The 67,870-nt window shown below is 38.3% G+C and overlaps 7 protein-coding genes across 8 annotated transcripts in view; 5 read left to right on the top strand and 2 right to left on the bottom strand.

Moving 5' to 3' along the window:
- slit3 (slit homolog 3 (Drosophila)) overlaps positions 1 to 16,464 on the top strand; it is a 248,703-nt gene extending 232,239 nt beyond the window's left edge. For both annotated transcript variants that reach the window (XM_039813715.1, XM_039813716.1), the window contains 8 exons: positions 994 to 1,131; positions 1,817 to 2,057; positions 3,721 to 3,851; positions 13,303 to 13,457; positions 14,123 to 14,280; positions 14,868 to 15,025; positions 15,154 to 15,359; positions 15,467 to 16,464. In XM_039813715.1, the coding sequence (XP_039669649.1) occupies positions 994 to 1,131; positions 1,817 to 2,057; positions 3,721 to 3,851; positions 13,303 to 13,457; positions 14,123 to 14,280; positions 14,868 to 15,025; positions 15,154 to 15,359; positions 15,467 to 15,720 (1,441 nt within the window). In that variant the 3' untranslated portion in view covers positions 15,721 to 16,464. The remainder of the gene's footprint in view (positions 1 to 993; positions 1,132 to 1,816; positions 2,058 to 3,720; positions 3,852 to 13,302; positions 13,458 to 14,122; positions 14,281 to 14,867; positions 15,026 to 15,153; positions 15,360 to 15,466) is intronic.
- Positions 16,465 to 30,426: 13,962 nt separating this feature from the next.
- Positions 30,427 to 32,311, top strand: LOC120567283. The gene is made up of 6 exons (XM_039814207.1): positions 30,427 to 30,476; positions 30,580 to 30,906; positions 31,127 to 31,483; positions 31,634 to 31,771; positions 31,927 to 31,985; positions 32,067 to 32,311. The coding sequence occupies exons 1-6, from the start codon at positions 30,437 to 30,439 to the stop codon at positions 32,193 to 32,195; spliced, it is 1,050 nt and encodes a 349-aa protein (XP_039670141.1). The 5' UTR covers positions 30,427 to 30,436; the 3' UTR covers positions 32,196 to 32,311.
- Positions 32,312 to 38,181: 5,870 nt separating this feature from the next.
- Positions 38,182 to 40,972, top strand: LOC120566373. Its single transcript, XM_039812763.1, has 6 exons — positions 38,182 to 38,279; positions 38,666 to 38,995; positions 39,094 to 39,453; positions 39,856 to 40,002; positions 40,114 to 40,157; positions 40,241 to 40,972. Exons 1-6 carry the CDS (start codon positions 38,237 to 38,239, stop codon positions 40,373 to 40,375), a joined length of 1,059 nt encoding a protein of 352 aa, XP_039668697.1. The 5' UTR covers positions 38,182 to 38,236; the 3' UTR covers positions 40,376 to 40,972.
- A 2,099-nt stretch (positions 40,973 to 43,071) lies between these two features.
- LOC120567298 lies at positions 43,072 to 46,553 on the bottom strand. Its single transcript, XM_039814235.1, has 6 exons — positions 46,482 to 46,553; positions 45,997 to 46,341; positions 45,566 to 45,901; positions 45,000 to 45,116; positions 43,749 to 43,813; positions 43,072 to 43,309 (listed from the first exon to the last, which is right to left on the bottom strand). Exons 1-6 carry the CDS (start codon positions 46,522 to 46,524, stop codon positions 43,160 to 43,162), a joined length of 1,056 nt encoding a protein of 351 aa, XP_039670169.1. The 5' UTR covers positions 46,525 to 46,553; the 3' UTR covers positions 43,072 to 43,159.
- A 4,647-nt stretch (positions 46,554 to 51,200) lies between these two features.
- Positions 51,201 to 54,747, bottom strand: LOC120566556. The gene is made up of 4 exons (XM_039813078.1): positions 54,698 to 54,747; positions 54,211 to 54,555; positions 53,780 to 54,115; positions 51,201 to 51,292 (listed from the first exon to the last, which is right to left on the bottom strand). The coding sequence occupies exons 1-4, from the start codon at positions 54,738 to 54,740 to the stop codon at positions 51,201 to 51,203; spliced, it is 816 nt and encodes a 271-aa protein (XP_039669012.1). The 5' UTR covers positions 54,741 to 54,747.
- Positions 54,748 to 62,254: 7,507 nt separating this feature from the next.
- LOC120566555 lies at positions 62,255 to 63,808 on the top strand. Its single transcript, XM_039813077.1, has 5 exons — positions 62,255 to 62,516; positions 62,776 to 63,132; positions 63,243 to 63,380; positions 63,526 to 63,584; positions 63,674 to 63,808. Exons 1-5 carry the CDS (start codon positions 62,255 to 62,257, stop codon positions 63,806 to 63,808), a joined length of 951 nt encoding a protein of 316 aa, XP_039669011.1.
- Positions 63,809 to 66,384: 2,576 nt separating this feature from the next.
- Positions 66,385 to 67,568, top strand: LOC120566554. Its single transcript, XM_039813076.1, has 5 exons — positions 66,385 to 66,397; positions 66,576 to 66,950; positions 67,098 to 67,205; positions 67,304 to 67,350; positions 67,440 to 67,568. Exons 1-5 carry the CDS (start codon positions 66,385 to 66,387, stop codon positions 67,566 to 67,568), a joined length of 672 nt encoding a protein of 223 aa, XP_039669010.1.
- Positions 67,569 to 67,870: the final 302 nt, after the last annotated feature.

The raw sequence follows: 67,870 nt of genomic DNA, 5'->3' as shown, positions 1-67,870 counted from the left end.
TTTGCGTGGAAATTGGCAATTTATGTGGCGAAAGTGTATATTTGAAAAAATACTTTTGCTGATTATGCATTGAGGCCCAGGTTCGACTCCGGCCTGTGGCCCTTTGCTGCATGTCATTCCCCCTCTCTCTCCTCTTTCATGTCTTCATCTGTCCTGTCAAAATAAAGGCCTAAAATGGCCAAAAAAAGAATCTTTAAAATTTTTTGTTAAAAGCTGACTTTTTTGGTGAAACAAAGAGAATCTGAACGGTCATCGCTGCCCAGAGACTTGAGCTCTTTATTAGACAAATACACAACCAGGCAGACACACACACAAAAACACATGGAAACTTGGAAAACACTCTTACACAAACACATGCAATCCCTGGGCTGATGTTATCATCTTCTCCTCTAATACTGGCTGAACTTTGTGTACTTTTTGTCAACATTTCACTATTCTCTTGCCATTAGTTTTGCCCTTACTACTTAATTTTCTGTTGCCATGTAAAATCTATGTACCTTAAACTTTGTAGACTTTTGTGTTTTAACCTATAGATAAATTATATAACCTTTCAGCTTAACATAGCTTATCATAAACCATAGCAATAAACTATATTGTGTTTTTAAACTAAAAAACAGATGGAACTCTTGAAAAGTTTAGACATTTTACTTGGGTTACATCAATATGTTTCTTGGGCCACACTTTAACAGCAATCTATGTATGTGCATACATGCACAGCAGCCCACACAAAAAGCATCTTGTAGAGAAAGAGAAAATGTTTTTATAAATGTGAAACTTCATATCTAATACAGTAAGCTGTTTTATATTTACTAAAAGAAACTTGGTCAGACTTTCAGCAGTGAGTTGAAAGTTTGGTGTTCTGCTCCAGATTGGCACTGGCTGTAGATAAGAACTGAAACTGAACATGTCACCTCTTTGTACAGTAAATCCTCTGTAATGATGCCTGTTGCCCATACACACAGTAATCCCATTCATATTTCCCTCTCACTCTAGGTGCGAGTGTTTACCGGGCTATGTGGGGCAACACTGTGAGCAGGACTATAATGACTGCCTTGAGAATAAGTGTCAACACGGAGCAGAGTGTGTGGACGCTGTCAACGGCTATACCTGCGTCTGTAAAGAGGGTTTCAGGTGAGAGTTGTGGAAACACATCATGAACACGAAAAATGGCTTGAACAGACACAAACACACTGCAAGGCCAGACTGGGAGGAGATACAGATGGCACTCCATAATCAGACACTTGACTGTCAGGACCCACTGTGTGCGTGTGCATGTGTGTGTGTGCGTGCATTTGTTTGTGTGTGTGTGTGTGTGTGTGTGTGTGTAGATGCAGCTCCATGTGGTTAATTATTGCAGAGATTGTTGGCATGAGAGAAACTAATTCATCACAAGGGACAAAAAGAAAAAGAGAGAGAGAGAGAGAGAGAGAGAGAGAGAGAGAGAGAGAGAGAGAGAGAGAGAGGAAGTTATAGGTATGCAGGAAACAAATATATAAAGGAGACAGACAGCAGCGGAAAGATGGATTCTGTAAGGGCAAAAAGAGGAAATGTAAAGAAAGGTTCAGAGTTTCAAAGATGCCATAAGATACAGTGGAAAAGAAGTAGATATACAGAATCTGTTTGCCGTGTCATGCTGATAAACATATCCATTTCCATACAGGAATATTACCTGTCCAGATTCACCAATGCAATCTCCAAATGTAATGCAAAATACAGAGCAAGTACTAAACAGGTTGCAGAGGATACAGACACAGCAAATCACCTCATTAAAGCTCTATGAATAAGTTATCTTCTGTCTAATCTATTCCTCCCTCAGCGGGCTGTTCTGTGAGAACCCTCCACCAATGATCTTGCTGCAGACCAGCCCCTGCGACCAATCAGACTGCCAGAACGGCGCCCAGTGCCTGGTGGTTGCTGGGGAGCCTGTCTGCCGCTGCATGCCCGGTTTCTACGGCAACAAATGTGACAAGATGGCCACCGTTCACTTCCTGGGTCGGGACGGGTACGTGGAGCTGCCAAGCGCAAAGCTTCGTCCCACGGCACATATTTCGTTACAGGTATTGCTGACCTTTGACCTCCGCTAACAAAGTTTTGGTATTGTAGAAATCCGCAGTCATGCAGCTAAACCCTAGCTTGTAAAGTATGTCAACAATTGAAAGTACATAAGCCATATTCTGCTGCACTACATGGAAAACATGTATGGGCTGCTTAAAAAAGAGCTGTAAGCTGCTCAAATCAAACCTATAGAGTTGCACGGCTTGTGCCGACGAAGCAAAGCAAACATCTGCAACACCATCTTTTTCCATGGCTCTCTGAACACTCATTTTTGGAAATGAGAGTGTAAATGAGCGAAAGAGAAACGAAAAAGGGAGGGACCTCTAATTGATATTTACCACCTGTTTGGATCTGTGTGAGCATGTTGTGTGTGTGTGTGTGTGTGTGTGTGTGTGTGTGTGTGTGTGTGTGTGTGTGTGTGTGTGTGTGTGTGTGTGTGTGTGTGTGTGTGCGTGTGCTTCTGCGTGCCAGGAGCTTTCAATGTCAGTGCCAAGGTGGCTAAAACTCTACCAAGAGACCCTGACTCAGAGGCAAGAGAGAAAATAAAAAGAAGAATGAAAGGGCTGTAGCACTTCATAAATCTTCTCTTTCTCTTTAACACTTTTCGTCTTTTCTTTACGTCTGCTTTCAAATTCTCTTTACCCACATTTCTATATCTCGCTCTCTTCTTTCATCCCCCTCTCTCTCCCATTTGTTCTCTACATTTCTTCCTCCTTTTCTTTTGTTGCTCTGCCTCAATCTCTTCTTTTCTCCAGCAGCTTGTTAGCAGGTGTTGACTTGGCTATGCTCCATTGAAGCCAGAGTGTTAAGTGCTTGGCCCCTTGGCCCCATTTCCACTCTCTAGTTAGTTAGTGCTTAGCGGCTCATGCGAGCAAGTGTGACATGTCAAGTATGTCTGTGTGGGCGTGAGGCGCGAGTGACCTCGTTTAGGGAAGTGTGTGGCGAAATTACATTTTCTACTCATTTTCATGCAGTTCTTTAGCGGTTTGACGGTTGGTCATACCACCTTGAATTAAGAGTCTATTCATATCTCTTTGATTTTGAGCTACATCAACACTCGCAATCTTAACGAAAACTAAAAACTAGCTCAGTTACATGTAGGTGCTTTTTTACAGATTTTACAGATTTTATAATACTTAAAAGCCAACAGTAAGGAAGTGGAACACGGTAGAACCCAAAACATTTTACCACATTTTCTGGCTTTTACAAAGAAGCTGAAAATGTTAAATTGTTAAAAAAATAAAATCACCAGTGAAAAATAACAAGTAGTCAAATTCCAGCAATGCAAGAAGGACAATGATGAAGCGGAACAGGTCGCAGCAGCAGTACAGCAGCTGAGAATAATAACAGACATATATCACTTTGCTTAAAATCAACATTTAAAGGGGCTACACTCAACATACAGAACATTAATATTGCTGCAAACAAGTGGAGGCTGCAATGCTGCGTTTGCCCAGCAGCAGGTGAGGTTTGCTTTAGTTAACAAATTGGGGATTTGTTTAGGGTTTCATAATAAAAAGTGCGTATCTGCATGTGAAACCATAATTGTCTGCCCTACCTCTAAATTAGACAACTGTGTCTATTGCTAATCCTTATTGTGCTGCTGTGCTGCCTTGATTAATGAATTGTGTCTTCATTTCTTATCCGACCTCTTCGTCTCTCCAGGTGGCTTCAGATAAAGACAACGGTATTTTGTTGTATAAGGAGGACCACGACCCCCTGGCACTGGAGCTGTACCAGGGACACATACGACTCATCTATGACATCGCCAACTACCCACCCACCACTGTTTATAGGTGGGCTACACACACACACACAAACACACACAGACACACTAAAAAAATCAAACAAAGTCAAACTCAAGAAAAGTACTCCCTCACTTTTTTACCGTCAACATTGAAGTATAATTTGCCATATTCATAAACTTAGTATATTATGCTGAAGACCAAGTTTGCACATGGTTTAAGTACTAAAAGTTTTTAAAAAAAACCCACATTCACTCTTGTTTTACTCTCAAGTATACATACATATACAATTGTACATTCATTTTAAGTGGTTTATTTCTCTTTTTTATTTAAATGAAAGTTATATTATGCACTGGATTCAGATCAGGGTTCAAGGTAGACTAAGCACACTTAAAAAAAATCTAAAACAACATAAACACACAGAAAAGTATGCAGAAAAAACTAAATTATTAAACTAGAACTAAAGAACTAAAGAAGAAGTACTGCTCAGATTGAACATGGGTTAAAGATTACAAAAAGCAAACAACAAAGCATTCATTCACTCACATATATTATAAATCACTTACCGGTATTTGTATCAATAGAATAAAACTCCTGTACTATATAACATTTACAAGATTCAAGTCTTATAAAGGTACAAAAGTAGCGTGCACGGGCACTTAAAAATACATAAAGTACACACATACCAGTACATAATAAGTAGAGGTTTCAAGGATCTGAGGTTTTTATTTATAGTACTTTAAGGACTTTACAGTAGGTGCTGATCTGGCCATGCACACACAAATCCACCAGCATATTCCGTGTCACACACACGGTAGCAGATCCATGTACGAGCACTTACCTCTATAAACAAGCACGGACTTAGAAAAATTCCTTTACAATCCTGACTAGACAGTCATGTCCCTGAGTGAAACCCACTAGGTAAAACTTCAAAAAGTGGAAACAAAAGCCCTCATTCAGTGGGTTAGTCTGTGTAGCCCCTCGGATATTATACGATAAACTACATTCACAGTTTCCTAGGAATGGATATGCCATGGTAAGCTATGGAAACAGCAATGGTAATCCAAGAAAAGAACATGATGAAGTAATCATACAGAAGGTTAGCACAAATGCATTCACATAATCATTAAAGACACTGCCAAAACTTTTCCTTACATCCAATCTTCAGTTGTCTAATATTAAGGACATTATATCTTTTTAAAACAAGAAAGAGCGTAGAGTTTTTGATGAGTTTTCCGAGGCATACATATAACATGCCATGTTTAATGAATTATTAGCCTTTTAATGCAGCGACAAACTATGTAACCTATTATAGATATGAGCCTGAGGGGACATGGACTTCTCTTAGCCAAATGAAGACTACTGTATGAGATAATTCAAGACAATACCACAATGCAGCTACAGGGCTTTTGTCATAGCATAATTATCTTTATCATAACTTCTGTTCTGACACAACTCACAAACCAATATGAACAATACTTGTTCCTGGTGAAATTTGGCTATAATAAAATAATACATAAATTAAAAACACATTCACAGCATATCATATAGTACAGTATGCCTCACTTTTTCCTTGCCATTTTAGAGGAGCACACAAAACTGACTGAAGGGTGGATTGAGAGATGTCGAAAGGCGAAGGGAAGGTGTATAACAAAGAGGATGGAAAAAAAGGAAATAATAAAAAGAGAGACGGAAAAGGATTGCCCGACTTTACGTTGAATAATACAGTGTGTGTGTGTGTGTGTGTGTGTGTGTGTGTGTGTGTGTGTGTTGTGTGTGTGTGTGTGAGTGTGTGTGAGAGAGAGTGAGAGAGAGAGAGTGAGGGTCCATCCTTGTCTGGTGCTGATTGGCTCATATTGATTCTGTCTGCTTCTCTGTCTATACTGTCTGTGGCAGGAAGAAAGAGGAAGAGCGATGTGAGAGGGATATATGATACAAGATTCAATCCCATGTATTGTTTCAAAGTATATTCTGTTAACACAGTGCAAACCATATAAAACCCTTGATGATATGTAACACATTCTACATCAGCAGCAATATTTCATTACCACATCGCTGGAATAAATACCAATAACCAAAAGGACTACTGGCAAGATAATAAGCCACCAGCCTCTAGACTGTATTTGGTAGAATGTGGAAGGAAGGTAAATGCATTGGAATAAAGCATCTTATACTGCATCTACATTACTGTAATAATGAATGTCAAAAAAGAGTTTTATTGCACAAGGCAGGGAGTGGGCACTGCTCTGCCAGTCCAAACAGAGCTGATATTTCCAGAGTTTTTTCTTGCAGCGGCCAGCAGATAATGGAAGGTGTTAAAAAGGCGGATGGAAAAATAGCTTCAAACATTTAGTCCAGCATGGAAAGGAACAAAAAAAAACTTCAACTTGAAAAAGACCCAACAATACCACTGGTGTGAGACAGAGGCTACCAATCTTCTTGACCAAGGTCTCATTTTTTATGGCAATTATATCAAAGTATACAGTATTATATAAATATTGAAAATGCTTGTACCACTTTTCAATGATCGCACCAGCCAGGGTAAAAATGCCAACTGCAAATGAAGGAATGGAGGAGAGAGAGAGAGAGAGACAGACAGACAGACAGACAGACAGACAGATGCTAGTGTAATTGGATAAATTAAAGGAGAGAGAGAGAATGAAGTGAGAGAAGATGGAGAGAGGAAGGAGGAGAAATGAGGGAGAGAGTTTATTGTTTTCTCATTTACTCACCATTCTTCTCTCTTTGTATTTCAATCAGTGATTTTCTTAGCGTGTGACGTCTGGCTTTGTGGTTTTGGCTCTGCTGTGTTCTATTGTCTCTGTGGATAGAGACAAGGTCACAGGAGGAGGACAAGGAGGTACTGGTAGCCTTACTGCTTCTGATGATAATATGCAGCTGGTTCATAACAAATTTGACTTAAGGATTAGGACGTTACGTCATATTGTAAATCCTGCAAGTAGCTGTGGGAGAAGAAAGTTGAAGCCACAATTTACTACGTCAAGGGCAAGACTGTTTCTGCAGCAGGCATTTCAATCATAATTCATTTAAACCCTCTCATGTATGTGTAGTTTCAGAATTTGTATCTAATAGGCATGTGCCCACAGGAAAACATGCATATATTAAAAATGATTCTACTTGATGTATGACATGCAGGGGAGAAATGATCTTTGCATGCTATACAATTTAATGCAAGGTGTTGATCTGTTAATGGCCGGATATATTTCAAAACGGACACCGATGTGGTTTGGTTTATGCTGTTTGGTATCCGCACAAACATGTTCACACGTTTGTCGACACATATGCTCCATGCATACAGTCTGCTCTGTCATAAATTTTGGGCGGTCTGCGTCAACCCTGCAGTCAGTGTGTGCCATGTGGATTCAAAAAGTATAATTTGGGCTAGGACAGAACAATAGGACTCTTTTTCTCCTAGTTTCTTTGCCATTAAACACAGTGCACAGTGTCAGCATTCACAGGTTTTAGAGCATTGTACTCTACATTAACAGAGATACTGCCAGTGTTGTAATATGATGATGACATATTTAGCAGTGTTTCAGTTTGCTTATGAAATCTGCTAGTTTTCTGTTATGCCTGTACTTTATGTATTTATGGTAATGCACTTTGTTCCAGATACATTGTCAGACTTTCACAGTTTTGAATGTAATATTGATGTGTAGAGGTTATTTAGTTAAGTGTAGCATTGTGTTTGTGAATGTGAACACTGTATCCTGTCTTTATTGACCTTTGATAAACTGAACCCTGTAGGTAAATTTAGGCTAGAGCACAGGGTCAGCTGTAGAGCAAGATCCCTGGTGCTGGTAGAGACCATCACTTGCTCAAAGAGACTTTGGGAGGGCGGATATATTTTAAGAGGTCGTCTGGGTAGAAAGACGGTTTTGTTGACCATAACAGCAACTTGTCACTCTTTCTGGTTTGCTGGAATTGTTGAAGTCTGTACACTTTCCATTTCTGCGGTGACATTCTGTTTCTTCATATGAATGAAACTTGTTTGTAATCTGGGTGGGTAGATGAGTAGAAACCACTTCTCCCAAATGTGACCTTAACCAGAATATGTGCTGTTCACAGTACATGACATGTTGTGAAAGGCAGGAAGAGGACAAGAGGAAGGGATGGTTAGAGAGGAAGAAATGAAAAAATGAAATGAGGGGGTTAATCTAATTATCTGGCACAGATGGGGAGGGGTGGAGACTGGGTTGAAAAGGTCGAGTAGAAGAGAGGACAGTCAGAGAGACGTATGGATGCATGGAAAGACAGATTGATCCGTTGAGAGGCAGACATAGATGGAGAGATGGCCAGAAAGACAGATGGATCGACTGATGCTGGGCGGAAGGCAAGAGCAAAACAGCAGACAACACGATAAAGAGATAACTGGGTAGAATAGGTTGCCCGCCAGAGGAGAAAACTGGAGAAGTAAAACAGATGGATAGAAGCGGTCAAACTGAAAAGACCATGAGACATGGTTGAACGGCAGGATGGATGAAAGAGGAGTGAGGGATTACAGAGGGATGGAGAGAAAGAGGGGGAAAGTAAACCACAGAGTGAGTCAGGGAATTATCCTTGTCTGGTGTTGTTAACTTGACACGGGCCACGCCTGAGAGGGAGACGGGCAGACAGACAGAGAGAAGCAGAGAAAGAAAGTGTAAAAGAGAGACAGATGAAGACAGGAAGGGACAAAGAATGTACAGTAGCGCAGAAAGAAAAAGTTGAATGAGAGATATAGAAAGTGTTAAACTGGAAGACACAAATGAGACAAGAGAGCATAAGAGAAGGTCCACAAGAAATTTGAAAAGTGAGAGAAAGAAACAGAGATCCATAGAACGACACATGTTTGAGCACAATGCTAAGCACTAAGTAAACACAGTCTCTATGTTATGTTTAGCATTAGCAATCTGGAAGGAGACGAGGCCCAGCTCCAAGCTCGGGGCTCATTTTACCACAAGCCTCTATGTATTACTTTGTATGTGCCATCTTTTGATTGCATGAGTCTGAGCATTGCAAATGGCCTATCTCATCTGCCCTAATTTGGAAATACATTGTAAACGTATTCAAACCACATGGCCAGACAGGCACAGCAGAACGTCCTGCCACCTATCAACTGATACTGTCCAGAATAGCGTAACTATTTAACCACCACAATCTGAGCACAACAATCACGGCAGATCCCAAACATGGCACTGCCTGTACAGTTACTGCGGTTGTACAATTGAGGGCCAGGGACCGGTGCCAGTCCCTGGGATGTTTCTGAGTGATCCCTTGGTTGGTTATCTTGTGTAGACACCAGAGAGCCAGGAAGGGCATTATGTTCAAGCCAGTTTTTGACGATGAGTTGAAATGTAGCAGTAGTGGCCAGACCATGATACACTAATGTTAAACTAATGCTGGTAAAATGGTAAATTACAGAGTCAACTCAGTTTTAACTGTAAAATTTGGCTTTGGCATGCATTATTGTTTGTGAGGCTTTGATTGTTTGATACGTACAGTGTGTCTTAGAGATCAGGTTAATTTTGCACTATAAAAGAGAGATGGAGTGGGACAAAGAGGAGGCATGGAGAAGATATGTAGACCCTGGTACACAAACATGCAGAAAAGATACAAAGAAAAATGATGCATGGGCGTACACCTATAGACACACACACATCTGCTAGGATGACATCTGGACAGGAGGTACAACCTGCAGTGAAAAAGAGAAATTGGATTAGAACAAAGAGTGAAGCAAAGAGAGGGAGGAGTGATGGAGGAGTGCAAAAAGTGAGGTAGGAGCGATGGAGGAGTGCAAAAAAGTAGAAATCTCAGCAGGGAGGACGGAAAGATCCAGGGGTGGTAAGCACATGCTCAATGGAGACAAATATGTTTAAAGAAGGGAAACATAAACTAGCATCCATGTCCAACATAACGTTAGGAAGTCGGGCTGTTAGATTGCTTTTCATAACATTGTACAGGTGTTCCTTTTATTGTGTCCACCCCTAAATACTCAGTGTATCCCATGTGTCACTGTATACACTCTCCATACACACCTACAAATTAACCCAGTTTCTCCTGGTGTTTGGCATCTAAAATAAATAATCTACGATATGTATATTCTTGCATACTTAGACTGTCACAATCATACAACTTTTACATGCAGTTTCTGGTTAGAAACAGGTCTTACAAAATGACTTCATGCCCAGACTTAGATGAGTAAAGTGACTGAATGTCCGAGCTGAATCTGGCTCTTTAAACCCACCGGGCTGTGGTTAAAACAAACAGACAATCCTTGAACATTATAGGCTTAAAACGCTCAGAGGCAGTTCAAACATTCAAATACTGAAACCTTATAGGCCTGAAACAACGAGCACTCATTCCTGGATGTCTGCATCAAAACACTACAAATTCACTATTGAAAAGTACAAATTGCATCTGAACTGGCCGGCCTGGTTTAATGAAAGCTGAAAAAAGAAAGAAAACAGTGAAGGAGCTCGCCGTTCAGCAGCTGCCGTCTCGGCAATAACTAATTGAGGTTACCACGGCAATATGGGACTGGGATGCCTGTCTGCTGAACATCATTTTAATCATATTGGGCTGCTAAACACACACACACATGCTCATACTTACACACATGGGAGCATATACCCTCACACACATGCAAACTCACAAACATGCAAATAAATACAAAACTGACTTCGACATACAGACACACATGCACATATAGTGTGTAAAGACTACACATGCATTTACACACATACTGGCAGACAAACACACACTTGCATGAGCACATAATATATTAACAAAAACATGCATTCACAAACAGACAGGATTCATGCATGCATGCACACACTCACACCACAAATGTGGTTTTGAAACATTGTAAGTAAATGATAGCAGTGCCTAATTAGCTTTAACAGTGTAAGTGGATCTGTGCGGTTGTTTGTAATCCAAATATTTTTTTTCAGTTTGAGATATAGTGAACGACCTGTAATTACTTCTGGGTTTGTATTTGATTTAGTTATATTGGGAAAAAGGACAGTTTTTGGTTTTTAGGAAATTCTTTTATTGGTGGAGTTTATTTGTGAGTGTATGCGGTCATTCAGGGTGTATTTGATTCTGGACTGACAGGAAATTGACGTCCCTTGTGGGTTTGGTTGAAACACGATGAGAGAAAGAGAGAGAGAGGGGCAGTTGAAATCTGTTATGGCTGTGTGTTTGTTTTTATTGAATGTCATAATGGGTTGCTTTTTACTAAACACAGGGCCAACACAGCAGACTTGAGAGAACCTGAAACACACACACACACACACTCCCCTCCAGGCTTCTGCTCCGGAAGCACTGACCATTAGTCATCTACTGCCACCTGGTGGAGCTTTAGTGTCAGAGCAGGTTCACTGTGTGCGTGCGTGCGTGCGGCGTGCGTGCGTGCGTGCGTGTGTCTGCGCCAACTTGAGTGTGTAAAGTTCAAACCTGAGCAAAAAAATCATTTTGAGAATGTCCTCAGCCATGTGAGCTGCTTGTTTGATTTAACTTTCCAGACACTTGAACACATTTAAAAGGGGATGAAGTGCTTCTGGAAGGAAAGTGGAGAAGATGGAATTACTGTTGTAAGGGAGGAAAAGGAGGGCACAGCAGAACAAAAAGAGAAGAGAGGATACCAGGAAGAAAAAAGAAAACGAGGGAGAGGAAGTGGAGAAAGAAAGGAAAGAAAAGAAAGATTGCACATGTATGGAAAAAAAAGAGAAAAGGCAAAGCAAAAGAAGGAAAACAAAGTAAAGATAGGAGAGGAGGGTAGTGTAAGAGAGAGCTAATCTTTCAGGCTAGCAGACCATCATTTTGTTTAGTTGCAGCAGGCCTGTTTGAGACTGTTATTAAATTACATGTCTCCTAATGGAAACCATGTATTTGTCTGTGTTGGGTCTACAGTAATGTAGGAGCTCTTATGTTAGAAACCGCCAGCTAAATGCTGAATTAGATTGATGTTCAGAAAAAACGGTACGTTTTTGGTTCTTGTTTTTTTGCCATTGTTGATTGCACAAATGGCTTTGTTACTCATCCATCCTAGCAGCGGATTTATCCAAATTTCAGATTTGCACCAAGTAATTCCAAAGATTTGATTGTAAACTTTTATCCAATTGATTTTTTTTTTTATTACAAGTCAAATATGGCATGATGTAGGAGAAAATGCAAAGAAAGTCAATAATTAATAGTAATGTCTTGATTATTTGTAATACTTATGATGTTCTTGTATATGTTGAAGACCCCTACTTACTGCTATATATGCTAAAGCCATGTAACATGAACAAGTCCCACCAGTACAAGACCTTAATAGGTGTGTGTATATATTTATGTTCTGTTATTTATTTTATTTTCATATTCAGTTCTTCCACTTCTCTTTCCTTAATTATTTTCTTTTTTATTTGATATGCTCCATCTTAATCCTCTTCTTGTTCTACTTCTTTACAATCATAATCTTTGTCTCCATCTCTTCATTATTATCTCCTTCTTTTTCCTCTTCTTCTAATGTTACTGCATCTGCTCCGTTCCCAGTTTTTGTCCTTTTGTATGGTCAGCATTTTCTATGGAAGTCCCACTGGCCCACCTCCAGAACTCACAACCCTGCTCCATTGGCTGTTAATGTAACATCACTGTAACCTGAAAACTCTATAAACAGCTGTCAATCAAAAGTTACTTAAGGCTCCTTAGCTAGTTAACCAATGAATGGCTGCAGACAAAGGGATGTATTGTCTTGATGTTTAGCTGTGGGAGTCTGAAGCAGACCACCAACGGAAAGAGTGGCTTCACTTCTTCTTTTGTGTTTTTGATGTCTGCTTGTTTTCTCCGGGTTCATGGAAGGAATAACTTGGGTGAACGGAGGCACAGTTAGCTTTACCACCCCACCATCTACCTCTCTTTCCCTCTCTGTCTCTCACCCTCTCGCTCTCTCCCTTTTTTCGGCTGTGCCAAACCACTGTCTCTATAGCTGTCTGTCTCCCCTCCAGAAAAAAAGCACTTAGTGGGGGAATCTCAGACACACACAGTCACACACAAGCACACACACTTTCTTCCCAGGGTCAGACATGGTGCAAAAGGTCTTGATCCTGGTTCATTGCAGGCTCCTCTTCAGTGGAAACATGTATCTCACCAAAACAAATATCAGCGCACTAATAAGAGAGTCTCTTTCTTTAACACAACTGGATGAGTCTTGCCCCAAGGCTCCAGCCCATCTGAATATGCAAGCCTGTGTGCTGTGGACCCATTCTGGTCTGTTTTATGTCTGAGAATAACATTTCAACACAGATTTCCCTAATTTCTTTTTCATTTAGTTTGGTCGATTTGCAAACACAACAAAACAAAGAAAAAAAAAAGTTTGGAGTCTTTTTTGCGTCTGGCATTTCCAATTTGCTCGATCATGTTTTTTCCTGTCTGGTGTAGAATTCAACAGTAATTTGTCATAATAGGAACCATACTGAAAGTCTCTCTTTCCTTTTTTTTCTGTGTGTGTTTGTTGCAGCATAGAGTCGGTGAATGATGGCCTTTTCCACACGGTTGAGCTGTTGATTCAGAACCGTTCACTGAGCCTGGTTGTGGATAACGGTGCCCCCAAGAGCCTGGGAAAGCTGGCACGCCAGCCCTCCGTTGACCACAACACCCAACTTTACATAGGAGGTACGTACACACATACTTTCATACATAAACATCTAAAAATATTCATAGACACATGTTCTGAACATACAGATGTTACTTATGCCCGCCTTTTTGTGGTTTTGATCACATGTTGCCATGCACTAGTACATACAAACATGTAAATACACACACACACACACACACACACACACACACACACACACACACACACACACACACACACACACACACACACACACACACACACACACACACACACACACACACACACACACACACACACACACACACACACACACACACACACACACACACACACACACACTAAATCCCAGCAAGGGATGTGGTGAGGAGATGGAGAACTGTTTTTGTTCAACTTTTCCTCAGCAAAAGGGGCAAGACACGCCCCTGAAAACAGTCAGCCTTTTTTTCTAGAAAGAGACATAATGTTGCAACAGTGAGGCTATGATGCTGATTTTATTTTACTGGCACAATCAACCAAGAATGAAACCAGAGATTAGCGTATTAATCAAGCAAACCTTTCAATGTGCTTTCTTTTTTCTCTGTTTCCCATATTTTCTTTCCATTCTTTTATCCCATTTCTTCCATCTTCTCCACTTTCATTTCTTTTTATTCACATTCTACTTTTTCCATAACTTCCTGTCTTGTTCTCCTTCATTTTCCAGGCGTACCATCTCAGGTGGTGGCCTCAGGTCTACGACCCAGCCCTGAACGTTTCCCTCAGGCTTTTAATGGATGCATCCACAATGTCCGAATCAACGGTGAGCCTCAAGACCTGAGTTACCGAGTCGCAGGAGTGCGACCACATGGGGTCGACAGCAAGGTAATTACACAGGGAAGATTCATTTTTGGCAAAAGCGGCATCATGTATATTGTGCAGCATCCTTAAAAGCCATATTGAGAAATGCATGACCTCTTTTGGTGATATCACTTAAGGGTCATAACCCTTTCAACTGTAAGTGTGTCTTGTAAGCATATTAGCAAACAAAGTTATGTTTTGTGAGGGAAAGCAGACGCAGCCGAATTGTCAAGGAACAAAATTATAGTGCAAAATATTGTGACAATAATGCTGCATTTTGGAGGGATTTAGACCAAGGATTTTTATGTGCAAGATCAGTCCAAATAAGCACCAGATTTCCATTATATAATCAACAGTAGAAACCATTTTGACAGATTTTTAGGTCAACAAACCCATGCTGCTAGCAGCTGGAGAAAAGAACAGATGTCATCCCTCCATGTTGGAGCTCTATTTACACTGGCCTTCCAGTGAAGGCTGTAGCATTCTTGCAACATCAAAATGTTTGTCAGGTTACACCCCCCCCCCCGCCGCTCTCTTCTATTAGCGTTTAAAAAGCCCTTTGACTCAGCTTCCCCTGACAGTAGTTTCTCCCTTTCTTGTTCTGTCACCAGGGTGAGGGCATTCTTGCAGGGTGCCATTCCTGCAGTGTGTGCGCCCAGGGTGCGTGCAGGGAGGGAGGAGAGACGGGGGTTACATGCGATTGTCCTCCAGGTCGCACCGGGGCCTTGTGTGACCAAACAACAGCACCCAACGCCTGTCAGAACAGCAGGTAAGCCGAGACAGAAGCGACTGGGCAGAAATGCATGGATGTAAATATTCAGAGAGTCATATGCATGTACTGTACGTAACCCAAAATAACTCAAAGCTGTCTTCCCTCTTTCCTTCCTCCAACTCCAGATGTGTTCATGGTCTGTGTGTGCCGAAAGGTCAGTCCTACAGTTGCCAGTGCAGTGAAGGCTACCAGGGTCAGTATTGCGATCGACGGCAGGAGCCTCCAGCCTGCAGGGGGCAGCGCTGCGGACACGGGGAGTGTCGTGTGTCAGAGGGAGGAGAGCCGGTCTGCCACTGTCAGCCAGGCTACACCGGGCTTACCTGTGACACAGGTAAAGTGGAGAGTATTAGAAGAAGGAAATTGAAAATATGCCAAGATTAGTCAAATATCAGTGCATAAAATGTGTTTGTTTTATGTCCTTTCTCCATTAATGTCCAGAGCTTACATGTCAAGGAGAGATGGTGAGGGAGCAGCTGAAGCGCCACCACCCAATGAGAACATGCACGTCCACGACCAAGATTCCCCGCATGGATTGTCCCCGATCCTGCCAGGCAGCAGCACCTCCGGGTGTTTGCTGTGGCGTCACAAAAAGCAGAAGGAGGAAGGCGGTTTTCCGCTGCACCGACGGCACCTCGTACTCCGAGGAGATGGAAACTGCTCTGGAGTGCGGCTGCTCCAAGTGCCCGTTGTAACAGAACCGCAGTTTGTTACGTTTGTTTTGCAACACCCACCGCTGCCATTTTGTGAATTCTACACGTCAACAAGGATGTCGCTCTGAGATTTTTCCACGATGAAAAGCACCATCATTATGTGATTTTATTTACACATTCAGTTTGACTGCCGCCAATTTGCTGCCAAGAGAAACCACAAACGAAAACAAAAATGGGACATGTGTGCGTGTTTTTTGACAGAGAGAAAATATATTGTAAGATATAAGTGAGAAAAAACATAGAACTTATTTTTATTATGGATTTTTTTTTTCTAAAAGATGATAAAAGGACTGATAAGTTGTGTTTTTTAATATGTTGATTATATAATGTGTTACATAGTATGGAAAGTTATTTTGTACCTTGAAAGAAGAAGAAATACACAGCAAAATAGATTAACATTCCTTAAAAGTATATGAATTTATATGTATGTATAAATCTATATAAATATATACCCTAACCCAATGAATTCTATATTTTCAAAGTGTATTTGCATGATGTTAATCTGAGTGCTGATTATTGGGAGGCTTTGGACACTGAGAGAGGAGGGCTGAGAGAGAAGATTCCACAACAAGGAAACGTTGGCAGTCTTTGGTAGCCCTCCCTCTTGGAGAGAAAAGGGAACTGTGTGTGCCTAGCTAACCTGCTTCACTATATAATGGACATCATCCTCACATGTGAGTTCTTTGAGAAACCATAAAAGACTCTTTACACAGAGATGATTCAACACATTGTTCTAATGTTGCGTTATTCTTTAGTTTGCTGTTGCACACCAGACTTGGAGCCACATGAGGTTTGACATGAAAATCTGAAAGTAATGTGCTCATTTATTAAGAATTATACATTATAAATGAGAAATTCCCATTCAAATCAACAATAGGGGAATCATACTGTAAATCCAGCGTAAGGCTGAGTATACACCTATTAGCTGCTGAGATTTAAAATGAGTTTTAAAACAGATACCAAGGAAATCCCCGACGAGTGATGAAAGCTCCCAGCACAGGTTCAGAACCTGAAAACCATTTATAATCAAACTATCCTTTTTTTTTTTTTTAAAGAGTAACTTAATTCCATGCTGAAAAAAAGTGTTTGACTGCATCCTGTGGTTGAATGTTTTGCATCACTGCTGGGTGTAGTCAGTTGTGATCAGAAGAGTGCTTTGTTGCACCTGGAACCATCCCCAACAGTGATGTCGCGGTGCGCTGACACACCCTGGGGTACGTTTCTACATCGCTGCAGCAAGGTTTCTGTAGATGTTAAAGTAATAATCTTGAAGATTTTGATTTAAATACATGTCTGTTAAGTCACTATCACCGAATCAGGTAACACAACGGTGAATAACCCTATATGGTCCACTGATGAAAGTCCTTGCATTTGCAGTACTACGAACTGAGTGCCTGTGGCGATCACAAGCGGCGCACAGTTAGTGGCGTGTTTTTTCATCACCCAGAAGTGGTTGGTCCGCCAAAGAGGGGTCTCTCTTAAACCCATTTGTGTGTGAAACGGCATACTGTTTTTTTTCCAGTTTCGGCTAGTGTTGTGAATACGTTACTATGACTGAACAAACAAAGAAAAGAGTGATGACTACAGACGATGAAACTTCAAAAACAAGTGAAAGTGAGATCCATAGGTGCTGCCAAAGACAACAAAACTGAGAAGTTCGAGATTGTAACTTTGAACCACTGGAGTAAAAAACAGCAGAAACAACATTTTCAGCTGGTTTGAGTTGCTCTCTAAATGGATGCTCAACATGAGTTGATTTTCTGACTGGGCAAGGGAAGCCATTTTGCATAAAGCCATTATGCAAATCAACAGTCAAGTGTATTTGCCTTAACAGATAAGTACGTAAAAAAGGAAACCGAAATTGTTGAGTTAATCTCAAGTGCCTTGGTGTACTTATTTTGAAATAAAAAAATGTTGCTGCAATATTGTCAACAGCTGCTACTCGATGTTTGATGCAGACTCGTGTCCGTGACAACATAATCAAATTGCTATGGTGGCCTTTCTTAGTTCCCAAAGTAAATGATGCTTACATTAAATAAATACCCAGTTCTCCTAATCAGGTTGTGTGTGCAGGCCCTATGAAATTGCAAAGCAGTTAAAACAATTTAATTGGGTCAAAAACAAGAAAAGCCTTAATCATGCCACAGTCCTTTTAGTATGAATTATTTGATTATATTAGCATCACGTTTCATGTGAAATTGCAGCATCATTAAGAACCCTTTGTTTAATGTGTGATGATTTCAGTGTGTTATATGATAACATTAGATAATGCAGGTCTGATTGTTTGATGTATTTGAGGTGCATACAGAAAAACACACATTTCCATGAAGCATTTACTTCAGAAAAGTTCAGTTTTAAGTTTAAGGTGAAGCTTTTTGATAATTTGTTGTTGTTTTTGATTTCCACTGTGACAGTGTTGGGTGGAGGTTAAATAAGTGGCTTGCAGTCATTGACCAAAAGACAGTGTGCTCTAGTCTGATCACAGCAAACCTCCACATGACAACTCAGTTGCCTACTGAGTCAAAGTGGCTTCTGTAACTTTGTCACTGTTTTGGACTAAGGTACCACAACACAGCTGAAAAACTTCAGTACGGCTTTTAACCGCCTATAGGTGACTAACATGATTAAAAGTATAGCAAAAGACTATAATGTAACTACTACTGTATTGTTTACTTTATACATTGTTGCTTTGTTTACAACCGGTGCAAAGTATTGTCACACTTTTACAGTTAATTCACAGCTGTACTATTCTGGGTTTGAGACATATCAGTATTATCCTTATCTGTCAATGTCACAGTTTTCTAAACCTGCTGTTCCTTCTATATGATCCTCTGTCTCACTACATTCTCCATGCCTTTCCCTCCCTGCTTTTATCTGCCTTTTTCTTTGTGTCTGTCCAAGATGTCTCCTATATTTGCCTCAGCCATTCATTTTCACCATCTCTTTCCCTTCCTTTTCTCTCATTCTTTGCTTCCATTCCTGTTTTCACAACTATTTGAGCTTTTATCTTTTGCCACCTTCTCTTTGCTCTATTCATCCCTTCTTTACCTGATCCTAAAGATTTAGTTCTTCATTGTGAACAGAATCAAACACCTTAGTTATTAGTTATTTACAATAAAATAACCGTAAAGTCAGTAATTTCCATTTTCCAGGTCTTAGTTTAAAAAAAAGAAACATGAATATGTGAGTGATAATTGATACTTATGTTGAATGTTCAAATTAAACTACGATTGAAAGTCTTTGTTGTCTGAGTCTGAAATTAATGTTTAACTGCAAATCTCAATTTGTGAAAGAAGAACTCCCACATTATTTGTCCCAGCAGTATTGATTGAGGACTAGGACTGTGGCGATAGGTGTGGCAATGCGAGACTAATCGAGGACCAATGTGTTTAAGTCTCATAATTTATTTGTCAAAGCAGGTTGCAAAACCACACCTATGTGTCGTCTATGTCCCAATATGTTGTATTGTTATTTTGTACCATCAAAACATTCTGCAAAAGCTACATTTTGATTATGACCCTTATAATTTACAGTTTGGTTGAAATACAAAGCTTTTCCAAAAATATTCACTTTAACTACTTTTAAGGCACTTGACACACTTTCAATAACGCTGCTGTACTGTTAGTGCCCTGGTGGCAACAAGCCTGAATTCACAAGCCAAGTCAGGACTCCCATCACCTGTCATTTTATAATATTTTGTTGTTGCAGCCATGTCTTCCCCATATTTGTATCATCAAATGAGTGAAAAAGCACCCCCTGGGTTGTAACAGCCTGTAAATGGCAGTCCGTGTGGTCAAACATGATATTGCAACCGAACCGAAGCCAACAGAAGGGAAGCCAACAGGTGAAGTTGATTAAAACATCTGAGTAGGCTATCAAGTCAATCAGTTGTGCGGGCCACGGCTACTGTGGAACGGTGTGTGGGACATGTATCTGAGGTCTCTGGGAAAGAAACTCTGAAGTGAATTGTGAAGCCAGTCATATTCTGACCTCACAGCAAACACAAGAAAGTTTAACTTACCTTATTTACAATGAAACAGCCGGGAGAGTCTGCTTGTTTTCCCGCATTGCTAGTAGGCTCGTTTGAGATGAGCCAGATCTGCGCAGAATCGATCACCGGCCGATCGCCCGCCCAATGCATGCCGGTTAGATTTGTGTCCGACTTGATCCCAACTTGCTCTGACGTCATGCACACGTGGGCAACGGTAATCTCACGAGACCAAGGCGGCCGCAGTTCTGAGACGCAGGCAGCGCAGTTGCTTTTTAACCAAAGAACTTCTAATATAGGAAGAAGTTCCACTCCCTCGTTACTTCCGGCTTCTGAACTGGTTGCAGTTCCACCAGAGTTCCATATAGGGGGCGCTCACAGGCCAGTGCAGAATGAATGGGACTCTATGGAGATATACCCCTCAAAATCCACTTTTCTCAGGATATAATTTTTTGTCTAGTAATTTGAATGTTGCATTCGAAAGGGGAGGCTAAGAAAATACACACTGCTGTGTGTTAGATATTTTTAAAGTCGCTTTTTTGTTCTAAAAAGCCTTTTAAAATGTCAATGACGTCATACACATATACGGCCAGAGATCCTGCTTTACAGCAAGCTCTGAGTCACTTCCTTTGTTCTCTCGAGGCATCGACAACACAGCTAACAGGTTCGGCTCTCCCTGTTAATACATGTGCTAGAAAGAGGTTTGCTAATGTTTTAAAGACCACACCGAAATATTCACTCTGATATTCAGGCTCTGCTTCGGATGCCGTCAAGCGGGATCTCCGATCGTAATCACTCCTTCACTGACCAATCAGCATTCATTAGCAGAATGCTAGCGTGTTATGGGCTACAACGACTCACCCTGTAAGAAAACTAAAGGACATAAGTACTCGTTCATTCAACTTTCGACCTATAACCCATGTTGAACTTGCAAAAACTACAATCAAATCGGAGGTTTCTCAACGACAATCAGGCGAAAGAGACAAATTTAGCCGTCTAGCTCCATAGAGTCCTATTCATTTTGCACTGGACCGCGATCACCCCCAGTGGAACTCTGGTGGAACTGCAACCAAAATCCGGTACAATGGGGCTGGATAGGGAGTGGAATGGCTTTCTGTAGACAGGCTTTGTTTCCACCAACTGCAAGAGCCAGGCGGACGCAGGCGGACCCAGTGCATGCTGGGAAACGCCGGCCTCTCAGCTGATCGAACAGCTGATTGGCTCAGAATCGACTCAACATGATGATGTTTTATATAAACTTTTTATTGATTTTGAATCAGAGGGATTTTAACTGTGATTTGTCTGATTTAAAAGCTTATTCCGTACAGAACACATGTTGTGTGGCTGATAGTTATGTTTAGAAGTCAGAGAGACTAAATCTGTTCAGATTACAGATTATCTACAGTGTGTTGTTAATTAAAATCAGCAACAGATTGCAGGTAGAGAATTTTGACAGCTACTCTGTCATAATAAAATCAACTGGAGACTGTGTAGGAGCTGATATATGGGTCTGATAACATTTTATTAAATCGGAATCGGACCACAGTGTTTGTGTCACTTCCTGTTCAGCCTGAAGGCTGCTGGAATCAGCTGGAAAACTGTCCGACTTGAGAGCAGATTTTTGTCACCTGCTCTCGTCTACTTTACAGGCGAGGCGCAGTTCATCTCGAACAAGCCTAATATATCAGTTCCATGTTTTTGTAAGATCAGCTGGCTAGCAGCGATGGAGTTGCGTCAACAAACAACAATAAGACAGGGATATTTAAAGGAGAACTCCGGGCAAATTTTACGTTAATCTTGATCGCTATATGTATGTGAGTACTGTCGATACCAAAAAAAAAACGAGCCGAATCGGTGCTAGCAATACGGAGCTGCTGCAGCTAATGCCCAGAGCTCACTTTGCTAAAACGGCAATTATGGGGGCATAAGATAAATAGTGCCTTTGTGCCTCTTAACAGACATAAAATGCAATTAAAATGTCTGTGCAACATGAACAGGGATCTTACCTGACAACAAGATGTGTATTCAACTCAGACATCCTGCCGTTAGCTTGCCCTGCTAGCTGCTAGCTTCTGTCCGGGAGTGTGTTCAGTCCGGTTCAGCCAGGCTTCTGTGGTAATCATCACGCAGCAGTTCCGTGTGTATTTGTAGCTCATCTATTGTGTGTGACATGGAGCTGGTGTTGGTGAGTAGGAGTCTTTGCAGTGGCGAACTGTGTGGTAGTTTCCTTAGCCGGGCTAGCAGGCCCATCCGGCACCCTTGCCTCTGCTTCCTCCCCGCCTTCCTCGCCTCCCGTGGCCGACAACAACCAATGAGCGCGGGTGGTCTGGTGGATGTCCTCTGGAGGACAAGTCATGCCTGATTGCTGAGATGTACATGTTCTTATGGAACGCAGCGCAGACGCGCCTGGTGAAATCTAGGGGTGAGAGTATTCACACGCCCTTTGCCTAGCTAGACTATTAATGGAGTAGGCCAGGCTCTGACTGGTCTGACCTTGAACTTTTGTGCCTTCTGGTTTTACTTAAAGCTAAGGAGAGAGTTGACAGAAATTCAAAGTTAGGCTACTCAGTTTAGATGAGAGTTCTCGTTCATTGGTCGAGGCAGTCTCTTCTTTAAATTGTCGACGACAAAAACAACCACAGCAGAGGTAAGCATTTGGGGACTACTACATAGAATATACAAACAAGATTTGATTACTTTAGAGTTTGCTTCGCCCCACAAAATTATGCAATATACGTATTAAGGAACCAGAATGTATGAAGCAGTTGCCGAATGTAAACAATTTTATTTTGCAACGTATTAAAAATAACTTAACAAATAAATAGATAGCCTATGCCAAGAACTTTAACATTGCTTCTTTTTGTGACAAAATATTTTAAATATTTTATACTGACCTCTATTCTGTGCGGTAGATACCGGACACCGGTGCCATATTAGCATCAGATTTTAACATGCACCGTTAATGTGAACAGAAAATTGTGTTCGCAGTCGCACAACAGCTGAAATGTTGTGTTGCGCACAAACGTAGTGTTTAAACTTTACGTAGACAGGCAAATAAATGATTGACTTCTTTTGAAGTCTGGGCACCGTGAATGTCTGTATCAAACTTTCAATTTTGGCAGAACCTAACATTTGATTAGAATTTTTTTAAAGAAACATTCAAAAATGACTTATTTTTCAAATGCTAATATGAAGCAGCAGGGGAGGTGGAGGGAATTACATTTCATTAAAGCAGGTAGTGGTGAAGCAGCAAGGGTGCTCAGCATTAGTGTATGCAGACAGAATGAGTCTAGTGTTCGACATAGGTTGTGGTCATAGAAAATGTGAGGGAGGGGAATTCACACGCCAAAGAACCAAACTCTATAAAAGATTCAACAGGTTCCAGATACAGTACTTCGTTGCCACTGAGCCGTGTCTGTGATACAGGTAAATACACTTCACTTTTTATGACCTGTGTTATGGGTAAGACAATTTTATTGCGTAACAGTAAATGGCAAAATAACAAATACTATGTTTATGTTTGTTTTTTTTGCAGAGGAACTAATAATAAGAAAAAGGAAGTCAGCATCACGTTTCTACTTTTAGAAGCTTTTCATCTATTTATACACCGCCTTTAATATCACAGTGCGGGTAAGTATTCACACAGCGCTTTTATCTTGTGGTTGTGTTTTTTTTGTGGTTTCAGTTTGGACAATTGCCATTCATAGAGCCATGCCACCAGCTACCACCACTGCCCTAAATGTTTTTATTTTTACTGCCTTTTTTCAGCAGGGAATCATGAGGATCCAGTTTGTCTGTTTGCTACTGGTGCTTCTCTCTGCCACTGTACTCTCTCAGGATTCAAAAACCAAACGTCAATACCAGAAGTTCAGAAACCAGCATATCAATGAACAAATGAGTGTCCGTGGTTGTGATGATGTGATTGGAGCACGAAAGATTAACATCAACAAAAAGAAGTGTAAGAAGACCAATACCTTCATCCTATCCAACATCAAACGCGTGAGATCCATCTGTGTGAACAACGGAGAGCCATATGACCAAGATAAAAACATGACCAAAAGCCACGAACACTTTGACATTGTTGTCTGTCGTCTGAAACCAACCAGGCCTGCCAAATGTCATTACAATGGTACAAAACTGAACAAGAAAATTATAATCAAATGTGTAGGAGGCTTTCCTGTGCACTATGATGGAGACATTGGTCACTGTGATTGAACACCTGATGTGTTTACTTACACTTCTTAAATAAACAGTTTGACCGCTTACATTTGTGTATTTGTGTTTTTATAATAGTGTCTTTAACATAATCATAATCATCAGAGTAGTTATGAATATCATTAGAAACTTCATATTAGGGGCAACCTCTAGCTCTCCCAGTAAGAGCGTGCGTCTCATGTAGGCTGAGTTCTTTGCAGCGGCCCAGGTTCGAGTCTGACCTGCGGCCCTTTGCTGCGTGTCATCCCCCATCTCTCTCCCACATTTCCTGTCTATCCAGTGTCACAAATAAAGGGAAAAGCCCCAAAAAATTATCTTAAAAAAAACAAACCTTTATATTATTAATAGTAGTTATAGCAGGAGGTCAGTGTGTTACATAGGACTCATACAGTAGTGGTGCTTATGTCGCACACACTTTTTTTGTATATTTGTCTGCCACAACAGTCAGATCTTTTGTTTTTCCCATGAGCTCAAATCAAACGAGTGCATTCATAAACAATTCATCAGAATGTTGTCAGTATCATTTACTGTTTACAAAAATGTAGATATGACATTAGCATAAAGTAAAGTGTTACCCATTCTAGTGTCACAGCACTGTGTAAAAAGTGATGTGCACAACAGCCTGGGAAACGAGCAAAGCCACATGCAGCAGCAGCACAAAAGCTGTGGCTGGCCAATTTTTTGCACCTGACCAACACCAGGACTAATTACTCAGAACAGACCTGACCTATATTGCACAGGATGCTGGAGGTTAGAAGTGCAAAAAAGGTCTAAGATAAGTTCTTAAATTGTGGTTGTGGCCCAGGTTGTTACAAACTGCTGCATGAAGAGACCCCCTAAGTGGGCTAAACGAAACTCTAAAGAACCATACAAACCAATCCAAAAAATTCTTCTTGAATTCTATTTCTTGCCTCAACATCATTTTACTGACCTTTGTTTTCTCTTGGTCCACTGATGCTGCATGCTCATCAGTTGTGCCGTACTGAAGTAGAACCTCTTCCCCAATGCCTGTCAGCATCTTTTAGGTCCAGCATTGTCCGTTTGGATGTTCTTTAGCTTCTCCCTCACTGCAAAGAAAGACACTTTTCTACCACAACTGTCAGATCTGTTATGTCTCCCTTAGGTTTAATTAGACACATTCAGAAACTATTTTTACTGCCACTGTATTAGACTATTGTTTAAATCATTTTTTTTAGCAAATTGAATAACTAAGCACATGGAGGGCTTTTTATGTAGATATATCAGGTGTTTGAAAAATGTAAATAAATTATTGAAATAAACGGAAATCCGACTGCAAAGTTCTATCTTTCTTGTCACAGCACTGTAAAAAAAAGTGAACTGCCTTGGAAACATACAGTACAGCAAAGCCACATGCAGCAGCTCAGCAGACAGGCAAAGGCTGCTGGCCATTTAGGGCTAAGACGAATTAGGTTAGAGATGCAGAAAAAGAAGAGCTACAAGACTAGTTTCACCAGTTTACTTGATTATTTTAGTTTTTGCTTTGCTGTTATTCAATATGTGCTGTTCATAATACAAATCATTGTATAAGAGTAGCAGGGCGCCATCTGGTGGTAGTACCCTCAATAGATCTTGAAAGCAACAAGATTTCCCTGGATTGTTTCATTTTTCAACAAACATTTCTTTTTTTTGAAAAATGCTAATAATCAGATAATTTCACAATGATAGTGGAGGGCATTGTGCAGATAAATGGGTCACTTTAATTTGGTGAAATCCCCTCAGCAGTAAAACATGCATTTTCTATTGTAACATTGTGATGAAAAAAGGAATGACAACTGAATAATATATCTCCTCTCAAGAGCAGACATCACAAAGTCCTTCACAACAGAAAACAATAGCAAGTAAAACAGAACAAAAGACAGGAAATGCAGACATCAAGCTAAAAACATAAAAGACAAAAAAATGACCCTTACAAATAAAATGTGAATCATTTTTATGAACCTGTTTTCTTTATCCTCCTTTGTTAAATCATGAGCACCTGTTTCCCACCAAAAGATGGCAGCAGTGTAAAGAGAGATGAAGAGGGGACGACAGTATTTGTATCAAGTGTTTTATAAACAAAATGGATACACAGGCTATCAAAGCTGGAAGGTCAGAAAGTAGCTACCAGAGTTAACATGGGAGATAAAATAATGTTATTATTAATAATAATAATAATAATAATAATAATAATAATAATAAGTTTATTTAATATAGCACCTTTTTACAGAAAAAGTCACAGTGCCTGTAACAAGTGCTTCACATGATAAACATTTGTTAAAAATACATTAGGATCCAAATAGTAAATAAGCAAGCAAAAATAAATGTAAGTAAAAGATTAAAGCCCAAAGTTACAAACATGAGACTAAAGCGAGTTGAAACAAGTGTGTCTTCAGCTGCTTTTTAAAAGCATCAACCGAGACTGCAGAACGTAACTTAATAGGAAGGGCGTTCCACAGAGTCGGAGCCACCACCTCAAAGGAACGGTCAGGCAGCCCAAGGCAACAGATATCCAGCATAAATGAGTGAAATCCGGTGGATTTTCCAGCGGCAACGGAGCAATCCCGGAAGTGGAACGTCAAGAATAAAGACTAGTGGGAACCAAACTGCACACCCTTTAGGTGCACAGTTGTACCCTTGTAATGGTGCTCTTTTCTCTATGCAGTTAAACCCATTCTGCCCAAAACCTCATAACTATTAACTGCATGTTGTGGTTAGGGAGAATTTAACTTTTTTGCAAATATGTATTTTGTGGTGATATCTAGGTGCCTTTTCAAACATTCGGAGAACATGTTTTAGATAATTGGAACAGCATTGCAGCAGAAGATATTTAATTGATTGAAGTTTTTAGAAGTTCTATCAGGTTAACATGATTACATTGTTATTGATGACTTTTTTGAACTAGAATCATATGCCTACATGACATGAGATGTCAAAAATGATGCTGCTTGTGATGTCACGTGTGCAGGATTGACAGATGTAGTCAAATTCTAGAGGTTGTGTTGTTGCTAATGCTCTCAAATGTCACTAAAATGTTCTCAAAACAGAAAAGAAACATTCCCCTCCCACTGTGATGCTGGGCCAAGAAATCAAAGTTCAAAACAAATTCTATAAATGATTTAGCAGTTTACACAGACATCACTGTCACTGTGTTCGCGATTCAGGTAAATATGCTTTTTATGACATAGTAGGGTATAATTTGCTTAAGACAAACTTGTTGACTAAAAACATATCTATTAATTGATTACTTACTCTGTTTCAGCTGCAAGGACTAAACAAAAATTACTGTTAACCATTCTACATTATATTCAAAAGGTTTGTTTTATTCTTACTCTCTTTGTTATCCAGCTGTCAATAAGAGTTTACAAAGGGCTTTTTACAGATTTCTCTGCAGGTCTGCAACACATAAAATAAAATAAAAAAATGTATAAGGCCTAATTTTTAGCAGTATTCCACTACTTTCATATTTCACACTATTTCTATGCATTTCTTCAGAAGTCGTAAAGTTCCAAAATGATGGTCCAATATTTAAAAACAATATTTTTTATGGGACTTCAGAGGTCCATAGATTTCATTTTTTACAGCTCTTGTCAAGTGTTGTCAAGCAAAATATAATTTAGCAGTGGTAATGCTACAACACCCACAGCCTCATTGCATATGGGAGACAATAATAATAGCTTAAATATTGCAGTACAGTATATTGCATAGTTGGCTATGCTGCAATACATTCTCTAATAAAACATTTTCCCACATTTTCTTTACCAGGGAATAATGAGGACCCAGTTGGCTTGTTTGCTGCTGCTTTCTGCTACTGTGCTCTCTCAGGATGTTTCTTCTCGTTACAAAAAGTTTATAGTCCAGCATATCAAAGGGCAGATGAGTGCTACCAGATGTGACCATGAAATACGAAGTAGAGACATCACCAAAACCAACAGCAATGAGTGTAAGGAGACCAATACCTTCATCCAGGCCAGCACCAACCTAGTTAAAACCATTTGTGGCCGTGCAGGAGAGCCATATGGTGAGATGACCAAAAGCCTCCAACCTTTCAGCATCGTTGTCTGTACACTGAAAAACCAGCAGGCCAGGCATCCTCACTGTCAGTACCGTGGTCAAGCTCGTACCAGGAGAATTGCGATCAAATGCGAACAAGGCTTTCCTGTGCACTTCGAAAGAGACATAATACACTTTGAAAACTGATTTAACAGTAGCTGTGTCTCTTGTCAAATAAAATACATTTGACATCTTACAGCTGTGTTTTTTTTTTAATACTGTCATGCAATAATTTACAGTGTAGTTGTGAATAACAGCTCATTAACAATGTTTATATTGGTCATTTACCTTTTTCTATAAGCCACAGCAACAACAACAAAAAATTTAGGAGCGACTTTAAAGGTTAGTCTCTCTTTACTACACGTTTGATCAGTTATCACTAATAAGATCCTCTGTATATACAATTCACCTCTGTGACATGAACAAGGTATTTTTAATGTAACTATTTTATCTTTTTTTATTTAAGTATTGCAAGGGAGGGTTAAAATAGACTATGAGGAAAAAGAAAAACTTTATTGCAGCCTAACCCTGCAATAATCGTTCCTTGAACTGTGACACAGCCAAAGCGCATTATTATTTTGTTGTCCGATCATACTGTGATTAGAGGAATGTTGACAGTCCATTGGGTTCAAGGCTTCTCCAAAATTGAAACTGAACTGTGATCAACAAACATTTAAATCAGTTTGAATGAACCTTCTGCCTTCCCTCTCTAATTATTTAGCATTTGCTTCCTGCCAAAAGATGGCAGCACTATGAAGTGATGGAACCATTTGTGTTTATTATAAAGTCATCAAAGTCCAGAAAGAAATTGCCAGAGTCAACAGGGGTATGGGAAGATAATTACTTAGTGTTTTATCCAAGCTCCTACTACAACAGAGCCTCCACAGTGAAACAGTATGCAATTTGCCAAATTTAGACACTTCATTTTTTCTCATTATACTATCATACTAAATGTTCCAAAACATGAAAAACTCTTTAGTGTCTTACAGTACATCATCTAATCAATCAAACTATTCAATTATCCTTTGTAGGCAACATAGTAAATATGACATGTAATACACCTGATTTTACAAATTGCTCCATTAAACAATTGACCAGCAAAGATGTGCTGTGGGAGACCGGGGGCTGTAAAAAGTTAAATAAAAAAGCATGTTACATCCTTGGCTGTAGTGATACAGTCTCTCTCCCTGTCAGCATTAGCTCGCTCTACCTGGACTAGTAACGTATCAGCATGCTGTAAGGTCGTGCTCGGCGCCTCGGCTTGGACACAGCGGCCTCGAGCGACAGAGAGAGGCGTTAACGTGGAGCGCTATCACACTTTCCTTTTCTCCCCTCATTGGACTAAGTTTGGGGACACTACTGTGTGCGTGCATCAATAAGTAAGTCTGATGTCCTGTGGGTACGGGACAATGTTATCTAGGATCATGAATGTACGTTAGCAACAGTAGGCTAATTCACGAATGTGCTATTTTACGTGTGAGCTAATGCGCATCTGTTCCGATTCGATATCACGATGCATCACCTCCTCATTATTTTTTGCTACACATGGTTTTCAAAAAAGCAGCGACCGGAAAATCAACAAGTAACATCAATAGGCAATAATCGATTATAGTCTGTCACTGCATCGATGCAGAATCGTCCACGACTGCATCGCGATGCATTGATGCAATGATTCATTTCAACACCCCTAGTGTATATGTCACAGCTGGCCCTGTGGAAAATAAACCGCACACCTTCTAGGTTCACTATTTTACATTTAAGCCAAACTAAAGGGAATATTTCAGTTTTTGATATATAAGTTTCAATCCAAGTCAGATATTGTCTTCACATTTATCATATAGCCTATCTTGGATGTTGCAGGCCCATTGGACTTTTTAACCTGTCTCTATTTTAACCTTGTTTGACCTGCAGTGCACTAACCATAAGAATACAACTGCCCATGACATAACCTGACTCATAATAAATAAAAACTCATTCTGGTTTCAAACTGTCTTCCCTGCCTACTACTCTAAAGGAGGATAGAGTTTCAGTTTTCTTTTCTGATAAACTGAAACTCATAAATTGACAAAACAGGCTTCTTGCATTGGGTAAAAGGTCTAAGGGGCAAATCTTATGAACATTATCACATTTCAGTGCGTCATTTTGTTTCTTTTTTATTTCTTTTCATACCCCACTTTTGTGTATGTTAATTAAAGCGATGAATCATGCGTTTTTATGACACGCAATGTCAAAACCACTCTGCTGGTGCTGTCATGTTTGCAGATTAGAAATACTTGGTTGAGATAGTTTCAACTTTGGGACACTGCAAACCAACACGACAGACCAATCAGATTGTTTTGAATCTGTTACTTCCCGTTTGGTACTTGCGTTAAGACCTATGGTTAAGATTAATCATCCTGTGGTACGATCTGAATTAACTGCAGTCTCAAGTGGATTAACCTGAAAATGCTGATCCTATTTTGTGTAGCTTTCTTCACAATGGGGCGTAAGTATGTGTACAAAATTCAGTTTAACCTTGTTAAGTTTCAATTATTGTCACCTTCTTATGGTAACTTTGGTAAATGTATCATATTCAATTTGCTTTACAGGATGCACAGACGACAAAAGTTTTGTGACAAAGACTGTTTGTGTTGGAGAAGATGTGACTCTAACATGTAGCCGCCCGTCTGGATTGTCAGGATACTTATTTTGGATCAGAGTTGTTGCTGGAAACTTTCCTGAAATGTTAGGAGCCACTTATACATTTGATAATGCCTACGTTAATAAAACTCCTCGCATTACAGCAAAACAAGAGCCTGGGACATTTGTTCTACATATTACCAAAACAGAGCTGAGTGATACTGCATTTTACTACTGTGAACAAGTGGTTGAACTACAAACAACATTTCTGAATAAAACATCTCTGAAAGTGAAAGGTAAATAGAGCCATATTTACCTTGTTCATACCCAATATTTAATTTCCAACTTAAGTTATGAACACCGAAGCTTACTGTAACAAACTCTTTTATATTGAAGGTTGGTGGCATCATTTGGTTTCATTCCCTAACTTTGAATAAGTACTGAATATTTACTTGAGTAGTTACCAAAAAATGTTATTATATCATGGAAATTTACATTGTTTTTCTCATTTCCCAGCACCAGAACCTGATATCACTGCTGTCATTCAAGACTTTCCATCTGATCCAGTCCGCCCAGGAGACTCAGTGACTCTTCAGTGTTCAGTCCTCTCGGACTCAGAGAACAAAACATGTCAGAGTGAACACAGTGTGTTCTGGTTCAGAGCCGGATCAAGTGACTTTCATCCCAGTTTAATATACGCTCACAAAAACCGTGGTGATGAATGTGAGAAGAGTCCTGAGGCTTACTCTCCACAGAAATGTGTTTACAACTTCTCTAAAATCGTCAGCTCCTCTGATGCCGGGACTTATTACTGTGCTGTGGCCACATGTGGGGAGATATTATTGGGAAATGGAACAAAACTGGACATTGAAGGTAACCGCCATTTTGCATATTTAATCTATTAGAAGTCAAGCTAAATCCTTAAAGATCATTTTCAAGTAAAAATTTATCAGTTTAACTCTTGTTAAACAAAGATTAATGATATACTTAACTTTTACAGTTTAACTCTTTTTCTCATTTCAGCAGCCAACATGTCATCTGGCGATTGTCAGCGGGCCAATATAATTCTGTCTCTGTTGTGTACTGCTTTGGCTACAAGTTTGACTCTTGCGGCCTTACTGGTATACACCATCAAGAAAAAAAAGTTCAATTGTTGTAATGGTAATAAAACTTAATTCACTCTATCACACATTGATTTAGTTGATTTTACTCAAATATTAGTGCAACGTCTCTTTGGTCTATACATCGTTGATTATTAAAATATGATAAAATCCTGTGTATCCTTATTCTTCAAAGTTTGTCATGTTATATTTCAGCTGCTGCTGTGGTCCTGCAAACAAATGCAACATCTACTGGTGAACAACAAAGTCAGCAAGTGAGTAATTTTAAAGATGTTTAGTTGGTACGTTCATGTTGACGGCTTCCATCTAATAATGTTTTGCATGTATTTTTACAGACAGATGAAGACTCATTGGTTTATTCTGTGCCAAACTTCACCAGAGGGAAAGCTGGCAGGAGTGTCAGGAGAGATGCAATGACAGTCGAGGGAGAGAGCATCTACACTGATGTCAGGGTTTTGGGGTAGGAACAGCCACATATACACCGTAGGTCCTAATGCTTGAATGGTACAGCCTGTGGCAGATATTTAGCAGCATAAAATGTCCTGTTATATGGCAAATATTTTCTCTGTAGTGACATAAAAATTCCAGTTAATGTATATGTTTAAACCAGATCTTTATGTCTGTTGACTTTTGTTTTATTTTTTTTATCTTATATTTTAAGTCAATATGGATATACTGTATATGATACACTGATGGGCTTTTTTGCAAGGTTAAATTAGAAGTGTTTCCTATGCGTTCTGTCTCTTCTTTATGTCATAGAAAGTTTAACCTTTAATGTGGAAAATTTATTTTTAAGCTTTGTATGTCACAAAAGGCAAAATGAGAACATTCTTGGACAAATAACTGACAATGACTGGATTAAAGAATTGATCCCTTACTTGACTTTTTCCATTTTAGGTTACTTTATATTTCTACTCCACTACATTTTAGAGTCAAATACTGTACTTCTTACTCCATTACATTTATTATCTGGCGTAACTGAAGCTGTTCACGTTTACTTTTAGTTAACTGTTTCAGTTACTTTGCAGATACTGTTTACTAACACAAAATGTAACCAACTAATCAATGATGATGTATTATTATAGATGTAGCTACCCAGCAGATTAAATTAATATTAGTTATACCTTTTACAAGCTGCAACATAAGTGATGCTTACACATAAATGTATCAATATTTATAACCCAATGATGTAATGGGTATCATTCTGACAAAGGCCATTCTGCATAATGAGTATGTGTAAGTATATTTTAATGCTAATACTTGTGTACTTTTACTTAAGTATAGTTTTGTATGTAGGGCTTTGTATGAGTATTTCTCCTCTGTGGTATTGTTACTTAAAGTACAGTACGATCTGAGTACTTCCACCACTGCAAAAGCCACTACAATTTCTAAAAAATCCACAAGGGCTTTCACACCAAATCTGTTTGGCTTTTCACCACATCCCCCAATGGCAGGATAACATGCCCAACAAATCCAACAACAACAACAGAAAAGGTTGTGTATCAGTCCGACCAGTGAGCATTTCCTCATCTGCCACCTCTATGGTTAAAGTTTAAGTTTTAGCAACAATAACTTTGTTAATGTCAAGATTATGGTTAAAATAAACGTGTGCTCTCTGTGTCAAAAATCACTTTATATGGCCAACGATCCATCCTAATAAGTCACTGTTACATCTGATGTCACTTCTACATGTTACTTCTGCCTGTCATGATTTGCACAACCACAAGACAGCGCTTGTCAGAAAAGATTTCAGAGTTTCCCAATAATAGGTTCTACTTGGGCGCCTCGTCCAGCTAGATTGTGAGCTGCCCATGTAGATAAAATCCAAATTACTTTTTAATCAACAATGTATTTTTTTTCCAGTGCACACAAACCAGTGGCCTCTAGCCCCTCCCCCCAAGCGTCAAGGCTTCACTTTAGGCTCAGAGGCTATCGTTAGTAGTAGCATACTGCTGGTGGTCTTCCCGTGGGATTAACTGTACTAATAAACCGTAGAAACGCTGCATCCACACCGCTGTGAAAGCTCCCCTGAGATCGTTTTCCAGAGTCTGGTTGTTCACCTTCTCCGTGGCAGTCTGCTCCACCGCATATCTTTATGATGGAGTTAACTGGAGCTAACCTGAGCTAACTGCTAAACGGCGCTAATCGTTGTTAACCGAATCTTCAGATCTCGTTCCCCATGCCCATATTCATTAACTGTATTTATACCATGGTCTGGGTGAATACTCGATTCTGATTGGCTGCAGGGTGTCCATTAAAAAGTGATAGAGGACACCTACTAAATGAGTTCGGTGAAACTGACTGTTTACTGTTCTAAATGAATGCGCTACATTAAATCAATAAGGAAATGTGGATTTATTATTTCCAACTCGTCCTCTGAACACCACATGATGGCGCTAAAACACACAGGCTGCAAGAAGTAAGTTATACTGGCCCTCTGAACTGACTTTGTTTCGTAGAGAATAACGTTATCTCACATATCTCAGCTCGCGCTGTTCAGGCTGCTTGCCCCCTACAGCGACAGACAACGTTACACATCGCGGATCAAATTCTTCGTAAAAGTCGTTATATTTGTTTTGGGGACAATGAGATGGCTGATAGCTAGCTTGTCTTGTTGTTCAACATGCTGTCAAATTATTTTTACTGATTGCCAACTGTACACAATGTTATTGACTTTGGATCTTGCTAGCATAGCGTTAGCTTTCGCTCCTAAGCTGAAGGGTTCTATCAGCTGAGCGGACTATATAAATATCTCCGGTTGCTAAGGGAGGCAAGTCGTATCTAAGGTTCTTCCTAATTACTGGTGGAGAGAACAACATTTGCATTGCAGAAGAACCTGATGGATGGGAATGATTGTTCCAGGTATTAGTCAAACCGTCAGGCGTAACCAGGGAAACGGAGTTATTGTTTGGATAAACTTTAGATTTTGATTGTAAAACTAATTAAAATATGAACTAATGTTTTAAAAATGTGTTATTTGGCAAGTGACCATGGTATAAGCGGGTTAATGCCCTTCGAGGTGTCCATTGTCAGGTATTAATGGACTTCGCCGTCGTCCATTAATACCTGACAATGGACACCTTGTCGGGCATTAACCCTTACTTATTGAATCTAACCCGAATCAAACCCATCATTTTATTAAATTGGCTGTAAAGTTTTAAATTACAACTCAGAGTTGTTTGAATGACAGAAATCTGTTCAGATCAGTCCTTCCAGAAAAACGCGGAGTTTTTTTGTGATTGTTGCGGGCAAAAATCCTTGATTATGCGGCACGTTTTCTTAAAAAATGTGATGGAATATGCGGGATATTTATGCAATTTAATGCGATGGAAATTGCGGGAACTTGCAAAAAATGTGGGAACTTGCAAAAATTGCGGTTTGATGAAAAAGAGAAGAAAAAGTGATTCCCCCAACACCCTGCTTTTTTTAAACTTAATTTCCAAAAATAGTTTACAGATATTCAGTCATTGCAATAAGTAAACAAATAAGATACAAAAATATATACAAATAATATAATATTAAAGTAAAAATAAATTAGGCTAAACAGAGGGAAATAAAAGATACAAAAGAGACAGACTTTCAAAAATCGTTAATAATATAGACAGCAGGAGCACTTAAACAAAGAAATTTGAGTAGACATCAGATATTAAGATAGCTTTCTTATTGGATACCAACTTAAGAGACTCAAAGTACATGTCAAATTCAACCTCCAACACCTGCTTTTCGCATTGACATATATAAAAGGCTTTTCGATGATGTTCACGGCGCGTAATTACGTCACTTCATAATGTTACCATGGCAACAGGGGAAAATGGCTGCTCTTGTGTGAAGTAAATGCAACATTTTTTCAACTTTCTGCTAAGATATACGTGACTTTTTTGCAACGAAAATGCGGGGATAATGAAATCATGCAAGCACCGCATATTTTGCGCGGAAATCAGCAATTTATGCGGCGAAAGTGCGGCATATTTGAAAAAATGCAGCCCCCGCATTAATATGCGGACTTTGGCTGATTATGCATTGAATTATGCGATCGCATAATCGCGTTTTTCTGGAGGGACTGTCAGATGAGATCTTAATGAGTACAACACGGGACATGTGCAGTACAAAACAGTATGTTTAGGATCCCCAAAACAATTCAAAAACGAACAATGATCTAACAAACAAAATGAACAAGAATTAACTTCTCTTCATGTTATATGATTTAACGGAAGTTGAGACAGTGTTGAAATGTATATAAGGTTTTAAGGTTAAGTTTTTATATAACATTTGGGCTCTGGGTAATCAGGTATTTTATCTGCTGAACCATAACATTTGACAAACCAACCAGATATAATTGACCAAGCACATCAAAGGCTACACTTGATCTGTATCCTTATCCTCTTTTAGTCCAATTTGTTATATGCAGGAAGGCCTTCTCTGCTGGCCAAGATATTGTCAGAATCAGAAAAGTATATATTTTTTATAATTATATATATTAATTTCTAATATATATTTATTTAATAATTTCATATGTATTTTACAAAGTCCGTTCCCACATATCTTTTACCATCATTTCATTGCTACTCTCTCCCTCTGTTGTGCTGCTTCCAGTGCATCTCAAAAATTAGAACTTTTATCCAATCAAATTTGGTAAGTTCAATCGATTACTGCTTGCTTTAGATTGTTGCTGCTAGTGTTAAAAGTTTGAGCAGTGTCAGTGGCCGCTGTGCCCTTGTGTGTGCGTGAGGCATGTGTGTTGACCCCCAGCAGCTTGGCTGGAATTTTTGGGGAAGCCTGTTGATTCCTAATTGTGTTATTTGTGGGTTTTTTTTGTGTGTTTGTGGTTGTTGTATGAGTAAATGTGACTGGTTGTTGTGGGTTTGTTTTTGTTTCTTTGGTAATTACATTCATTTGAACTATATGTGATGCAGCATCCTGCCATATACTGCGTGAAAGTGATGGCTGCAGTCACTGTCTATTCATGTCTCTGCAATAATGCATTAAAACTCTAGGTGTTGAGCCTTGTGTTAAATCACTATTCCACACAACAATATAGTGTCATGGTGAGGTTATTGGTAGGATAGTACTGAAGGCCCAGGTGTAAAATACACGGCCCACCACTGGTTATATGTAAATAGTTATTTCTTTCTAAATTATCTGTTAATGTTATGTAGTCATTGTTTTCAATGAATAGCTTATAAACCTTTGACTAGTTTATTACGAACTGTTATTATGAACCCAGCCATCACATCCTGCGCCACCCACCACCACAAGTAAAATCTTAACCTTTGGGAGACACTGGATTTACTGTAACAAAAAGTTGTTTTAAGCACTTGAACAAATTAATGATGTTGTGTCCCTTGTGGTGCAGCTTACAGGCTGCTTGGAATGCAGTCAAAAATCTCTTGTGCAGACGAAACAACTAAGAAAATTGAAAAAGGAAAGTGTCAGTCCAATTCTAAGAGAAGTCTAATGCAGGTTGTGTGTTAGAAAGGCAACTCTCGGCTGTGGGGATTTTCTTACCAATTCTCAGAAAACAAAAATGTCATAAAACAGAGCTGTGTTCTTCTGCTTGGGTCCTACTTCCTACATACAGCCATTTCCTTACTGAAAGTGGGTTATGAAGCAACGTTGTATTTGAAAGCAGCTACTTCCCTCCATCATACTGTGATACAATACACCTTGTCCAGACTGAAATATCACAACGGCTATCTGATGGATTGTCTTGAGATTTTGTTTCCCTGAGGGTTACTCATAATAACTTGATTAGCTAGATTTTCATATCTTTTTCTTATTTTGCTGTCTTGACAACTATTAAATTGATTTCCGTGAAATATGAAATAGAAATTCATCGTCCCCAGAGGATGAATCCTAACAACTTTAGTGATCCCCTGACTTGGTGGAATGGTTCAACATTTGATAGACATTCATTGTTGAATCCTTGAGATCCTTGAATCCTAATAGCTTTGGTAATCTCCCTGACGTTTCATCTAGAACCATCATCAGGTCAACATTTTCATTTGTGCAATATTTTGGTTTATGATCAAATATCTGCAAAACTAATGGCATTCCTCAGCCTCAGCTGTATGTTGTGTTTAGTGGTAATTAGCAAATGCTAGCATGCTAAAACAGCAAACTAAGATGGTGACCAGATGGTTAACATTAAACCTGCTTAAAATCAGCATGTTAGCATTGTCATTATTCAAATGCTGACCTTAGCCTAAGTACTGCCTCACAGAGCTGCTAGCATGGCCGCAGTCTTGTTTACTTATTTGTGTAATGCTGATGATGCAATATGGATTATTTACCTGTCAGCTCAACTTTCATTTACAATGTGAGTCACTGTAGACCTGGACTGGACAAAAGGCAGCAATATTGAATCAAGAGCATTGCTCTCTCCCATTCAAACGGACCACAAAACCTTGCAGAGATTGAGGTTGCATAAACTGTAAATGTGATAATATAAGGTGGTGGTGCACTTTCTGAAAAACCAACAAAGCTCAAGCGACAACAGTCAATCAGGATGATCATTTTATGGATAACACTGCTTCTTCTCCATCAGGGATGTAAGTGCTCTTTAACTATATCCAAATAATTTATTATTTGAGTGTTTTGTCGGAAAAAGTTTGTTTTTAAATATTTAATTTTAAGTTGTTAGCAAATTATGAACACCTTTCTCTTAATAGTTGTTTCAGAATTAAACAAACTCAAAGCAACTTTATGTATCTAGTTGGAGTTTAATAAATACATTTTCTGTATTTAAATGCATGTAATATAGCATGTTCTTTCTTCATTTGGTAATATCATATTATACATATGGATTATTATTATTATTTTATCTTTTGTAACTTTGTAACCTAGGTTTTGAAACGTGCTATAGAACAAAAACTTGAATTCTTTAATTATTATTATGCAATACAAATGATATACTCTCCATTGTCTTTTAATCCAGATGCACTGATCTCAGTGATCACAGTTCAACTTGGCAAACCTGCAACCTTCACATGTGTTTTACCTGATTCGGAGTATAGCAATACACGAGTCAAGTGGTACAAACAGAGTTTTGGTGATACTCTTACATTAATTGCTACGCTGATGAAAGGCACTGCAAATCCCATTTTTGAACAAGGATTTCCTCCCTCACGATTTAATGCAAACCATACTACAACCAAGAGCTCTCTGACCATTTTGAAGACAATCCAAGAAGATGAGGCATTGTTTCACTGTGCATTCTCTTCCTGGAGTAGGGATCAGTTTAGTGGCACATATCTGTTTTTAAAAGGTAATTCATGTCTGTGTATTGTCACTAGATTAGATGTTCTAACTCTGCTTCCTACATGATGCAGACAACCTTTACAATTTTTCATTTGTATTTTGTAGGAAACACTCAGAGGACATCAAACAATACTGTTGTTCAGCAGCCGACAGTATCTGATCCAGTTCATCCAGGAGACTCTGTCACTCTCCAGTGTTCAGTCCTCTCCGACTCTGAGAAGAAGTCCTGTCCAGGTGAACACAGTGTGCACTGGTTTGGAGTTCGATCACATAAATCTCATCCACACATCATCTACACTGATGAAAATGGACATGATGGATGTGACAAGATATCTGACACTCAGAAGAGTTGTGTTTATCGCTTCTCCAAGAACGTCAGCTCCTCTGATGCCTGGACTTACTACTGTGCTGTAGCCACATGTGGAGAGATATTATTTGGAGATGGAACAAAACTGGACATTGAAGGTAACTGTAACCCATTTTCTCCCTTTTATTGCCACCTTAAGTTCTTTTAAAGTTGAAAAAAATCATCTTTGATAGCATGACTGTATATTCTGTATTGACTTGTTTCAACCCAAGACCTCTTTCCTACACTAATAATAGGAAGGAAAGGAAAAAGGTTCTGTGGGTTTGAACAGTGTTTTGCTGTACATCATACAATAACCCACTGGCAAGTCTGTGTGGCTTAATAGTTTGATAAGGACGTCTGCATCTTTAAGTGTTGATTAGTCTTGATTAGAAGTCAAATGAAATCCGTACAGATCAAGTGTAAGCAAATATTTGTGGAATGTAAAATCCTCTTTTGTGTAAATACATTTTTTATCTACTTTTACTAAATGTCATTTGTGTTTCTTTTTCATGTTTCAGGAACAGGAGCGTGGTCTTTTGGTATTATACAGACAGACAATACATTTCTACTTCTGCTGTGTGCCGTCTTGTCTATAAGTGTGATCGTTATAGCCGTCCTTATTTACGCAAATCACACGCAAAAGTGTGGTTATTGCAATAATAAAGGTAATATGTTACCTCACTGTATCACACATAGGTAATGCTAATATCATTAGTGTTGTGACAAAACAGATTCTAAACTAATGCACTCTTTTTTTTTATCTATTGATTTTGTAGCTTCTGTTTCCCTGCAAGAAAATGTTGCAAAAAGAAATTTAAGGGTAAAATCAATTTATCAAAGAAAGTTATGATTTACATTGATTGGTATTTGTCATCTAACACAATTTGCGATACATTTCCTCAGAGAGATGAAGACGCATGGATTTATTCTGCTGTCGTTTTTACTGTGATGAAAACTGGCAGTGGTGGAACGAGGGATGCAAAAGCAGCAGAGAGAGAGAGGATCTACACCGCAGTCAAGGCTTTTGGGTTGGATTAGCATGGATTAGTGGACTGTTTGTGGCTGTTGATGTTTTTCTGTTAAAGCTAAGGTCTTTTATTATATGTGGATGTTAGGTAATACTGTGCATATGATGGATTTCTTGACTTAATGTTTAGTTCTTATGCTTACGTGCAAAAGTAGTCAATTGAATTAAAACAATGCATTTTGTTCCATTTATGTAACGACTATAAATGCTGTAAAACAGTGCATTGCATCCATTTATACTGCAATCACACTTTCTGTATTTTTCAACTAGGTTTCCTCTGAAAACATTAATTTAACGTAAATATTTCTAAAAAGATCTAAGTTCTACCAAACTTTGTAAGTAATTCTGAATATGATGTGGATCTAATGTAACGTGTAATGTGACTGTGATTTAAGTCACAACTGGAAAGTTCTATTGTTTTCATCATTAAGAGTGGAAGGCAGAGTTATGGTGCTGGTTAATGAACTGTATGACAGGATATGCTGCTGCAGTCATAATGAAAGAACCAAAAAGTTTGGCCTGTGATGTCATTATGCAGCTAGAGACCACAATGCAGGAAGCTTTTATATTTTGTCTGTGTAGGTACATTAAAGGTGGATAAAGTGTCATTTTCTCCTGTTGTTTGACCATTTCAAATTTTGGGTAATTGTTATAAACATGAATCATAATTTTAGCAAACCACGTTGGTGCATAAAACACACTTGATCCATGCCTGTATGACCACAATACACCACGATATGTAAGAGCCATATTCAACTATGATCATTCAATATTTTTTCCTAACCATTTATACTGGTAAATAAAATACTATTCTGACAGTAGTGATATCCAGGGGGGAAAAAAAATCACAAATTCAATTCATACTAATTGTTGGATGTAAAAAGGCAGAAGAGCCTGTAGGGGGCACTAAAAGGACTTGCTTTGTTTTTAAGGAGAAAATCTGCATTGCTGTCATTTTTGTTGGGAAAAAAAGTAGAAGATTTGGAAAGATTCCTGTTTTCATGAAACTAATACATTACCAGAAAATGTATTTATTCCCCTTATTCCATTAAAATGCATTAGTGCAACATATAACCAGATTTTCATACAATAATAATTTTATATGCAGATAATACTGTTCACACACAAATGCCTTAACCCCCAAAGGATGAAGACAGAAGCTGTCAGTTGTTGAAATGCAGTGTAGAGCTAAAAAATAGTTAAAACAGGAGACAACACAATGCCTACACCTAAATTATGTGTTGGGTCCTTTGATGTAAAATATATATTTTTAATAACGGAGTCCATCTGAAAAGATAATATAAACAGCCATTTTTGTCAACAAAACAAACAGATTTCGCTTACTTATAAAATATATTTTACACAGCATTGTGCTGTACTTCAGTGGTACTATTCCCTACAGCACATTTAACAAAGCAACTGACTAGTTTGTATTAGTCATAAGAGGTTTTCTTTTCTGCTTCTGAGTCATTGCGTCTCGAGGCCTGTGGCTGTTTTTAGCATTTATGACTGAAAGAAAAGCAGCCTGGGCTGATCTGCTTTCCTCTTATATTGTATTGATTCATTTAGCTCCCTCTATGAACTAATTTTTCTGTATAATATCTGCTCACAATTATAATGATGACTCAACAGTGTTTGTTGATCTCGTGGGAAAACCCAGCCTCAACTTTGACCACTGACAAAAAATACACTTTCTGCTTTGCCACAAAAGCGATCTGGTGCCATTTAATAAGGGGACACTTTCAGAATGATTTGCAGCCACTTCATATCCTTTTCTATGCAGAGTGACTTCAGTTAGAAAACAATTGTTGCAGTGTATGTGCAGGGCCCTGATCATAGACATGCACACACGTGAGCCTAACTGCAAGACAAATAGCTACTCTGGTTCATGTCTGGTCAAGTATGCCAACATCTAATTGGATGCAGTTTGAAGTGCAATGCGTAAAATGAGTAGCATGGAAGTCACTTTATTAACAGCAAACTCAGGAATTAGATGAGTGTAGTCCAGCTTGGATCTAATAATCATAACCATTTTTCAATTGTTATGGCCAACTCACATATTCTGTCCTGAGGCATTGATGTGCAAATAGTTTATTCATTTCAACTTAAGCTTTTCTCAGTCACCCACTTTGTCAGTCACTTGTGCAACCATTCGCGTTCTTGCATACTGACATTTGTCACAAGATGAACTTGACTTATAGGAAGGGCTTTTTTAACCCTTGTGTTGTCCTTAAAAGTTTTCTTATATCAGAAATATGGGTTTCTTTCAACCAGATTGCCCCAAAATAACATGGATGCTTAGATGTGCTTCACAGGTAACATGAATGATCACTTTCACTGAACTTTGGGTGTTTAATTCCATTTTAAAGCATTTGAAAGAAATGTTTAAAATGGTTTCATACCAGTGTCTTGACTAAACTTTGACATGAACCAGTCTGTGATTCATTCAACATCCTCTGATCTTAACTATTAGTCAAAATAACTCATGATTTCTGCTTTTTTTTAAAACTCAAATTAGGTATAATGTTATATAAATTAGGTTTATTGATCATGAATTAAAAAAAGGTGTTAAAAACGTGACAAAAACCTTCGCAAACTTCGGAAAAAGTACCAAAAATGTTGCAGAACAAAAGCGCAAAAAATAAGTTCATTTTCAACAGACAACACAAGGGTTAAAACCAAAATATTAAGAAATAATTAACGGCATGGCATTTATTAAAAACATTAAAATCAGAGCTAAGCTGAAGCTCTATGAAAAGACTTGGGGTTTGTTTCACATGCAGACCCTGCTCTGCCTACCGAGACGGGTGGTGCTGTGTGTGGAAGTCTGCTCTCACGGCAGAGTACACACATTCTGGTGGCGACTCTCTCTTATTCTTCACTTTTTTCACTTTTCTTGTGGAGAAATTTAGTGCTGCATAGTTCACTGCCTCTCCATCATCATCCTGCAGATAATAACTGTCTTTTAATAACACACATTTTAAAATTAGGACTGTAAAATAAAGAACAATTATTCACAATCAAGTCTAGAATGTACAGTATATCACCAGGCTGTGGTACAGCATCAGATTATTGTGCTATTGAGTACCAACATTACTCTTGTTTTCATTACTGCCAAACATGATGTAGCAAAGGTGGAAGTAAATGGTTATGTATTAAAAATACTAATACATACTACATCATTCTACTATGTAGGTTTTATTGACAACCTAATACATTGGCTAAAGAAACCATTCCATTTTTAATAAATCTGTTCATTATGTGAAATGATGCTAGACAGAGAAGCCTGCAGAGTCGAGAGTCAGAATAATGTTGCACAGTTGAAAACTAGGATGCTTTTTGCCTCTGAATTTGTTGCTTAGTATCAAGGTTATAAACACTTACCAAGTAAGTTGACTGATCCACTGTCGACTTGTCATGCCCAGGATTACATACAGCACTCTTTGCTCCTGATGATAAAAGCAAAGCCTTGAGAAAATGTGTACACTGGAAACTGCTGTCCTATCAATGCAACTTTTTTTTACATTTTCAGTTATTTTCTTTACAGTTACACATTCCCTCCTGTGCATCTCATGCAACTACACTTTTTTAATGCTGGCAGCCGAATAGCTAAGGCATTCAGTTGTAAAGTGCTGTATGTTGGAAAATGTAGATTGGGATCCACATATACCGTTTTATATGATGTTATATTGTATGGTGTTGAACTGTTATTATATCTGAGTTGATTTGAGCTTTTATTTATGCCTCAGCGTGACAAAACTACTGCTAGAATGTGATAATGTATCATTTGATGTAATGTAATCAGTGTAACAGTCTTCTTTCATTGGGACCACACATGTTTGTTTTTATTTTTTTATCACAAAATTTGTCAAATGAAAACAGACTTGACGGGACAAATGTAAGCTGAATTTTAGAGTACTCATTTTAAAATTTACCCTTCGACTTTTTCCCTATTGTAGGACTTGGCGGTTTGAATTTATTTTAGAAAATAATGCATCCTTTTTCTTCCACACTTACCATAACTGTGGTAAGTAGTTTGCAGAATATGGATTTACATGCAAAATGTACAGTATATGGAGATCATACGATTTATTTAAAGAGTGAAAAGGGGCAGATTCTTCAGTTGTTGCCAAGACATCTTTCACATACAATAAATCTGCATACAGGGCAGTTATTTTTAGCAAATATTAGCCTGTGGTGCTGACAGTTTTCCTTAGTAATATATTTAAGTTGCATTTCCACTTTTGACAGATGGTTATGTAAAGTAATACATGTACGTTACCCCAAAGAAGGAATAACGCAAAACTCAAAATGGCAACCATTTAATCAGATGCTCACAATTTATATCCTTTGGGCTAAAACTGAAAAATTACTACCTATAATTGTTTGACTGGGACACAAAAAAAATACGATAGAGGAGAACTGAATAATTAAATAGTTAATTTAAACAAATGCAACTGTAGAAGACACATAAGGGACGTTTTCTAGGCTAGTGTTTAGGCACAATGTGATGTCATGCCTTTTATTATTGAGTCTCCAAAACAGTTACTGAAATGACAAATAAAACAAAATATTCTAAAGTTGGAACCCAAGCATAAATCAATGCCGAAACCCTTGTACATTTGAGGAACTTACCTTTGCAATGTTTACAAACTCTCTTTCGATTTACGTAGAAAATAAGGACAACTATCACATTTGCACAACAGGCCAACAGGACTCCAAGAACAAGGACAACTGGGTCCAGTTCTGATCCTGCAATTAGAGAAAGGTCAAGAGACATTTAACACCTTATTTATGTTTTTTTATTTTAATGACTTCCCGGAGCAATAGAGTAAAAATTATTAAAGTAACTCAAAACAATTCTAATGTAGCCACCCTCTTTTAGAAGTAGTAAGGAGTTTTCAATAAACCACCTAATACTCTTTCCTTGCCCCTCATTTTCAAAATAATACAAGAAAGGGACAAAAAGAACATATTTCTTCTTTTACTAATATTTATCTTGTCAGAGATTTGTATCTGTTTAAATATGGAATTTGAAAGGGATTTAAAATGTGTTTCCATAAATATATGCAGAGTACACTTAGCAATCATGAATAATTTATGTTCTTTATAAAAACAATTGTAATACAGTCCGACCAGCTTTTAAAGTTAAGCTATATTAAAGATTTCCCAATTCAACATTAAAGACTTTAAAAACATACTTGTCTCCACTTTAGTTCCTTCCCCAAACAGGATCTCTCCACACGTGACCACAGCACAGTAGTAAGTCCCAGTATCAGAGGAGTTCTGTATAGTTTTGGACAGACTGTAGACACAACTTCTTTCCTCTCCTTCATCACTGTGAGTGTAGATGATGCCTGGGTAAGATTCTCCTGATCCAGATCTGAACCAGTACACACTGTGTTCACCTGGACACTGATCTGTGTTTCCTTTTGTCTTGGAGAGAAGGGAACACTGGAGAGTCACTGAGTCGCCCAGCTGGACCGACTCAGTCTCTGGACTTTGTTTCACATAGACAGATTTCTGCTGATTATGATCTGCATGATTCAGTAAACAAGTCATCAAAAGGAATTAGTGATATTATTTGTTTGACATAAAAACGTAGTGATGACATGGAAATAACAAATTTTACCATTCACAGCCAAGAAGATGCCAGTAGCAAAACTCGATGAATACGCTGTTCCGTTTTGACAGAAGTATGTTGCTTCGTCCTCTTTGCTGACATTTCTGATGTTAAGAAAATACTGAGCATTCCCCTCTGTTAGTTTGAAACGTGAATTGTTAAATTGTCCTATGAGTTTTTGTCGAGTATATGTTCCTGTAGCAACTGTTTGGGGCATATAGCCAAGAGGCTGCTTATACCAGTAGAAGAATTTGCCTTCCATTTCAGAAAGTGGACACTGCAAAGTAACATTCCCACCAACCTTAACCACAGTCAAAGGAATCTGGTGACGAACCTCTGCAGTTTGAATCAGGTCTGAAGAAAATAGACGAACAATAACAAATTATAGACAAAAATAATGACCATTGCAAAGTATCAACCTTCAGACAGATCACTATCTATAGACACTTTAGCACAGTTCAATAAACAATCATATTGTTTAAAGTTGCACTTACACACTGAACTTAGGAAAGTCAAAGCAGCCAGTCTTCCGATCATTGTGGTTAAACACCCTTCTCTTGCACAACTGATGCCTTCTTACCTAAATGAAGGTTTGGTCACAAGATCATCAAAGTGTACAAAGTGGAAAATGCCCTGATTGGCTGAAACACAGTAAATGCACTTCCTCCTAAATTTAGCAAATCCACGATCGCTGCTCCAGACTAACTTTTTACTAGGAGCACTGTTTTTTTTTGTTAACACTGAAATAGCAATCATATCTAAGGTGACTAAACTTCCATAGTAAGGGGAGTATATTCATAGAAGCCATCTCTGCTCTCTGCTGTCACATCTCTACCTCTCTCACCCAAGTGAGACATTAGCATTGATGAAAAAATGCAAACACATCAGTGAACGCAAGGGCAATTAAGTGATATCTCACAATTGTGGCGTTGAAATAAAATCCTGTCCTTTTTGTTTGAGACTGAGACAACACTGAGTAACAATGCCGTCGATTTTGTGACCAGACCGAATACAACAAGCCGAATACAACAAGCCGAATACAACAAGCCGGGTTGAGACCGTAGGCAAAGTGGGATGAAGAGAGGTAGGCTAATGTAAGGCTAGCCTTAGCCTAAGAGCACTCCTTATCGGTTATTACTACATAGCATTTCCCTCGCCAATGTATGGTCTTTAGCAAACTAAATTAATGATCTTTGGCTGCAAATACACGTTATGCAGTTGACTAATCACTCACGGACCGCCTCCCTCTCACACACATTGGCCAACTCTAGCAGACCTGCTCTCTCCTCCTTTTTCAACATGAAATAAAAAAATTAAAAGTCATCAAATTGCGCTTGCACATGCACGAGTAGTTGTAAAAATACTCGCACTATCTCAAGAAATGGTTACAAAATGCAACCATTTTGTTTTCTGGAGCACATTTCTAACAGCAGTGTGTCATATGCATGTACCTTTACAAAGGAAAAAAGTGAGGTTGGTTTGGCAGAAAAGACGGTTTTCTTGTAGCCTGATTTTAATTATGAGGGGCGCTCGGATCATGTAGGCTGTTCGACTCCATCGTTGTATGTACTGTATGTTTTGTGTCGACTGGTGTTATGGTTTTTGGAGTATCATTTTTTTGTCCGTGGAAGAACAGAATGGAAATAAGCTTCTAAATTGAATCAATCATGATGAGTGTGTAGCGCGCCTGACTTTCATGACAGAGAGATCATCACATCTCGGACCTACGATTAATGAAGACCTTGATCTTAGCCATACTTAACCACACTGCATGTTCCAAATGTTGTCATTAAATATTAATGTGATGTTGTGCAATCAGGTAAATGGGAACAGAAGATTCTTTTTTTGTAACTCACCAAAGTCACTGAAGCCCAGACTTAAAATTCAACAAGTAACCAAAATCAAAAGGATTGGTCATTAAGAGGCAGAATTATTCATCTTTATTCTTTTTTACTATTTACTAATTTTACTATTGAGTTGTCCTTGTGTCCCATACTTAGATAACAAAAGATAAAACCTTAATTAAGCCTTGATCAATATACTGTACATACATTGGCAACAAAGTGATTTTTACATAAAGTCTACAAATCATATCAATTCATCTGCTCTACAGTACAATCACATCGACATGCAGCATTGGGCCTTTCTGTGAAATGTTTGCTTGTTCTCAGATTCCTCCCACAGTCACAGATAAAAGCTGACTTAAGTAACTTAACAGCAGAGACATTACTGTGTCTGAAAATGTGAGATATTTCAGTGCAGTGATGTCAATTGTTACATGTTAAGACTATGGACATGGCAGATTTGTACTCATTTAAAACACACAGCCCCTTATGGCTATCCAAAATACTAAATACTCAGGGTTCAGATAACAAATACTCGTCATGATTAAAAAACTTTATTTATTAAGTAAGGGAAAGATGGCGATGAAACAAAGAGATAGAAAGATTGACAGTGATTTTAAGCAGCTTTCTGTATATTTTTCCACCAAAAGTTCCCCCAATAACAGATGAAAGATAAAGAAGCAAGAGGATTTTTTATGTTGCGTACACCCAGTCTTTCTTTCTGGATTGTTTGAAAAATACTGTTTAAAACAAGATTGACCATAGATGACTACTTTGCCTTTCTTGCCTCAAAGTACCTCATAAAGGCAATTATAATTTGTGTCTTGAAAATATGCAAAGCCACATGAAGAAGCTACACTGACAGACAAAAGCTGTGGTGGGCCATTTCTCATTGTCATTTGACCAATCACCAAGGCTGTTTACTCAGAACAGACCTGATGATGGGCTTCAACAGGTTAGGTGCCAGAAGGAAGAGCTACAAGGTACTAGTTTTAGTTTAACCAGTGGCCCCGATTGATGTAGTTTTACTTGCCTGCATGTATTGTCATTTATACGGAGCCCATAATCGGACATGGGGGAGAAAAAAAAGATACTTTGTTGTCCAAAGAAACTTGCGTTTTCTCACAAAACATTTTCAGGTTTGAAAAGAAAGAGAAAACAATGTACTTCTTAGTCAGTTCAGCACCATGGAAACAACCACAGCAACCATGGGAGCTGTATCTAAATATGCAGTACTCCTGTAAGCTTTTATGTTGAAAATAATAATAATTAGTATTCCACTTGCCTCGCTGAAAAGGTAAAAAGGCACTGTTCAAAATGGCAGAAATGTAAAGAAAAAGTTTACATTATGCAAATTAGCAAAATCTCTTTGGTGGCTTTTATTGCTTATGGCTTTTTTAGCATTGAGTTGTGAATGTGTTTCAAATTTCAAGTCAGTCAGACTCACGTTGTGAGGGGCTTTGCCTTTCAAAGTTTTCACTTTTACAGCAGTTAATTTAAGCTTCACCATCAGACCGTTTGGGATCATATTTTATGAAAGCATTAAGTTATTTCCACTTATGATGAAAACTTTTTATCTCTATAGCTCATTCCAACTCACAGCATTAATAAGGCATATAATGCTAAATAGGCCTTGCCAACATGCACCAATAAATATGCAATATGACACTTACGATCCTGGTTAATACTCAGGTATTGAGGTACATATTTGTGGCGCCCCCTATAGGTTGAGCTTAAAATGTTTCGATTGGTCCATGCCTCAAGACGGACTGAAGATACATTACAAAATATATGATTGGAAAAATTGCTAATGAGTTATGTCCAATTTCCTGCCCTTTGCAAAAAAAAATTATTAATGGCGGCCATGTTTTTTGACCAATCTGGCTTTATAGTAGAAATGCGTATCTCAATCCTGCAATACTTTACAAAAAATGCTGTTAATGGCCTCAAAGTCCTAAAACAAGATGTCATATTACGTTTTTGACATTATGCAAATTAGCAAAAAATCCATCAGGGCAGACTTTTATGGTCCAGGAGTTTTTTTGGTAGAGCACATTAAGTTGGATATGTGTGTGAAATTTCAAGTCAATCGGACCAACGGTTTAAGGGGCGTGGCCTTTCCAATTTTGTGTTTTTGGCCGTTAGCTACAGCGCCCCCATGTGGCTGATTGGAGTCAAATTTCTTGTGAAACATTTCCACATCATTTCCATTTATGGTGACAAGTTTCATGTCTTTAAACCTCTCTAGCGCACGTCAATTTAAGCCCCGACAAAAGACAACATATTTGATAACAAACTGGCACAAAATCAATAAGGCTCCACCCCTTCAGAGTTTGAACCCTAAATATAACAAGGACAAGTTATTAGTGCAGTGGCAGATTAATGATATTAAACACAAATTTAAAGCAATATTAGGTATTATGCTAACAGAAGGATAACTCACTTTCTCAGCTTGTACAATGCAAACACTCAACCTTTTTCCAAAAATGACAGTGGAAGATTTATTACATTTTCCTTTCTTTTTTCATTAAACCTTTTATTAATGATTGAAGATGTGATCAATCTTCCAAGCATCATCAGAAATGTCCATTCTATTATTTCAACAAAGCAACATTAGCAAACACAACATAAGGATGTAGATGCTTCCACAGCCACACAGATGTACTGGGGTCATTCTGAGACCTTAACATGGTTATGTCTTTTGTAATGGTGTGGATTTTGATTACCGTTGCTCTCAGGGAGAAACCTTGTATCTCCCTATTTCATCATTTATATTTTTTATAAATAAATGCTTTTGGTCGCCCTTTACATCTGTAGGTTTTAAAAAGTGACGAGGTGATTTTGTTTGACTTTGAGTAAAATAGCTTCATAATATTTAATATTTATTAATTATTCATATATAATTTAATAATAATAATTTAATAATTTAATTGATGTCAACATTTCCTGAAAAGCAAAGATTTTGTACATACAAGGTTTTTGCCCTACAGCGACGGTATATTGTTTTTGTGTATCTTTGAAGAAATATAATTCCAGCCTTAAGTGTAAATTAACAATGCACATCCAATCTTATGCAAAGTTAGTATTAACACACACTTTATCCATGCAATTCATACTGAGATGGCTTCCTTACATATAAAGAGCTGAACTCCTTTTCTTGACAATCAGTGGATTTCACCCAAACAAAAAGAGTAATGTTTCTCTTTTTTTCCTCCCTCTTCTTCATCATTGTGGAGAATTCCAGTGATCCAGTAGTTCAATGCCTCTGCATCACCATCCTTAAATAATATTTTTTTTTATTGTCAGGGAACAAAACAATCTGTGAATACATGTTATGTACTTCATCTTTGCTGTGTACTAAGCTTACCTTCAGTTTCGTGAGAAAATAAGAATGGCAATCACAATCACGCAGAGAGCCAACAGTATCCCGAGCATGATGACAACTGGGTCCCATTCTTGTCCTGAAATTTAATTTTAAAAAGTCAGCAGACACTTAACCCTTGTGTTGTCTTCCATTTGACCATGCATCGTCCTCCCGGGTCAAAACTGAAAATCACCTTTTCTAAAGTTTTTGTCTCTTTTGGCGCTTTTATCAATGTTTTTGGCACTTTTTTGACGTCAAACGCTTCTTTTCACTACCATGTATAAACACCACTACCACCAACATGTTACTAGATTTACACTTATTTTTGGCATTCATGGTCAATAAACCTCATTTATAGAAAATTATTCCTAATTCTTGAGTTAAAAACATAGAAATTATGAATTTTTTAGACTAATATTAAAGGAAGGATAATCACAGAATGGCATATGTCAACGTTCATTTGAGATACTATTTCGAAACATTTCTATTTCTTTTCAAATGCAATTCAAAATTCAATGAAAGTAGAGATTTTTGTTGTACTTGTGAAGCGCGTTGTATGGAATCATCCATGTTATTTTTGGGTAATCAAAATTAGGTACTTAAAAAGAAACCCATATTTCTGATATAGACATTTAGACAATGGGTCAAATTTGACCCATTTTCAAAGTTTCTTTATCAGAAATATGGGTTTCTTTCAACCAAATTAACCAAAAATAACATGGATGGTTCCCAATGATGCTCTTCGCAAGTAAAACTAATGACCACACCGGTGGTGCAATGGGGCACTATTTTGCTTTACAGCTGATGAACACACACACACACACACACACACACACACACACACACACACACACACACACACACCCCCCCCCCCCCCCCCCCCCCCCCCCCCCCCCCCCCCCCACACACACACACACACACACACACACACACACACACACACACACACACACACACGAATACAAACATACAGACACAACTTCAAACCACAACTTTGTATACTTGTTGTTATAACACCTTTGATGTGTCTTTTCCTAAATGGAGACAATTTTCCGTAAATTAGTTTTTTCCTTTTTGTTAGCTCTCTGTTGCTTGTGAATACAATTGCATCAGTTAATTTTAACCTGGGGATATCCTGGCTAATAATTGTCACATACCAGCCATTAATCCAAAACAACTAATGATTGATGATCCTCATTTTAGTCAGAAATTGGGTATCATTTCATGTAAAGGAGGACTGTTGACCATGAATGGAAAGATTAAGTGTAAAACTAGTTGTGATGAGTTGGAATGAAGTTGGATTAAAGTAGTAACACAGAATTGAGTGATTAATTATAATTGCTTATGCTTTATAAACAAGCAAAGCAGACCAATTCACTTTTTACCTGGGAATAGATGTGATTATTGGCTACCATTAAAAATAATAAAATGGTTTCAAACCAGTATCCTGACAAATCACTAACATATACCAGTCAGTGATTATCCATAAACATAGATTCATCTGATCTTAACTATAATGAAAATAATTGATAATTTATGCTTATTTTACTCCAAAAATTAGGTATTATTTCATGTAAATTAAGTAGTGGTAGCTAGTGGTAATGAGTTGGAATGAAGTTGTCAAGAAGGTGTAAAATAGAATTGGGTGATAATTTATACTTTATGATTTATTAATAGGCAAAACAGACCGGGTCAACAAGTGTGATTATTGGCTGCCATTAAAAAAATTTAAATAGTTTCAAAACAGTATCCTGACTAAACTAATACCAGTCTGTGATAACCATCAACATATGTTCCTGTTGAATGCAACTGTTAGTCAAAATAATTCATAATTTCAGCTTTTTATAACTCAGAAATTAGGTATAACTTTATATAAATGCGTTTTTTTGACCATATATTAAAAGAATAAATGTAAAACTAGTGGTAATAGGTTGGAAAGAAGTTGGCTATGAAGATGTAACACAGAATTGGGTGATAATTTATACTCCATGCTTTATAAACTGGCAAAACAGACTGGGTCAGTTTTGACCCTGGAGGACAACAAGTGCATGTTCGACGGGAGCAAAACACAAGGGTTAACTCTCCTTCTTTTACTTTTACGTTTTTCAGGATTTCAAGTCTAAATGTTGTGCACCTTTCAGGTTAATTTGAGCAGAGAACAACAGCAAGTTGTGAGATGATCCATGAATATAAAAACTATGGTTTAATTTTGGTAGTTCTGGACATTTTTTTCTATCAGTTATGATACCATTGTACTTACCACAGTAATAGATCTCTGAACATCCCAACATCACTTAAGATTTAATGTGTCAAGAAACATGAGCGATCAGACCGGTTGTAAACATGCTGACAGTTTAACCAGATGAACTACCATTTTATTTGGGATGAAAACCAAAACTGAGCGCATCTGTGATGTTGCTAATAATTCTTCATCACAGTAACATGTTTTCCCAATTGATGGAACTGTAATGGTCTGACAAGATATTTGAAATGACTAAATTACTTGGAAATTATTGAGACAACAATTTTCAAACAATTTGTATACATAAAAAATTTCATGATTAATATAACTGTAAAAACATACTTGTCTCCACTTTAGTTCCTTCACCAAACAGGATCTCTCCACACGTGACCAAAGCACAGTAGTAAGTCCCAGTATCAGAGGAGTTCTGTATAGTTTTGGACAGACCGTAGACACAACTTCTTTCCTCTCCTTCATCACTGTGAGTGTAAATGATGCCTGGATGAGATTCTCCTGATCCAGATCTGAACCAGTACACACTGTGTTCACCTGGACACTGATCTATGTTTCCTTTGGTCTTGGAGAGAAGGGAACACTGGAGAGTCACTGAGTCGCCCAGCTGAACCGACTCAGTCTCCGGACTTTGTTCCACGTAGAAAGATTTCTGCTGATTACGATCTGCATGATTCAGTAAACAAGTCATCAAAAGGAATTAGTGATATTATTTGTTTGACATAAAAACGTAGTGATGACATGGAAATAACAAATTTTACCATTGACAGCCAAGAAGATGCCAGTAGCAAAACTCGATGAATATGCTGTTCCATTTTGACAGAAGTATGTTGCTTCGTCCTCTTTGCTGACATTTCTGATGTTAAGAAAATACTGAGCATTCCCCTCTGTTAGTTTGAAACGTGGATTGTTAAATTGTCCTATGAGTTTTTGTTGAGTATATGTTCCTGTAGCAACTGTTTGGGGCATATATCCAAGAGGCTGCTTATACCAGGAGAAGAATTTGCCTTCCATTTCAGAAAGTGGACACTGCAAAGTAACATTCCCACCAACCTTAACCACAGTCAAAGGAATCTGGTGACGAACCTCTGCAGTTTGAATCAGGTCTGAAGAAAATAGATGAACAATAACAAATTATAGACAAAAATAATGACCATTGCAAAGTATCAACCTTCAGAAAGATCAATGTCTTTAAACACTTCAACGCAGTTCAATATAAACAATTGTATTGTTTAAAGTTGCACTTACACACTGAACTTAGGAGAGTCAAAGCAGCCAGTCTTCCAATCATTGTGGTTAAACACCCTTCTTTTGCACAACTGATGCCTTCTTACCTAAATGAAGGTTTGGTCACACGATCATCAAAGTGTACAAAGTGGAAAATGCCCTGATTGGCTGAAACACAGTAAATGCACTTCCTCCTAAATTTAGCAAATCCACGATCGCCGCTCCAGACTAACTTTTTACTAGGAGCACTGTAGCCCGTAACAAAAAAATAGGGGCACAGGCAGAGAATTAAGGGGGCACACATAAAATCGACCTGCAATGCAATTTCTCACATTTCCCCCATTTTAACTGTATTACTGATAAATGCTTTGGTAATAAATACAGAAACTATAATCTGCTGTATTATTTTAGTTTAAAGTCACATTTTAATTGAATGGTGCTTAACAAATGCACATTCAGAAATGTAAACAAAGTACTATTACTGTTAATGTACTGTATTATTGCCTCTGCCTCATACAGGCTCTCCCTCTCTGTTTTTTTATTTTTTGTTAACACTGAAATAGCAATCATATCTGAGGTGATTAAACTTCCATAGTAAGGGGAGTATATTCATAGAAGCCGTCTCCGCTGTCTGCTGTCACATCTCTACCTCTCTCACCCAATAAATAAAGTCCCGTCCTTGTTGTCTGAGACTGAGACAACACTGAGCAACAATGCCGTTGATTTTGTGACGAGACCGAATACAACACTGCCGAGGTCTATCAACACAGCTCTGCCAACCGCAAGTGCATGCAAGCCGGGTTGAGAGCGTAGGCAAACTGGGATGAAGAGGAAAAGGCTAATGTTAGGCTAGCATTAGCCTAACAGCACTCCTTATCAGCTATTACTACGCAGCATTTTCCTCGTCAATGTATGGTCTTTAGCAAACAAAATGGATGATCTTCGGCTGTAGATATGCGTTATGCAGTTGACTAATCACTGACGGACCGCCTCCCTCTCACACAAATTGGCCAACTCTGGCAGACCTGCTCTCTCCTCCTTTTTCAACATGAAATTAAAAAATAAAAAGTCATTATTAATATAAGTGTAAAAACATACTTGTTTCTACTTTAGTCAAACAGGATCTCTCCACATGTGACCGCAGCACAGTAGTCTGGACACTGATCTGTGTTTCCTTTGGTCTTAGAGAGAAGTGAACACTGGAGAGTCACTGAGTCGCCCGGCTGGACCGACTCAATTTCCTTTGTTTCATGTAGAAAGATTTCTGCTCAATTCTGTGTGATTCACAAAAAGGCGGTTAATTACTGGATTATTTGGTATCGACAAAGCAGTAAACAAGGTCACTGAAATGAACATACTTCACCATTCACAGTCAAAAGTGTGACGTTAATAAATTCCATTGTGTATGCCCATCCCGCTTGACACAAGTATGTTGCTTAATCTTCTTTGCTTACATTTCTGATGTTCAATTCAATTCAATACAATTTTATTTATAGTATCAAATCATAACATATCACAAATCATAAGAGTTATCTCGAGACACTTTACAGATAGAGTAGGTCTAGACCACACTCTATAAATTCCAAAACCCCAATGTTGAAAGCGTTCACATTTGTTGCTGTGAATCTTGAGTTAGTAAATGGTTCTCTAAGTGTTATTTTGTCAAAATTTCCTGCTGCAACAGTTTGGACCATGTGTCCAAACATCAGCTTATACCAGTAAAACAACAGTTCAACCACAGTCAAAGAGATCTCATGAGGAACCTCTGAAGTTTGAATCAGGGCTAAAGAACAAAGACAAAAACAATGAAGACCATTAAATACAAATAGTTTGTCTAAAAATCTGGATGACCTAACATTTTTACAGCAGTAGTCATCTTACAAGTCCACTTACAAAATGTACTTAGGAGAATCAAAGCAGCCAGTCCTCCCATTGTGACACAGAGCCCTTCTCATGCACCGTGTGTTATGTCTTCACACCCAAATGAAGGATGTAGTCACAAGGTGATCATACGGTGGCCCTGAAGTGCAAACCACGGCAGCAAATCCCACAACTTGAGAGTAAATCCTATAAAGGGGTAGGAAATGTTAGTCTGACTCCACCCTCATACATACTTCCGTTCAATTTTCATTTTCCTTCAGTACTACGTCTGGGTTTGCAGTATATTCATGGGTTTTCTGCAGTCAGTCTTTACCAGTCCAATCAGCGAACAAAGGGAGTGGCTGAGAACGATGACGTTGAGGTTTGGTAACCTTCGGTGAGTTCCGTAATGGCGGCGGAGAAAGATGCGAGCGAAGCCATTCGGTCCGTTGTGGCAATGCTGCCGAATATCCAGAAGTTAAAGCCCGAGCAAGAACAGTCTTTGCTGAGTTTTGTTGGTGGCCATGATGTTGTGGCCCTCCTCCCCACGCTGTTTGGGAAAAATTAGATTTTCCAGCTTGCTCCGTTAGTGGTGAAGGAGTTGGCTAAGGCGAACGGTAGCGGTGCTAAGCTGACGTCATGATCAAACGTTAGCGATGCTAAGCTGACGTCACGACCAAACGTTAGCGATTGGTTATGGCAGATCAGAGTGGCACTGGGCAGATCCAATAGTTTTAAACTTCAACAGAGTACCCGCCTTTAAGGAAGTTAACACTTGTCAATGGAGAGTCTGGTAGGACCAGGCTAAGGAAATGTCAACAACGCGACAGCAAATCCCACAAAACGACAGCATTTCGCCACAACACGATAGCATTTTGCCACGGACCATTTGTAAATTAAAGGCAATGGAACCAATCAGGACAAGGATCAGTGTCCAATATTTACCTACCCTTCCCATTTCAGTCTTACTGATGCTGTAGTGTTGCTGTTGCATTGTTCAGATTTGCTGCTGTGGTTTGCACTTCAGGGCCACAGTATGATCAAAGTTTACAAAGTAGAAGTCATATTGATTGGCTCAAATGCAGACATTGCACATTGCCCTAAATTTATCAAAACCATGATCATAATAAACTGAATCAGACACAGTTTAAAAAAACTAATTAGCAATATTAATGAAGCTACATTCAAAAATACCTTTTCTTTTTTATTTATTTTTGAAAATGTGTAAAATTAACATCTACTATATGGACCTTTAGTGAGATGGCTTTCTCAGCCTCAGGGAGCAAAAGACAGAGCGCTTGTAGTTGCAACCACCACAGATGTCTGGTAATGCTTGTCTTTTACTTTCCCTTTACAAGGGATGCAGCATATGTGTATTCTGAGATTGCATACGTACTTGTTAAGAGGCTTGTTTACAACCTCCGAAAATTCTGACTTTTTCTGAAAGACACTGATTGATTATTGCAAAGATGAAGATTGAAAACATGTTCTGTTGAAATGTTCTTGTCCTTATCTGAAGGATTTAGCTACACAGGCTGACTGGAAATTTGTCCAGGTAAAGCTCAGTTCTAACTGGGTAAGTTTTATCAGGGTGTCTATACTTATAAGTGACATGTTAGGACACTTTGTTTGGAATTCAAAACAGTATCTCTAGGAATTGCTACAGGTGTTACTACAGGACATCAATTAGGCCTGGTAAAGTATTGGTCAGCGATGGGTTACTTAGTAATGGAGCTTTTTATGTTGTAAGTACATTTTAATTTCAGAATTTTTGCAAAATAATGTATTATAAAACATGTTTTGGTCCAACTACTCTGTCTTTCTAGTCTCACAGCACTTTGTAAAGGCAATTTGCCTTGGAAACAACAAGCAAGGCCATGGCATGCAACAGCACTGACAGACAAAAGTTGTGGTGGGCCATTTCTCTATATTTGACCAACCACTAAGGCTGTTTACTCAGAAGAGATCTGCCTCTGCGTATCAACAGGATATGTAGTGAGGTTAGAGGTGCAAGAAGGGAAGCGCTACAAGATTAAGCTAATTTTAGTTTAACCAGTATACCTGGTTGTTTTCAATTTCCCCTACTTTTCGTATCTTACTCCACCAATGCACTTTTTTTTCTAACAATTTGCATTGTGCATCACACTGCTAAGGAAAGTAAACAGGACATTTGAGTCCACCACACAGTGATAATGATTCCTTCTTCCTGCAGGCACATTGTGTGCCTTTGAGAACGTATATATCAGTTACCTTTGCTGTGTGTTCTTTAAACTGCATGTTGGACTCTGATAAATACGTAAAGCCCAAGGAAATTATGAAAGTCATTCTACGAAGACACATCATATATTTGGGTGTCTTCGTGGCATGAATAATTGATGTAGAGTAAGAGATCAGGATTTTGCAGCAATAGAGTAAAAAAGATTTTCTGCACCTTTTTATAAAGCTCTGGATCAAAACATGTAATGTGTTGCACTCCCCTGTCTCTCAACAGCAACCAGCAAAAACCTGTTGCACTGAAAACACACGCTCACGCTCACTGGCAGTGCTCGACTAAAATACTGTACCACTGACCAGGTGTGGGTTTGTGTAACCCGCCTGCACAATGAAACTATTACTATTGCACACGCTTTGCTGTCTTCAAACCCCCCTCCTAAGACTAAAATGGTGAGAATGACAGGAAGAAAAAGGGCTTTTGAAATCACACCTTGTTTTGGCAGCCCAACCACAACCAAGCTGAATTTTCCACGCATCATTTGTTTGTCAGTGGCGATTGTTAATGTGTGTCTGTACACACACATTCAAAAGAAAATAAAGGGCAGCATACAAATGTATTTATCGTTAGTGTTTGAATTATATTTTACAGTTTCTATCCCCGTGTTCATCCCCTGCATATTTAACTGCAAAGTACTTTTCATGTATTGATAGATACAAGATCAACAAGACAATACAGTATCAACAGACTCTGACTATGCAATGTTTTAATCTTTTGATGAGTTTGAGATAGTTTACTGGATTGCTTTTAGTTGTGAGGTGTCCTTATTACTTCCTCCCCCCCAAGAACACACATGAATGTTAGGTGAATCTGAAACTAAATTGCACATAGTGTCAACATAGCGGACAGTTTAACAGCCCTGCTGTACTCTTTCTGCTGATATGATTCACAACTGATGACTGACAGAGTGGGCGAGGACATCACTCATGATGTGGAACCTCTCGTTTTGTCCTGGGTTATTTAAAATGGCTCTCTTTCAATGTGACAATCTCTGTCTTTTTATTTAATTCACACAAATGAATCTGATAAATTTAAATTAAATTTATCTCAGTGGTAGTGACAACCCGTTGGGTTTTAAATTGTCATAAGAAAAATAGTATTTATAATTAGGTTATATGAGCTAATGAACAAAAAAGTATGTAAATCTATTCTGCTGTTAAACGAGTCATGTAGTTTTCACCAGCAGATGGCAGTGATGTGAAGATGATTTGTAGTACCGTCCAGTGCTTTAAAGGTGCCCTGTCACACAAAACCGTTTTTCCTTGTATTTTTTGAAATATGTTAGGTCCATATGTGTTTGTGTTATGTGGTGAATGTGAAAATGAACTGCTACCTTCTGTGTCAGCTCTAGCCACAGAAAATAAATAAGCAGAGAAAGCAGGACAATTACAAAAGCTGGTCAGTCTGACATCATGTTGCCTGAGCTTATTACTATTTATGATCTCATCCAGTTGCGCTGGGTAAAGGATGCTGACAGCCAGACTCTCATTGGCTAGCTGTTAGTCAATCAGATTCAAACAGCTTAGCTTGTTGAATATTAATGAGAACTGGCAGAAATCGAGCTGAGTCTTCCTGCAGGCTGTCTATACCAAACTAGAATGGCTTGAAACAAGGTAACCAAGGCATTTTTTCAACAAACAATGTTACAGAGTCCATGGTAGAACTTCAGACATCACCACAAAGTAATGAAATACATGTGGCAGGGCACCTATAAAGGCTCAATATACAGACAAGTGACAATGTGAAAGACCACAAAAAACAGACAAGGGCAGGTTAATGGTATTACATGTAAATTAATGGAATTACTGACTTTCTGGTTTAGCATTGAATTTTAACCATTAATAGCACCACCCCAGTATAATTCTCTCAGAAACTGTGTCTTGTAACAGTGGGCTGCACACATACCTAGATAAGTGGAATTACTTGTAATTTGCTGAATGGAAGACTACTACCAGGCAGTTGTAAGTGCAGTCGCAGTGAGCAGAAGGTTTATGGTGTCACTGCTTTGATAAATGTGTGAGTGAAAAAGGTGTAGAAAACTTTAACTGACGGACTGACCGCACGAAAGTCCAGACCAGACCAGATGATACCATTACCTAAACATAGCCATACAGAGAAATACAGAGAGTTTTGTGGAGCCGATTGTCTTAAAGGTGCTCTAAGTCATATGACCGGGTTTTCAGGCTACAACATTGTTCGTCACATACAGCAAACATCTCCTCACTATCCACTAGCTGCCTGTCCCTGAACACACTGTAAAACAATGCAGTCTCTGAAGACAGCTCAGGCTCTACAAATGGTAAGGTTTTTTTTCTTCCTCACGCCACATAAAAAAAAGTATTATAAAAAAAAAAAAAAAAAAAAGAGTGGTGGGGTGTTTTTGGAGGGATTTTAGTAAGTAGGTTTCTTCAAATAAAATTTTAATTATTTTATTTTTTTTTTTTTTTTTTTTTTTGGTAAAAAATTTTTTTTTATTTTTTTGTGGGGGGTGTGGCAGTTTGTTTTTGTTGCCATTTGTGGAGCCTGGGCTGTCTACAGAGACCGCATATTTTTTACAGTCACTTAGAGCCCCTTTAACTAGCTTTGAATCAACTCATTTGGCAATGGCTTGAACGTAACGGACGTTCATTAATATGAAAAAAAGTTAAGCTCTAAAGCTTTAATCATACTGTAGCTGCCAAGCACAGATATTGTAGAAACTGATTATTTCAAACCATTGATATTGAACTATTTATTTTAAAATCAAAAATGTTTTCAAATCCATTCAGGTTTTAGTATTTTGTATTGTCTGGAGATTGTTGGTTTCGTAATATGGACCAATCTGCAGATGGAAATCAAATTATGTTATGTCGAGTGTGAGAAATGAGTTCACTTCAAGATCAAATGACATTAGGGCCATGAGAAATTTGCATTTGCTGTTGTTGATTTTCTTCAAAGGAGAAATGTTGTAAATAAAATATGTGTTTTGTTTACTGTAAACGTCCACCCTGAGAACCAAACATGAGATGACAGAAGCTGGTGTTGTTTCATGTCTTTAAGTTGGAAAGTTTTGGTTGACATATTTCCACTGTGGTAGTACGGTTAAACGCCAACACAAGGAAAGGCCAATCAGATCGCTCTGAAAAAGTTCCCTCCCATTTGATATAATTACAATAAGCTAAATCATCTTTTGATATGATCTAAAATAGGTGCAGTCTCTCATGTGGAAAGAACAGAAAATGCTTATCATATGTTATATGCTGCTCTTGCTCAAAATTAGGAGGAATATTAAGGTCACATTAGAATTCAAATATATATTTAAAATACATTTGTTATCTTCATAGAGAGGGCATATGAATGTATCTCTGTTGTTAATCATTGTCCTGATTTTATTTCTTTTCAGGATGCACAGACGATCACACTTTTGAGACAAAGACTGTTGGTGTTGGACAAAATGTGACTCTAACATGTACCCGCAAGAAAAATTGGCATTCAACAAACTTATTTTGGATCAGACTTGCTTCTGGAACCTTTCCAGAATTTTAGGAGGAACAATAGCCTATGATTTTGATGTTTTTGAGACTCGTCGCATTACAGCAAAACAAGAGCCTGGCGCATTTGTTCTACACATTACCAACACACAGATAAGCGATACTGCAGTCTACTACTGTATCAAAGTCAGAAAAAGCAACATGACATTTTCAAAAGGAATATTTCTGAGAATCAAAGGTAAATACAGCAACAGAAACTCCAGATGATAAATCAGTGTTACAGAATTATACATAATTTTAAACAGCAATTACATTTTAATGTTTTCATTTTTCTCACTTGTACATATTAAGTTATTGTATGCTTGCATGATGCATATATTCACAAGACTCTTATTACTATTTATAAATAGATAATTGTAACTTACATCCCCCTCCTGTAATGTAATTGAATTGAGAAAAACTTGTTTATTATAGTGTATGTTGTTTTTATTTTCTAGGACCAGAACCTGATATCACTGCCGTCAATCTGGAGTTTCCATCTGTTCCAGTCGGTCCACGAGACTCAGTGACTCTCCAGTGTTTAGTCCTCTCTGGCTCAGAGAACAAGACGTGTCCAGAAGAACACAGTGTGTTCTGGTTCAGAGCCGGATCAGATAAATCTCATCCCAGTTTAATTTACGCCCAAGGAAACAATAATGATGGATGTGAGAAGAGTCCCGAAGCTCTCTCTCCACAGAAATGTATCTACAGCTTCTACAAGAACGTCAGCTCTTCTGACGCTGGGACTTATTACTGTGCTGTGGCCACATGTGGAGAGATATTATTTGGAAATGGAATAAAACTGGACAGTGAAGGTAATGGCAACGTATTTCTATGTTATGGTTTAATTACCACCATTTTATCTAATAACGTAAATTATTTACTACTATTTCTTAACTTTGATAATGTGTTTCTCTTCATTAAGTTTCAGTTGTTGGCACGTGTGATTCACAGAACAACAACACAATTCTCTTTCTGCTGTGTGCTGCTTTGGCTATAGGTCTAGTAGTTATAGCCTTCCTTGTTTATGCCATCAGGAATAAATCCTGTAATTGTTGCAACGGTAAGAGACATTACTCATCAATCTATTAAACTGTTTTTCCCAAACATAATTGGATTCACATTTGTGCTGTGTATAAGACAAGTACAGTATTGTGTATCTTCAAGAACAAGAGATCCAAATAATACTTATTGTTTTAATATTACAGCTGCCGTGACTCTGCAAACAAATGCTGCAACAGCCAGCGATAATCAGCAAAGTGAGCAGGTGAGGACTTTAAAGATGCTGCTATACTGTATATGTGCATGCATTGGAATCTGCTCTCTCATTTTAAATTTTGAACTTTCTTTCGTCAGAGCCATGATGACTCTTTGGTTTATTGTACTTACCGGCTTTACCAGGGAGAAAAGCCCGACGACGCAGGGAGAAAAAATGCAACAGCAAAGGATGAGACGATCTACAGTGATGTTAGGGCTTTTGCAACACGCTAACAATCAACATAATGAATTTTCTCATTGATGCTAATGCTATTTTTCTGTGGCACAATGTGTGGAAAATGTACTGCTTTAGCAGCACTGGCGCTGCATTTCACCTTAGAATATATGGGATATACCAAATAATATAGCAATGTATCCATACACTTAAAGATGTTTTATGCATAATATGCATACTATCAATATATTTTGTCCAAACTGTTTGCAAACATTTAATAATATGTTTGAGTCCTGTTACTTCAGAAAAGAAAATGAAACAGTATCATGCAAAAATAACCTCATTTTGGATATACTGTAGGTTGTAGAATTGTGTTCCTAGCTATTACATTTATTATTTAGTTTTTGTGCAGTTTATTATTAAAACTCAAAAGGGTTATGATGCATCTGACCTAATCTGGCTTTTTGGAAGATTCATCTTGAAAGAGAACTGTGAGAAGGTTGACGGGGCAATCACATCCCTAAACACTGTTTAAAATGGAGTATTTGTTAAGCTCAAATAAACTTGAGATCTAAATAGCGTTTGAATCAATCAGGGCAACAACAGATTCCACCGAGCACAAACAAAGTTTATTTTGTACAGACATTCATGGCCCCCCAGAGGATGCATTATAAATTTGGTGTTCCCATTACTTTTCATCTAGTGCCACTAGCAGGTTAACATGTATGGTGTAGTGTAAAGAGACTGTCCTCATACAAAAAAACACCCAATGGGTACAACCAGCAATTATGACCCAAATTTACGTTTTCAGGTGTATTGTCGGGTGTTGCCCTTTAGTGGCCGTATTAATTATGACAGGAACAAAGCAGGAAGTCATGTAACGTGGTTAAAAGGCTGAGAAAGTAAGAGTGGGCAACAGACAATTCCTAGAACTCGTTGACTCCCTCAGTTTATCTCCTGACTTGAAGAACTGAGTTCCTTCTGGACTGCTCCACTTGACTCTCCTCCCTTCCTGTATCTCTTTTAATTTGTCTATCTTTTTTACTTTTATCCTTTGGATGTTGTGTGCCCTTACCGGTGTGTGTTTGTCAGTGTGCATGGATCCGTGTTGTGTGTCCCCATCTGTTTTAGACCTGAACTGGGTTGGTTTGTGGATGGGTAGGGGACTTGAGGGGAAGTGACACACAGTTTTCACTATGCTTTGTTGTGTGCTGTTTGTCACTTGTTGTGAACATTTTAATAAAAAAGTAAAAAAAAAAAGAAAAAAAAAAAAGTGGGCAACACAGGAGCCTGGCGTTGGCGTCTCCTATACACATTAAACAGTGCTGTGGTTCTGAAAAAAACAGCGAATGATTGTCAGATATCGTCCGATGATGTCATTAAAGGGGCAGTGAAATGTCCATGCTGGTCTCTAAATCAGAGAAAAATAATCATTCCTGGTTGCAGATTTGCAAGATGTTAGCAGCTGATCAGGTAGGAAAAGGAAAACAAAATGATAACTCCAGAGTCAAAAGTTTCTCAAAAGAGTAACTGAACTAAAAAAAACAAAACAAAACAGGCATGTGTATTAACATCAAATAGTTTAGTGAACTGATAAGAATGAGAGGTGATACACTTCACACAGAACAGGAAAAACCCAGTGTGGCAGTAAATGCACTTTGATTGTATGTTTGTGATAACCAATCAGATGCAAGATGCATTGATGATCTGACCTATCAGGTTCATCTCACCTCCTTCACTCATAAAATAACCAACAAGTCTCCTCACAAGACACAATGTCAAGATGATCCTGTTATGGGTTACACTGCTTGTTCTTCATCAAGGATGTAAGTGCTATTTTATTCTGTGCAAGTATTCAGTTAAGAATTTGCATGCCAACTAGCTACTGCATATGGAGGTTTTGCATGATAAATATTATGCATAATACACTAATTGTCATTTACTTTTTGATGTATTGTATGTTTTCATTTATTTTAGATTCACTAGTTCCAGTTAGCATAGTTCGACTTGGTGAACCTGCAACCTTCACGTGTGCTCTCCGTTATAAGGAGACTGGCCGTCCACAGCTCGACTGGTACAAGCAGAGTGCCGGGGAAACTCTGAAATTAATTGTGACAAAGCGTGAATCTACAAACCCTGAGTATGCACCAGAGTTTTCTGAATCAAGAATGAAAATGAACAATGATAACAATTTTAGCAACCTGACCATTCTGAGGACAATCCAAGAAGATGAGGGAATGTATCACTGTGCATCCACGGAGCGGTATACAAGTCCTGTATGGAGTGGGATATATTTGTTAATAAAAGGTAATTATGATATACTTTTATAGAGTTTGGCAAATGCCTCAGACACTGATCCAAACCTTCACTGTGGTAATATTTAAGAAAAATAACTGTTTAAGGATCACAAACCTGTTTTGAAAAAATCTAAAAACTTCCCATGTCAGTCCAATTAAATATACAGACACAGGTCATCTAATTATTTCCAAATGTTTGTGAGTACCTGATTGTTGCTGTGTATGTGTTGTCTTAATTATTTGATAAAATAATCTTTTCAACCACTTAACACTAAACATGTTCCTGTGTTTTTTCCAACACATCCTCATATCTAAATGACAGAATAGGTTGATTGTCAATGACTCCCGTAGGTCCAATCAATGTTTCAACAACCGTATTTTACCCTGAGAACACATGCACTGGACTAAAAGGGCTCCAAATTTGCTACATTTCAGCAGAGTATCATGTCAAACTACTAAAGTCGCATTTGAGATATACTTAAATTCTACTTTGGCTTTCGAAATGTGCTTTGAAATCCTTTTAACACAGTTTTGTATGACGCAGGAAACACTCAGAGGACATCAAACTACACTGTTGTTCAGTGGCCGACAGTATCAGATCCAGTCCGTCCAGGAGACTCTGTGACTCTCCAGTGTTCAGTCCTCTCCGACTCTGGGAACAAGACGTGTCCAGGAGATGACAGTGTGTTCTGGTTCAGAGCTAGATCGAATAAATCTTATCCGGACATCATCTACACTGATGGAAGAAGACATAATGAATGTGACAAGAGATCTGACACTCAGAAGAGTTGTGTTTATCGCTTCTCTAAGAACATCAGCTCCTCTGATGCTGGGACTTACTACTGTGCTGTGGCCACATGTGGGGAGATTTTATTTGGAGATGGAACTAAACTGGACATTGAAGGTAAATGTATAACAAGTAAATTTGCTTATTAAAGTGTTTTATTTTAAAATATAAATGTTTATATTATTTTACAAGCAAAATGATACAACCAGGAATTAAACACCATTTACTTTTACTTACAGTTTTTTCCATTTGATAATATTGCAGGAACCAGCGTGTGGTCACATAAGGCCAACACAATTATTTTCTTGGTTATCTCGGCCATAAGTCTGATTGTTATAGCCTTCCTCATTTACGAAATCCAGAGAAACAACGGTAATGGAACCTACTCATAGTTCTCTGTCCAACAGTATTACATAATAACTACTGCATCTGTATTTATTATCTATATGTTTTCTGTTTCATGATTTCAGCTGTTGTTGCCGGGCAAAAACACAGTGGTGGTCAGAAAATTCCACAGGTAAAAAACATAACAGTACAGTAGAAGTAACCTTATTAAAATAGTTATTTTAGTTATTTGACTTTGTCATCTCACATTTCCTCACACAGAATGAAGACAGAAGTATTTATTCTGCTGTCGTCTTCACTGTGATGAAAACTGGAAGTGTGCGGATAAAGGATTCAAAAGCAGCAGAGAGACAGAGGCCCGCTGCTGTCAAGGCTTTTGGGTTGGATTAGTGAGTAAACAGGTCTGTTTGACATCAGTTGGTACTGTATGTTAGTCTGTTTGGAGCTAAAGGGTTTATCTGAGGTAATGCTGTAAGCATTAGGCTATATATCACTTTGACTAACATTTTAACTTGTGTCTCTTTCATGCAAATGTGCACAATTAAAAGTTACATAGCAGGGTGCACTGATGACATATGGATCAGGTAAAGAACACGAACAGCAACAGCCCTGATTCATGTCCAGCTGGAAAACTTTTTTTAAATGTCAATATTAATCTCTCCCTCATTTTTCTATCCTCTCGCTACTATTGC

The sequence above is a fragment of the Perca fluviatilis genome, chromosome 10 (assembly GCF_010015445.1).
Source record: "Perca fluviatilis chromosome 10, GENO_Pfluv_1.0, whole genome shotgun sequence".
Classification (NCBI taxonomy): Eukaryota; Metazoa; Chordata; class Actinopteri; order Perciformes; family Percidae; genus Perca; species Perca fluviatilis.
This window is presented reverse-complemented; position numbering and strand designations above follow the sequence as displayed.

Coding starts and splice junctions, on each gene's coding strand:
- LOC120567283 (XM_039814207.1), top strand. CDS start 30,437: ATGCTGATCCTATTTTGTGTAGCTTTCTTCACAATGGGGC. Junction 31,772..31,926: donor AAAGTTCAATTGTTGTAATG/GTAATAAAACTT, acceptor GTTATATTTCAG/CTGCTGCTGTGGTCCTGCAA. Junction 31,986..32,066: donor GTGAACAACAAAGTCAGCAA/GTGAGTAATTTT, acceptor GTATTTTTACAG/ACAGATGAAGACTCATTGGT.
- LOC120566373 (XM_039812763.1), top strand. CDS start 38,237: ATGATCATTTTATGGATAACACTGCTTCTTCTCCATCAGGGAT. Junction 38,280..38,665: donor GCTTCTTCTCCATCAGGGAT/GTAAGTGCTCTT, acceptor CTTTTAATCCAG/ATGCACTGATCTCAGTGATC. Junction 40,003..40,113: donor TGGTTATTGCAATAATAAAG/GTAATATGTTAC, acceptor TTGATTTTGTAG/CTTCTGTTTCCCTGCAAGAA.
- LOC120567298 (XM_039814235.1), bottom strand. CDS start 46,524: ATGATCGGAAGACTGGCTGCTTTGACTTTCCTAAGTTCAGTGT. Junction 45,117..45,565: donor AGGAACTAAAGTGGAGACAA/GTATGTTTTTAA, acceptor CTCTAATTGCAG/GATCAGAACTGGACCCAGTT. Junction 43,310..43,748: donor TGGATCAGTCAACTTACTTG/GTAAGTGTTTAT, acceptor TATTATCTGCAG/GATGATGATGGAGAGGCAGT.
- LOC120566556 (XM_039813078.1), bottom strand. CDS start 54,740: ATGATTGGAAGACTGGCTGCTTTGACTCTCCTAAGTTCAGTGT. Junction 54,116..54,210: donor CATCTTCTTGGCTGTCAATG/GTAAAATTTGTT, acceptor TGAATCATGCAG/ATCGTAATCAGCAGAAATCT. Junction 51,293..53,779: donor AGGAACTAAAGTGGAGACAA/GTATGTTTTTAC, acceptor ATTAAATTTCAG/GACAAGAATGGGACCCAGTT.
- LOC120566555 (XM_039813077.1), top strand. CDS start 62,255: ATGTACCCGCAAGAAAAATTGGCATTCAACAAACTTATTTTGGATCAG. Junction 62,517..62,775: donor AATATTTCTGAGAATCAAAG/GTAAATACAGCA, acceptor TTTATTTTCTAG/GACCAGAACCTGATATCACT. Junction 63,381..63,525: donor ATCCTGTAATTGTTGCAACG/GTAAGAGACATT, acceptor TTAATATTACAG/CTGCCGTGACTCTGCAAACA.
- LOC120566554 (XM_039813076.1), top strand. Junction 66,951..67,097: donor AACTAAACTGGACATTGAAG/GTAAATGTATAA, acceptor ATAATATTGCAG/GAACCAGCGTGTGGTCACAT. Junction 67,206..67,303: donor CGAAATCCAGAGAAACAACG/GTAATGGAACCT, acceptor TCATGATTTCAG/CTGTTGTTGCCGGGCAAAAA.